The sequence below is a fragment of the Grammomys surdaster genome, unplaced genomic scaffold (assembly GCF_004785775.1).
Source record: "Grammomys surdaster isolate TR1022 unplaced genomic scaffold, NIH_TR_1.0 97, whole genome shotgun sequence".
Classification (NCBI taxonomy): domain Eukaryota; kingdom Metazoa; phylum Chordata; class Mammalia; order Rodentia; family Muridae; genus Grammomys; species Grammomys surdaster.
Window position 1 is genome coordinate 6,858,042 of NW_021604576.1, and position 58,880 is coordinate 6,916,921.

The window sequence follows — 58,880 nt, forward strand, 5'->3', positions numbered from 1 at the left end:
GAGAGAGAGAGAGAGAGAGAGAGAGAGAGAGAGAGAGAGAGAGAGAGGCCAGTGCAAGCTAACTCACAGCAGACAAGCCAGAATGAATAAACAAACTCAGGCACTTTTCCTTCTCAGCTTTTGGGCAACACTATACATTTCCATATTTCTCCTTTTCTGAGAAAAATAGAGTTTCTTCTCAGCTAACTGAAAGCATCTTAGTCTCAAAATGTCAAGGGTCAAGATTCAAGGGTTGGCCTATGAGGTTCTTACATATAGATCCATCATCCCTAATTTAATTGTCCTTTAAAAAGATTTTTTTTTTAAAGTGTAATTGTGCTTGAAATGCCTGAGGAGGTCAGAAGAGGGCATCAGATCCCATGGAGCTAGAAGTTACAAACTACCCAGTATGGGTCTTGGGGACTAACTCAGGTCCAAGAAGCCATCTCTCCATTCTCAACCCTCATTCCTAACACATGTGGGTTCTTATTTAATGATTGCTGAAAGTGTCAGTGAACATTTTCCTTTCTGTGAGTATCCCTGCAAGCTCTGTTGCTGGCAGAAAAATGATCCCAAGACAGGCAAAAATGAAACTTGGTTCAGCAAGACTTTAGTTAGCCAAGCTGGTTTAAACTTCAGGAGTTTGACCCTAATGACTTCCTCTTTTACATATTTAAACACAGTAAAACTTTGAGAATAAAAAGAGTTTCCTCTTTTCAGTTGTCACAACAAAGCTTCAGGCATGGCTACATTGAAACTTCTTTGTAAAGTACATCTCTTTTGCAAAGCACCCCTAACTTATGACCTCTTCCATAAAGATGTGTTCTGTTGACTGAGAAATGGTGCTAAGGACAAAGGTCTAGGGAGACAGGATTTGTAATAAGTATAATAGAAAAAAATAAGCATCTTTTGTAAAGTATGTGTGTCCTCTTTTGAGAAACAGGTTCAGGATTTGGGTGTGGGCTGGCTACACAGAATAGCAAGAAATCACCAGGGTACTAAACAATATCCAGTCCAGCCTTCCCTTTGTACAGGTATCAATTCTGTCCACTAAAGAAAAAAAAACCTAAGTGTTGAACAATTTTGGTTTCTCTAGTGCTATCTGTGAGCTCGTGGACTTTGTATCCTTCCTTCTACACCACTAACAATGGGGAAGATTGTTTTATTTACTTACTCTAGCAAGATCTACTTTTGATTTCTATGGCTTGCTTTATCCCTCCTTTACTGGCATTCTACAGACACTGTTTGAAATTTAAAATGTTTGAAATTGTAGGGCTCACACTGTCATAATTTCTTGATGGTGAAACCATTAACTATAACTATAGATAGTGCTGAAATCCAGGAGTTGAGCCCAGGTCTTTTCTCATCACATGAGGTCTGCTCTCCTCTGATCCTTCTTTGCCCATGGCATGAGCCAAGTCAGGCCAGATTAAAATATATAAAGGCTGGTTTATTGCTATGAGGAGGGAGAAAGAGGAGAAGGAGCAAAGAAAGAGAGAATGAGGATGCACGCAGAGAGGAGAGAAGAAAAGAGGGAAGAGAAAGGGGAGAGAAATTGTCTGCATTATATAGTAAAGAGCCTCTAGGGTAAGGGCAGCCCAGCCCCTGGGTTGGGAAGTTCCGGGTTGGGGGCAGGGTATACCAGGTAGGAAGGGAACCTGGAGGCCAGGTCTACTTTGGTATGTAAAATATGTACCACTGGCACCTTGTCCAAGGGTCTGAAACCAAACACATATAAATTACTTCTCATGAACCTAATTGTGAGTACAAGCTATATGCTTCTATTTACTATGAATTAATATCAGATAGTGCATTTCTCATGGTTTTATAAATATACAGTTACAAGAATGCAAATTTAAGGAAGCAATAAAATTATATGATTCACAGCAGCATAATCTAAAAATAAGTAACGTTCTTAGATTCTAGAGTAGAAAAATAAAGGGAGCAGTATTTATATTACATGACTACCCCTGTGAATCCTATTATGTGAGGTTAGTTTTTCACTGGAAATACTTCTAGCATAGTGAAGTCTAAAACATTGTGGCTATTTCAGATTCATCTGCACGGGAACAACTATAAATCAAGCATGCTTCAGCACTTCCCAGACATTCTTCCTCTGGAATATGGTGGTAATGGATTCTCCATGGAGGATATTTGTCAGGAGTGGACAAATTTTATAATGAAGTCTGAAGATTATCTCAGCAGCATTTCTGAGACCATCCAATAAGAAGTTATTTCCAGTGAATGACTTCTTCATTTAAAATTCAAGGATGGAAAAAAAAACATTCAAGGATTGGATCCTATCAGGTTACTAAACTCAGGAGCAAACCTTCTAAACTAATTGATGCTTATCTGATCTTTAATAATGCAATATGGATATTTAGGAAATGTTTTAACTTCTACAATGCTCTATTCCTTTTAAATTAATTAAATGTTAGGAAAGAAGATATTCCTGTTTGCACTTGAAGAGCAAACATAGCTACATCTAAAGTAGCTGTTCCAGTGTATCTTTGAATGGTTCAGGAAATTTTATCTTAAACAAAACTTTATGATCACATTGTTCAATACTAGATTGATGGCTATCTACTGGAAAGAAATACTATATGTATCAACTGATGGCGAAACAATATTGATGCTCAGATAAGGGTGTCAGCTCATAATTCAGACTGGAATCTGAATACAGCTTAATCAGGATAGTTCATCTCAGGTAAAGCCTACTTTAGCATATGCACAATAGAAGCTTTTGAATGTAAGTCTTCATTCAAATGTTGTAATCAATGAAATCACTGTGTTTGATAAAAACAATTTAAAACATGAGAAATTTTCCTGGGGACAGTTGATTATTTCTCATACTGTCTTGTATTTTCAAATAAGTAAAGAATATAATTATGGTTTCTGTTTATCGACAGGAAAGTAGAGGTATATGCATTTTACATAGACTTTTATACTTGAAAACTTAACAGAACTATATAAATGAAAGGTGTTTACATTTTAAACCATCAATAGTTATACCTAGTATTTTTCAGATTATTCATAAAATACTTTCATTTTATTCTGAGATAATTTACTACTATTTCAGAATATTCTGAGTCCCACGATTCATGTTTAATTTAAACAGTCAAAAGCTGGGATGTTCTGTCTCTACTACAGTGCCGTTCATTTCTAAGACTTTCATTCATTGAGAAAGATGTAAACTCATCCCATATTCAGCACAGCCTTCAATTTCTGACATAATGTTTATACTTAATGTTTCTAATTAATTTTATTTTAAACTGGAAAGAAAACAAGGTAGAGAACTTATTGAATTTGTGTTCAAGTAGTTAGATTTCTACATTAATTACATAAGAGTATCTTTGTACAAGGATATTTTTCATTGCACAAGGGTGTTTTTCTTTATAAGAAATGAAGTCTAATCAGATAATCTGATACTTATGGTTCTCTGTACATATACCTCTGACAAAACTGAAAGGAGGTGCAGATGTTCTTTAGAGAACGTGTTTAATTTTGATTTAGCAATTAGACACTAACTTTACTATTTAATTTTACTAAAAAATCTTGCATTTTTCTTACAAAATAGTCTTCTTTACTAAATTATGACATTGAAATTGTATAAATAAAAATAATAGAAAATTAGTTAAAAAAACAATAATAAAATACCTCTGGCTTATCAAACTTTTAATCATAGAAGGAAACTCAGATGTTACTTTATTTACATATAGCTATTAAGTCACGTGCCATGACTCTGTGAAGGAATGGAATATTACAATAAAGGCTAATGTTTTAAATGTGTACAATAGTGAAGTAATTAACAATAAACTGAATTTTAAAATGTCAATCAACGGAAGTCCATTCTATGATGGGGCTTTGGAAATGTTTCTACAATGAAGCAAGTCTACAAAGAACATTGGTGAACAATGTGAGTAAACTGTTTGGAAGGTGCTGGGCGAATAACTGGAATTCTCCATGTGGGTTCACCTCGCTTGTACCAGAAACATATTTTAAAAGGTGCTCACTGTGCTGCTAAACTTCACAATAATTTACTTTACTATTGTTAAAAATAAACATCCTTCTCATAAATGTTAATATTTTTCTAAAATTTAAAGGAGGCATTCTTTTAAACAAAAGAGAGATGCTTTGTCTTTCAGAAAAAAATGAAGGAAGAACATATTATCGATTGTCCGAATGTTGATTCCTTTGTTTCTAAGTTTTAGGTGCAGGTGGCTTCTCCTGTTGCTGTGCTTCCTTCAGTGTTGTTTGCTAGATCAAGTGCAGACATTGAATCACAATCTCTAGTTCCTCTAGTTCAAGATTTGAGAAATCTGTCTTTGGAATTCCTGTTCAGTTTTACTTGGAAAGTATAATGTCCCTAAAAAATAAAAATCTATTAAAGAAACACAAATTATTTGGCTAAGTAGCACACTGTGATTTTTTTACTTTTATTTTCATTTTGCCTAGAGTTGTAACTTAAGTATGCATGGCTTAGCTTTATACAAGTAGCTTTGTGGCCCCTTTTATGTGTATGCCCAAGTCAGGGGTTCTAGTCCCAGCATTTCATAAAACAAAGTAAAAAATAGATAATCCAATTTTAAAACAATTTTCTACCAACCCAGATCATGATTTTATTTGTTAAGCTAGATTTTACTTATGGAAATACCATTAAAGTACTTTTGAAACATTATCATTACCGCTAACTTATATTAAAATTATAGACTACAAACTAAATTGTAGAAAGAAATCAACCCAGCCAATGAATTACACTAGACTTCCTGGACACTCCACTCCACATAAGCTGCATATAACTTTTGTTAGATGGCAAAACTGGAAGAACTTGGTGTCACAAAGGTGGAACCAGAAATGAAGCCAATAAAATCAAGACTGATGGAGAACACTGATCAGCCAACATACACATCTTCCTACTTCCACCCTATCCTTAACACTTGACTAATTCCTCTTATCTATTCAAGTCAATCAAGATTGTCTACTTTTTAATTATTACTTTTATTTTATTTGTATACTGTTTTACTTCCATATACTTCTGTGTACCACATGTGTGTCTGGTGCCAGATCCCCTTGGACTGTAGTTACAGATGGTTGAAATTCACTATCTGTTGGGAATTAAATAGGTCTCTGGAAAGTGCTCTTAACCTTTGAGCCATCTCTCAAGCCTCAAGTTTCTCCTTTTGATGACACTGTGTATTAAATTCTGTGTTGTGGAAAACAGAAACATTATCTTAGTCACTGTTTCATTGCTGTGAAGAGACTCCATGACCAAGTCAAGTCTTATAAAGTAAAGGATTTAATTGGGAATGGCTTACAATTTCAGAAGAGAGCCATTATCATCATAATGGGATGGTACTAAAGAAGTAGCTAGGAGCTACATCGTGATCCACAGACATCAAGCAGAGAGAAAAAGATTGGGCTTGATATGGGCTTGAACCGTCAAATCCCACCCCTTGCAGCTCTCTTTGGGAAGCATTCTATGTCCCTGATATCTTCAACATCTTAGAGTCTACAACTCAATCCAGGCTATACTATCACAGCTTCACACAATGGCTTCTCCAAGCCTTCATACAGGAACACTGCCGACACACACATGGTCTCCATGGCTTTCCTTAGCTGCAGAGGGAGGGTCAACAGCCTATTTCTTATATCCCTAACTCTAAGGACAGAATCTCATGGCCATAGCTTCCATATTCTGCTGAGTGTTGGGGTTGGAACTTGGCTCTCTCCTTCAATTACATTTGTATCAGCTTTCTGTTGTTGATGGTTTCCTTTGCTGCTTAAATTTTTCCTTAATTACTTTTCACAAGTTGGACACTTAGCTGGATGGGGTCTTGCCCTGAGGGTACTACTTTCTTTAGTCTATTTAACATCATACTTTTCTTTAGACTTTAATTTCCTTGAGCACTGTACTTTATTTCAACAAAACATTTCCTGTTATCATTTTTCTCCTCAAACTGTACACTTTGTATTTCTTTTTACATTGCTTATTCTTTTCCATTTGTTACAAACTTTGGATACTACTGAGAAAAGACCACAGACTCAATCCAAATCTTTATGTGATTTTGTTATTACTGCAAGCCTGGCAACAGCTTTAAAGCCAAAATGAAGTTATGCCATCTAGAAAGGGATAAATGAAGGGTTTTTGAAGGTAATATTTGCTGGTTAAATGAGAAACTGCTTCCCTCCCCTTAGCTTTGAGGCGTTATTCCTCTCATTTCCTATTACACGGTAAAAAAAAAAAAAAAAAAAAGAGCTGTCTCAGGCCTGGTTACACAGAGATAGGCAGGTTTATACAAGCTTTTTATGTAGAGATAAGCCAGAGTACGTGGTTAATTAGTTCATAGCAGTAACAACATTCTGGGGAGTTGTTCAGGTTGCTAGGAGCTCATCTTTTAGGAATTCAGGGAAAAGGTCAACAGCTACCAACAGTACCTAGTATAGAATGGAGTTTTCTTTGCCATCACATGTTGTAGATCTGTATAAGAGTGATCACTAATAACTATATTACACAGTCAATGCTAGGCTGTCTTGAAATCTTCTCAGCTAATACCATTAATCCAAAGCTCGTCAATTTAGCCTCAGGCAGATTTTTAGGGCAAGGGCAGAAAGTAACCACAGTCTTTGCCCAAATATCACAAGAATGTTTTCGGTGTCAGCTGATTATATTCTTTTCCTCTGAAATCTCTTGAGCTGGGTCCCCACAGTTAACATTGCCCTCAGCACTACTTGTTTCCATGCCTGTACTAGTATGGCCTATGAAGCCCTGCTTAAAGTGTTAAACTGGTCTTTTAGTCCAATGTTACAAAATCTTTCATATTTCCTCAACAAATATGGTCAGGCCTTTCACAGCAATATGCCACTCCCTGGGACTGACTTCCTTTTATTGCTGTCAAGAGACATCATAACCAAACAACTCTTATAAAGCATTTTATTGGGGGCAAGTTTCAGAGACCAGTCTGTTATCATCATGGTGAGGAACATGGTGGGAGGTAGACAAGCATGATGCTGAAGAAGTAGCTGAAAGCTACATCTGAATCCACAAGTAGCAATCAGAGAGAAGTATGAGCCTGAGCTGGAGGTGGACGAAGAAGAAGAGGAAGAAGAGGAGGAGGGGGAAGAGGAGTGGTCTCAAAGCCCACCCATCTCCAGTGGCATATTTTTTCTAACAAAGCCACGCCTCCTAATCCTTCTAATCCTCTAAATAGTTTCACTTCCTGGTGACTAAGCATTCAAAGATACAAACCTATGGAAACCATTTTCATTCAAACTACTACAAACATTACACAGATACTGTTTAAGAGAAAAAACAGCACATCAAAAATTGTCAGGTAACAGTTCATTATATAATAAGGAAATTTGAGTAATTCCAATAAAGAACTTTGAGATTTCACTAAAGGAAAGAGAGTGTCTACCTGGGGCTAACTGAAGAGGCACTCTTGAGAGCTCACATCTTGAACAGTAAGCAGGAGGTAGAGAGTACATAGGGAACGGCATTAGTCTTTTGAAACCTAAAAGCCTACGCCTAGTGACATACCTCCTCCAGCAAGACTACACTTCCTAATTCTTCCTGAATTGTTCTCCCACCAACTAGAGATCAAGTATTATAACATATGAACCTGTGCAAGGCATTCTCATTCAAAGTAGGACAAATGCTATTTCCAAAAAAAAGAAAGTATCATTGCAAAGGCCTGGAGATGTGAACAAGAATATTTTTGAGAAATAGTGAATAACCATGCTTTTTTTGCCAGGAGGGATGTTACAAGAGAGTGATTCAGTCACCTCGGAAGTCCATGCAAGTACTAATATGGGAGGCCTTGAATACCAACAAGACAATTATTATACTTTATGTACATTAGATTTGTAGATACTGGGTCATTTGTGGAGGATCACAGTGCCAGTGATAGTATCAAACTGAACTCACCTCATTTAGCTGTAAGTCTGTTTGCTGCATTATATCATTTTTATTAGACTTGGCTCGCATGGTAAGCAGTATAGATTCTATCCATCCTGCTTTGTCATGTGTGACCCTGGCACACATTGCTAAACATCTAATCTACAGCAATAGCTTCCTCTTGAACAATAGGTTTCTCCTTGTTCCTTTTTTCATGCATTTTCCTACACTGCCAGAATTATCTCTGTAAGAGTGCTTGTTCTTACTTTCAAATATAACAGCACTTCACACAGGGTAATTTGTTGCTGATTAACATCCAAGACCTTCATACCCAGGCCCAGTATGCTTTTTATCCTCTCATTGCAGAACTCCTGAATCTACCTCCCCCTGCCTCCTCAGCACTGAAAACATCACCCTTTCTGAGCAAGAAATAGAAAACAAGGAGAGGACAAGGTGTGTTTGGTGTTTTGGATTTCTGAACTTACTGTTTCCTCCGCTCTGTGCCCTTTCTGTATTGGATCATCTTTAAACCTGGAGCCTTCTTTTCCTAGCTCTCTTGTAATCTATGTCTGGATTTGTAGCAGCCTGCTGCTTGTGTTCCTGCCAGAAGGTGACCTTACATACAGATGCTGTTTTCCTTATTCTGAGAGCCAGTATCCAGCCAGTGTCTAGTAAAGGGTCAGAATTCACAATCTGCCCCTGCCACTTGAAAGCTCAACAATACAACTATTTGTATTAGGACTACAAATGAACTTGAGTTTTAAAAAGTCCTGTTGTCTTGATTTTCTTAAGTAGGTGAATGCCTACATATTGTGTGTGTGTGTGTGTGTGTGTGCATGTGTGCGTGTGTGTATACAAGACGTAGTGCATAAATGGTCAAAGACAACTTTCAATAGTTGATTCTGTGTGTGTGTGTGTGTGTGCTGAGATGCATGCAAGAAACAGTACACATGTCAGAAGGCAACTTTGCTTCTCTTCTATATAGTTGAGAGGCAGGGACTCTTGTTTCCCTCTCTCTTTTTTTGTTCTGCCATGCTGTATACCCCAAACTAACTAGCCCATAATCCTCCTATGCAAGTCCCTACCTCCCGTCTAAGCACAGGAGTGCTGGGATTACAGATAGGTGCTGCTGCATCTAGCTTTTTTTTTTCCTTAAATGTGGGTTCCAGAGACTGAACTCCAGCCACAAGGCTTCTGCCATAAATACTATTACCCACTGAGTCATCTAGTCAATCCTGCTTTGATATTTATACTGTTCTTGAAGTTTGAGGTTATCAAAAAAGGGTACCTCATAATTAAGTGGAATTTGTCTGGTGGCTTAGTAGACAAGAGTTCTTCTTCCTGACTGTCTCATAACATGTGTAGGTGTTCAGAACTGGTCATTCTAGGTCAGTTTTTTTCCAGTGCTCTGTCATGTGCAGATGTTACAGGAGCATGGAGCTCTTCTGGCTTCATGCTTTGTCTTGTTCTTTCTGGATTGTAAGAATCCACATGTTATGACTTCTTGTCCTGTCATCCATATCCTATGCTTCCTCTCACACTTGTTTTTACACCTTTGTATTGTTTTTATCCCATTGGTTTCCTTTACAGTTTTCCATTGATATTTACTAAATTTTCATTTGAGTATTTTCTCTCTTGGACAGCGGTTCTGGGTTACAGGAAGACATCTTCATACAAGTACACAGTGCATGGTCAATGTATCCTCCTCTCAACCCCAATCCTTTCCTGTTCCCTCCCGATCTCTTAAGTTCTCTTTGTTCCAAAAGAAAATCGCACTTTTACTTCAGGCTATATATAGAGATATGATTTTGTATATTTTTATAAAGGTTAACAATCATATATGAAAGAAATTATACAATATTTGTTTTTCTGACTGGCTCAATTCACTTAATAAGATTATCTTTCATTGATCCAATTTCCTGAAAATGACATAATTTTGTTCTTTTTGGCAGAAAAAAATTCCACTGTGTATATATACTACATATGCTCTATCCATTCTTTTGTTGCTTTATCTCTAGGTTGGTTATGCTATGTACCTACTGTGAATAGTGCTGCAATAAACCATGTGCAAGAATCTCTGTTGTACATTGGACATGTGGACTGGGAGTCTCTTGGGTAAATACTCAGGAGGCTGCAGCTGGATTGTATAACAGATCTATTTTTAGACTAGTTTTAAATTAATTTCTTATTATACTGTATTTACTCTCTGTGTGAGGAATGACCATGCTCATGCTGTGGTACACTTATAGTCAGAAGATTAGTTGAGTTTGTTGATTCATTCCTTTCATCATGTGGGTACTGGGAGTTGAACTCGGGTCCTCACAGTTGCCGATAGGCACCTTTATCTACTGAGCTGTCTTACTAACCCTTATTTTGGTTTTCTGAAACACTTTCATACTCATCTGTGCATTGAATAGACTAGTTTACAGTCCAACCAACAATGTCTAGGAGTTCCTTTTTCCTATAGCTCACTAGTGCTTGTTATTTCTTAAAGATTGTCATTCACACTGGGACAAGATGGCATGTCAATGGAGTTTTAATTCATAGCTCTTTGATAGCTAGTTGGGCTGAATTTTTCCATGTATTAGCTATTTGTGTTTCTTATTTTGAGAACTATAAATTACTGAAGTTGTTGATTAGGTTGTTTTATTTTTGTTGTATATCTAGGATCTTGGTATATTTTAGATATTAGTCCTTTGACAGATATATAGCTAGTTAAGATTTTATCCCATTCTGTAGGCTATCTCTTCACTTGATTAACAATTTCTCTTTTCTCTCAGAAGCTTAGTTTCATGAAGTTTTGTAATGGTTTATGTTAATTGCCAACTTTATGGGAGTTAAAATCACCAGGTGTCAGGGGCCATGTGAGAGGAAAAGCAAATAAGTTTAGAACTCATGGAGGACAGTCTACCGGTTAGCATAACCATGATGGGTGTGCCTCGGGGGAGGCAGAGCCCTGAGACTAAGTGTACTGAGGACTTCATCCTGTTATGGAGTACCACTCTGCTTATTGACCTTGAGGTTACCATGTCTCTCCTAATCTATGAGTTGTATGAAAACTCTAAGGGGGTTTCTAGCCCCTCATTGGGAATTGTTACTAGAACTTAGGATAATAGTGGTTGATGTTTTCCAAGAATTGCTACTGGAGCAAGCTAATGATCCAACCACCACCCTTAGAGAGAATTTGGAGATATAGATTGTTAGTAAAGTTATGTTAAGATGTTTTTGTTAGTGGCTTTGGTGTAGAAAATCTTGGGAGAACAACTTAAAGTTCAGAAAGGCACATTCCTGATCGTTGAGCAAGGGACTCCTTGAAGTCAGGAAACAAGAACAATGGCAGCCCAATGATTACTAGGTTATTACAAGACGATGTGTCTTTCTTGCTTAAGATAGGTTGATGATCCAAGGTGATGAGTAATTTCTTGTACCAATTTTTGCCCTTGGCTTCTGGTATGATTTAATAAAGAATTGTTGGTGAGCAGGTGTGCACTCTGAGTGTAGTGTAGAAACAGTTGTTTTACATATATATGTGTGTGCGTGTATGTGTGTGTGTTTAGATTTGTGATTCTTTTTTAAAATTTTTTATTGGATATTTTATTTACATTTCAGATGTTATCCCCTTATCCCATCCCCCCCCAGGAATCCCCTATCCCATGCCCCCTCCTCCTGCTTCTATGAGGATGTGCCCCCACCTATCTCACCACTCCCACCACCCCACCCTCGAATTCCCCCACACTCGGCATCCAGCCTTCATGGGACCAAGGATCTCTTCTCACATCTATGCCCAACAAGGCCATCCTCCCCTACATATACAGCTGGAGCCATGGGTGCCCCCCTATGTGCTCCCAGGCTGGTGGTTTAGACCATGGGAGCTCTGGTTGGTTGGTATTATTGCTCTCCTCATGGAGCCACAAACCCTTTCAGCTTCTTCAGTCTTCTAATTCCTCCACTGGGAACTCCTTGATCAGTTCAATGGTTAGCTGTGAGCATCTGCCTCTGAATATGTCAGACTCTGGTAGACCTCTAAGGAGACAGCTATCTCAAGCTCCTGTCAGCATGCACTTCCTGACATCCATATCAGCATCTGCCTTTGGTGACTGCACATGGGATGGATACCCAGGTGGAATGGTCTCCAGATGGCCCCTCCTTCAGTTTCTGTCCCACACTTTGTCTCCATATTTGCTCCCTTGAGTATTTTGTTATTCCTTCTAAGAAAGACCGCAGCACCCCCACTTGGTCTTCCTTCTTCATGAGCTTCATGTGGTCTGTGAGTTGAATCCTGGGTCTTTCAAGCTTCTGGGATAATATCCAGTTATCAGTGAGTGAATATCATGTGTGTGGTTTTGTGATTGAGTTACCTCACTCAGGATGATATTTTTTAGTTCTACCCATTTACCTAAGAATTTCTCAAATTCATTGTTTTTAATAGCTGAGTGATACTCCAATGTGTAAATGTACCACATTTTCTGTATCCATTCCTCTGTTGAAGAACATCTGGGTTCTTTCCAGCTTCTGGCTGTTATAAATAATGTTGCTATGAACATAGTTGAGCATGTGTCCTTGTTATATGTTAGAGCATCTTCTGGGTACATGCCCAGAAGTGGTATAGCTGGGTCCTCAGGTAATGATATGTCCAATTTTCTGAGGAACCACCAGACTGATTTCCAGAGTGCTTGCACCATCTTGCAATCCCATCAACAATGAATGAGTGTTCTTCTTTTTCCACATCCTCACCAGCATCTACTATCACTTGAGTTTTTGATCTTAGCCATTCTGACTGGTGTGAGGTGGAATCTCAGGGTTTTGATTTGGATTTCCCTGATGACTAAGGATGCTGAACATTTCTTTAAGTGCTTCTTGGCCGTTGAAGTTTCCTCAGTTGAGAAATCTTTTTTTATCATTACACTCCATTTTTTAATAGGGTTCTTTGGTTGTCTGGAGTCTAATTTCTTGAGTTCTTTGTATATATTGGATATTAGTCCTCTATTGGATGTGGGATTGGTAAAGATATTTTCTCAATCTGTTGGTTGCCGTTTTGTCTTATTGACAGTGTCCTTTGCCTTACAAAAACTTTGCAATGTTATAAGGTCCCATTTGTCAAATGAACCCACACACCTATGGTTACTTGATCTTTGACAAAGGAGCTAAAACTCTCCAGTGGAAAAAGGACAGCATTTTCAATAAATGGTTGCTGGTTCAACTGGAGCACAACATGTAGAAGAATGCAAATCTATCCATTCTTATCTCCTTGTACAATTTCAAGTCCAAGTGGATCTACCACCTCCACATAAAACCAGATACACTGAAACTAATGGAAGAGAAGGTGCGGAAGAACCTTGAATACTTGGGCACAGGGGAAAAATTCCTGAACAGGACACCAATGGCTTATGCTCTAAGATCAAGAATTGACAAATGGGATTTGTGATTCTTTTAAGATTTGTTTATAAGACTACTTTTTGAGATGATAAAATGATTATTCCTTTCTTTGTAACTACAAAATGCAGCCTCCCAGTAAGAGAACTGCTGAGACAAATACCTTGTTTGCTTACACTTTGTTAGTCTGTAACAAATTGTTTAGGCATGAATCTATGTGTGTCCTCGAGAATAATTGGTTTTTCACCTGTACTGTGCAAAATGTTTAAGTTAATCATGTAACGAATTGGGGAGCATACTGTTTTCTTCCTTAAATCCATTGTAATCACTCACTTTAAGAAAAATAGAATGTAACCACATTGCAATTTTTATACTGCTTGAAAGATTTTGCTGGGGGGATATAAGCTGTGGGAGAAAAATAAAGTTGTTGGAGACTCGCTTCATCCACAAAGTGTATGTGAGCGAGTTCCTGTTTTACATTAGTTGTTGAGCCCAGAGATCCTCCTTGTGTTGCTGAACTGTCAGATCTGGCTTCCAGCAACCAGGGAGCCAGAAATGGTGGTATATACTTTTAATCTTGGCACTTGGGAGGCAGATAGATCTCTATAAGTTCCAGGCAAGGCACCAAATGACAGCATAACAGGGCCACAGAGTGAGAGGATTCCCTTTAATTCCTGGGCACGTGCTTCAGGAGTGATAGCTTAAAGTTAGTTGGGGGATGGGGAGGGGGCTAAGATATGATGACAGGGGAAGCCAGAGATGCTTTCAAAGAAATCCACTGAACAAAGAAAAATATGTGCCTTTTACACTTCACATACACACACACACACACACACACACACACACACACACACAGAGAGAGAGAGAGAGAGAGAGAGAGAGAGAGAGAGAGAGAGAGAGAGAGAGATTTCATTGTGTAACCTCTGCTAGCCTTGAATTTTTAGAGATCTACTTGCTCCTGCCTCTTCAGTACCAGAATAGAGGTGTACACCAAGATACCTGGTTGTTTTTTTTTTTTTCTGTTAAATACGTTTTGATGGCTTGTAAGAAGTTTTACATCACTTGATTTAGTTTGGAATATGTGACAAAGTTCATGGAAGAGCCAGGTAGTGGTCAGCAACACAGATTAGTGACTACTGTTAGTCCACAGCATAGAATAATTGCACGGTCTGATTTCTTTAGGCTGTGGGATCAGGCTTCTTAGATGTCTGTTCTAACAGGCAGTAGCATTTATTGGTCTCTCTTGATAGTCTCATGGCCAATGCCATCACGTATGGGAGTGGGAGAGTAGTAGAGTTCATATGGTACAAAAGGAAACAAGTGAACCAAAAGGAGTTTGTCTCGTTCCCCGTACAACAACCCCCTTTTAAGGGAACTATGCACTCCTGTCAGACCTGACCCATACCTGTGAGACAGCATCAATTTGTTTATGAGGGTGGAGTCCCCATGACCTAGTTTAGTACGACCACGTAGCAGGCACGTATTTACACCTCGATAAGTGGTAGATTACAGAAGATGTGGCTTTCCACCTCTAGCAGATATTACTTAATAGCTTCCTAAAACAGTTAATTGACAAACGATCAGAACCATTAAAATTTAACATGGCCAAATCTATTCATTTTTCATTAATACTTGATTTTTTTTAATGTTTTATGATGTTCATAAAACTTGATGTCTCATGAAAACATCTATCAAAGTTATGAATACGCATATAATTTATATTCTCATACCAAAGTCTAGTATTTCCCCTTTTCCATTTTCATCTTTTCTCCATCTGGAGTTTATTTTTGTGACTAATAGCAGATAATTTTCCTCCTTTGTAGGTAGCCAATTGCTCCAGGGGCACAGATGCATATTCACAATAGATCCATATCAATTCAGGTTCATTCTTGCTTGGCATTTTCTCAATATCTTTCACCACACCCGTCTACAGTCTTACTAAACAATGTATTGCATTTCTTGACAAATGCCAGAATCTTGTCATTGTTTTTACACAAGTCACGTTCTGTGTGTTTTTTTCTAAATTGTATACCTCTTACACAAATAACATCATTCAAAATACCTTTTCATCTTCAAAAGATTTCCTATTTTAACCAGGAGTTTAGTTGATCCTTGATAGGAAGAAACTTCCTTGTGCTGCTGTCTATGCATGTGTTCATTTGAACATTCAAAATACATTAGTCAACCCGAGTTTTTAACTGCTTAGCTATTCCTCTTGTCACCGTTTTATAAAATACTAGTGGTTTTCAGGGGTTGGTGCTAACAGCTAAGCTAATCAAGGACCTTTTTAGTGTGGTCTGGTCTTGCAGTTTTGGGTTAGGTGCAGGAATCAGCGCCTTCCCTTTACAGGGTTCTAAAGGAAAGGGACACAAGTACTTTAAGATGTCCTCTGTGCCTTTTACTCCCTCCAGATATCCGTGTGCCCAAATAAATACCGATCATTGTGCTATGTCTTTCGGATGTCACCCCCTGTCCTAACATCGAATCCTTTCAGGATATCAGAGACAGAAAACCTATGTTTTTATGCAGCATAGTTTTCTGGTAACTTCTAGAACCTCACGAGCCTTGTTGCTTGGTTACCACACAGGGCCTGGTGGGACCCAAGCTCGCCATCAGGTCCTGGGCTGGTCGTCTCGACTCGGTGTAGGTGACCTCGCCAGGCAACATAAAGAGTTCACGGGGAGAACAGAGTTCAGAGGGCAGTGGGGATCAACCCGCCGCGTCTCTACAGTCTCCACAGCGGCCTTCGGGAGCGTGCCATCTCGGGGCCCCGGGTGGCGGGTCGCGCGCTGGGCGATGGGGAAACGTGGAGCACATTCTCTGAGCCACCTGCCCCGTCTCCTGCCCCCGTCCCCGCCCCCGCCTCGCAGGCGCGCGCCCGGACTACATTTCCCATAGGCCTGAGTGGCGCGGCCTTGCGCGCCCTGGAGCCCCGAGCCCCGCCCAAACCGCGGGACCACGCCCCCAGCAGCCCCTGGCCCTAGCGCAGCGCCGCCGAACCTTTTTGAGTGGCGGCCGGAGGCCAGATCGCGATCGCGAGCGCGATGACGAGCCTGGGCCGCCTGCTGTGCGTGTTGGGTTTACTGCTGTTCGCGCTTGCAAGTCCCGGGCTGTTCATACCCTACAAGCGCGGCTCCAAGAGGCCCATCATCGGTAAGGAGGCTTGGGGCAGGTGTTGAGGACCAGTAGTCCGCGAGGTGCTCGTTTCTCGCAGGCGTGCAGACCCACGAAGCCCGAGGAGCGCTTCTCATCAAAGGGACCTTGTGCTGCTTTCCTTCTAGAGACCTGAGTCTGCGGGATCGGGATCCGGATTAAGGCTCAACTCCTCGCTACCGCTTGGCACCCGAAGCTACTAGAGACGGTCCCGTAATTTTTAGGAACCACAGTTGAGGCAAACCCAGGATTTGAGGTTTCCCTGCGGAAAAGAATTTTAAGGACAGTGTGAAGCCGAGCTGGGATTTATCAAAAGTAGGAAGAGAAGAGCTCAAGTTAAGAATGAAGCAGAGGAGAAAGCATGCTGTGGTCTTCTCAGAGAAGACTCCACCTCAGCTGACCTAGTGGTCAGTTTCATAGTTCAAGAAGCTTCCAGAGGATCTCACACTCTATTCCTGTTCTCTTATTCCATAATGATAATTAAGATTATAGGAAGGTTGCAGAGGTGCCTTGGATAAGATAAAAACCAGGAGCTACTAGTGTTGCACAAGGGGTTAGTTAGTACGTGTCTTTTACTGTAAATGAAGTTTCCAGTGAAACTCCTAGAAAATTGCAGAGAAGGAAGAAAGACCTTAAAATATGTCAATTTACTCTTGAGTGTTACCTGATGAGAGGATTTAGTCAGACTTCAGTGTGATTTGAGGGATACTTTTCCTGACCTGTGTTCCGATCGTTTTCCCTGCCTTTCCAATGCCAGAAATTCTGCACACGGGTTAAACTTTCGTTTCTTTGCCCAAGGACATACTTGAAGATACAACACACACACACACACACACACACACACACACACACGAAATAGGTAAGAAACTTAAGTGTGCCGTGGACTTTGCCATTTTTAGCATCAAGTGACAACACTGACTGAAGATTTAAATATCCATTTTACATCAACCAAAGCGTGAAATTGTATCTGTCTGGCATGTTTGAGTTTCAAACAGGGTAAAACTGGTTTGCAGTCATGTCGGACATTTGAAAGCTACCAAAGAGAAATCAGCCTGTAGTTAAAATTTTACCAGAGAAATTTATGGGTAGACATATGTTGGACTATGACATTTGTCTTATTTTTTCCTTCCATGAAGTTGAACATTATACAGAAACTAGAAACTTGTTTTATGTATTCAGGAGTGGTCCTGTTTTCAAAAGAATGACTTAGAAATATTTGGAACCCTTCTTCCAAAGCTATTTCCATTGATGGTTAGATTCTTCCAATTGAGTCATGTAACATATGTAGTGAATTGCATTTGTGGATCTAGAGAATAGAAAATTAAAAGATGACAGAAGATTTTGTTTCTTAGAATTTAGGCAACTCTAAGTTGCATATGACCAAAGAGAAAAAGTATGCTTTTGGTTAACCTGATCAGCTATGTTTTTCTTTTATATCTATTGTGTGTGTGTATGTGTGTGTGTGTGTGTACATGTGCACGTGCATGTGCATGCTTCTCATATATATCTACAGAGGTTGAAAGACAGCTTCGGGAGTCAGTTGTCTTTCTCCACATGAGCCCTGGGGATCTAACTCAGGTCCTCAGACTCAGCAGCAAGTGCCTTTACTTACTGCTTAGCCACGGTGAAGCCACCTCCCCACCAATTAAGACAATATAGTCGATTGAGCATGTAATATGGATATGCTATTACCGTAGGAAGCGCAGAGTGTTCAAAGACAAGGAAGCCACAGACGTCGTGAAATACCCTGAAGTGTAAAAGCCAACATTGGGACCACATGTTGAGACCGGGGCATACAACCTGAGCTCTTTGCCTAGGGGAAAAAAAAAAAAAGAATGGGCTGGGGTGTGATTGTGGAATTAATTTAGTGTTGTAGGCACTTATAGTCACATGATTCTCCATGCCTTCCTTGTGGCCCCTCCTCTCCTGTCTTCACTCTTTCCTATAATAGCTCTTGTATTCTTCTATTCTTGGCCAAATTTCATTTTCCACTGCGAAGACCATCTTATCGGATAGAGAGGAGAGAAACATTTCTTACTAGCTACATTTTGACATTTGATATTCAGTAGTGATTCATGTCAGCTATTGTAAGAAGCCCAGAATGCAGATGGGATTAATATAGATGATAGGAGTTGTGTCCCACTGAGACAGTTAAAGTGACAGCCTAACTCACAGAGGCACAGATAGTCAATGGACAGACATGAGAAATTTCTTGTTTGTTTAATTTTTGGAGGCTAGGGACGGACCTAAGGCTTTGCACATCCTAAGCATATGCTGACATGGTTTGATGAGTGTTGCATGTCAGTAGTGTGCTAGACTTGGGTTTCATTGGTAAGAGATGATCAAAGAAGAGTGGGACAACATGAAGTCACAGAGCCAATGTAGAACCACTGAGGTGTGTAAAGAAAATAGCAGCCCCTGAATGTCTGTAATTCTTTGTTCCATTAACTGTTGCTTTCTTGTTTTCTCTTACATGTTCCTAGTCTGGTAGACTTGTCAGGCTGGCTCATGACCCTTGCGTGCTACTGTTCCCTTTGCTCTGAATTACTCTGCTTTCAGTTATGGGTGTGTAGTTCACTGCCTCAGCTCACCGATATCTTTGATTAAGTGTCACATCACACCTTCGTAGGGAAAACTTGTTCCACCTCTCTGAAGTCTTGTTCTACTTTCCCATCCTGCAAGCCTAGAGTCACCACCCTGTATAAGAGACATTGGAAATGGAACATTTATTTCATTGGCTTTTTTACACAAGCACCAGCCATCACAATTGGCCCTAAAAATAAATCTCCGTTGTTTGTCTTTACCTCTTTCCTCTTTCACCCACTCATGTTAAAGTCTGTAAGGTAGAGAGATTTTCCTTATTGCTGTGTCGTCAGCACCTAGTTCAGTGTCTGGCATGCAATGCAGACAATATTGAATGATTGAGGGAATGATGGTGGAGTCAGCCTTATTTCTGTGGAAACACTGGAGTAGGAGGCTTCCTTTAGAAAGGAAAGGGACCTTTTAATAGCCTGCGATGGGTTTGGAGAATGTTGGTTACTTAGATGATGAGGTTATTAGAAAAAAGGGGATCAAAGTTGTTTATACTCTCTCTATGCTGATAAGCATACAACTGTGACTTTGTGGGGAAAGGGATTTGCCCCTTATACACTTAGTGAGTTGTGTGTGAATAGTCTTAAGGCTGAATGAAAAATGTTGGAGCCATTATAAACTTACTTTGGAAGCTTCATAGATATTCATTGTGTATAGTGGGTTGGTCTGATACTGCCTGTGTTGTAATGCTAAATACTTGCCCCTAAAGCTTGGTTGCCTCCAGAGACAGAGTCCGAATGTAGACCTAAGTGACTCTAAGTGACCTTGTACTCCAAATTATTCTTGATAAGAATACTTATAGTCTATAGCTGGGCAGAATTGGGATAGATGAGGCTTGAGATTCCTAAGCTTGAGATTGGAGGAAAAACTTGAGGGGAAGAGGAGAGGAAAGTTGAGAGAGAAGACTCCTTGTGGTAAGAATCATAAAATCGTGGCCATTAGAACCATGGAGTTAGGAGCATCCCAGACAAAGCATAGTAAGTAATAACTCAGAGTTATCAATAGGAAAGTAGATTCTAATAGCATGGAGGGTACATATTTCCCCAGCATTAGTGCTGATAAAGGCTTATTATAAATTAGAGGTGGATTGTGTCCTTTATCTTGGAACTGAATAGTTAAAGGTGGGGTAGAAGCCCCTGATTGAGATTGAATATATTCCAAAACAATGGTGTGGTAAGAAACTCAGATCATTCTCCCCCACTACTTTCCCAACAACTGTGGGTAGACTTGAAGGAGCTGTAGGCCTGTTTTGAGTAAGAAATAAAAGAATTTGCTTGAAACTAAAGCTTTTTTTTTAAATTTAGGAATATTAATGCAAAAATGTAATGGGAACTTGACGAAGCTTGGACATTACTACATTGCTGCATCCTATGTGAAGTATATAGAGTCTGCAGGTGCAAGAGTTGTGCCCATAAGGTATGCTTGACTGGCTTTCACCAGGGATGTAAAGATCGATCTTTTGTCTCTAAAATTAATACCTTCTTCTTTCCTATGATTATATCATTAAAAGGAATGTTGTTGCATCTGATTTCAGCCACAAACCTATTGCTTGCAGGCTCCCACTAAATTCTTTATGAAGCTCTCTGTGTGTCTGTAATGTCATTGATAGTGTGCTATATGTCTGTTAGCATTGCAAAAAATATGATAGCTTCCTTTACCCCAGAAAAGACACTTCTCACAGACACCATAAAATCATAACCGAATCTCCAGTTTAGCTTGTTTTCTACCTAGTATCAGCATAAGGGAACACTCAAGGAGTGAGGGAGATGTTTCAGAAGATTATTGTACTTTCACATCTAGGAAAAGCTTGTCAGTAGTGAGTGTTTAGTGTTGCTACAGTGTAAATGATAGGTTTTGCAGTTTAAAATGTGTTAAGTGTGGGGTTAGAGATACGGCTCAGTGGTTAAGTGCATTTTGTGTTCTCCAGCAGGACCAAAATTTGACTCCTTGAACCTATGCAGGGCAGCTAACAACCATTTGTAGCTTTAGTTCTTTGGGATACAACACACATGTAGTGGACATTCATACACACACACATATACACACATACACAGAAATAAAAACAAAACCTTTATAAAGGTGCTTCATTTATTTTATAATTATATGGCTAAAAATAATATGATTAATCTCATATTTTTAGTTTGGAGGGATTGATTTCACCACCTGTTTTCATTTGAAAAGAGTTAATAAACAAAAATCTTCTGAGCACTTACATTGTTAGCTAAAATTAGTGCTTATGAATCTCTTAGAACTCTCATATAATTGATTATGAAATTTTCAGAGCTAAACACAACTATTATAACCTATTCTGCAAATAATTACAAAGACTTTCTTATGCTTTATATGATATTACAAATAATCAAAATGTAAATACAACTTAGATATGAAAAGTCTTCATGTTGAGCTTCATAAGGATTGTCGTCTTTCATCTTTCATATTTGATTAATGATGCCTACCCTTATGATTAGTGTTTAATTTGTTGGTAGTAATGTAACCTCATATGAAACCATATACTCAAGTTTTAGGTCTGAGGAAGAGATCCCTGAGAGAGTGCAGTAGTATCTCACAGTTTTGATGATGGAAGTGCTTAAATGCAAGCTATTTAGGGAGTTAGTGTAAATGGGGGTGAGACATGACAGAGCCACCACAGTGGGCAGCCCAGTTCAGAGGCCACTGGAAGGTTCTGGCTGTGGAATAGGGAGAAAGTGGCCCTGAGATGCCGTAGTGAGTTGCTAGATGTGTGTTCTTAAAAAGTCAGTGAAGACAATCACTCATCACATCAGGGTTGCTGAGGACATACTAAGTGGGAATGATGGACAGTTGGAAACCTGGGGAGTTTTGAAACCTAATGACTTGCGAAATATTAACTAGCATCTCTGACAAGATGCTGAAACCCTGACTGACAGCCTGTAGGATTCAAAGTTCATTTTGATACTTATTGCTTGAAATTGGAATCATGTGACCCTGTAGAAATCTATGTGAGGGAAATCCTACGTGTAAAATGAGGAGACTCTCAGCATTAGTTAGGTTGGTTGCTGGGGCTACTTTCTGGCTCAGAGGGGAGAAGAAGATAGATGAGAGACCTGGGCAGAATTCTGCTATAGGTGATTCTTGGCTTTGGTATCATCCTGCTTTTTCTGATGATATTCTTTCTCAGAACTTGGTGCTTTTGGGTGGCCTATTAGTAGTGAGAGGTGGGATTAAAGCATACAGTCACAAATGGTGCAGAGCCTACCTGTTAAGCTGGTTCAGGGGTTTTTGGTGTGCAGCTCATCCTGGTCCATGGGGAAGGTTTTGCCATTGCTGGGACAACTTCAAGGGCTTGGATTGGCAGGATACTGAGAATACATGTACTTAAATTTCATCTTATTACTCTGAGGCCAAGCCACTTGTCATGGTAATAATTCTATAGCGGTTTCACTGACTACTTTGTGGCTCTGAGCTCAAAAGAAGATTACTACGAATTTCTGAAAAACCTATGTGGATTTCAGAGCTTACTGGGACTTAGAGGAGAGTCAGAGAAGCTCGCTGCCAGAACTAGGCAAGGGCTGGGAATTACAACTCACTTCACAACAGCAGGAGCCATGTTGTAAATCGATCTATGTCCACTTATATCTTTTTCCTGGGGCAGAAATGGAGTATATTCTACTAATGACTGTAAACTTTTATGGATGTGTTTATGGGGAGAGTGTGTGTGCCTTGCTGTTTTATAGAAATAAAAAGCTGCTCAGTGTAGGAGAGTTATTGCAAGATTTCACACACGCTTTTACAGACACCACAGTATGATTTAAAGGTTGTAGCCAGCTGTCGTGGATCAGTTTCTTTGGATTTTCTCTGAGGAAAAGAGATAAAATCTGCAGTACCATGGCAGCAACTAGGAATCTTGTAAAGGCACTTGATCAAGGATGTTTCAGGATACTTGAGCCAGTCTCAGTGGTCTGTGAATAGTTTGTCCTTAGATTTGGATCGTTCTAGACTTCATGTACAGTAGTCACACCTTTGCAGCTGGTTGGGAGGGGTGAGATGTTGGGATTTGGTGTCTATTCATGTTCCCATTTTCCCAAGCTGCCTGCAGGTAAGATGGGTGTTATAGTAAAAGATGGATGTGTGTGTGCCAGTACCCACGGAGGCCACAAGAGGGCTCCAATCTCCTGGAGCTGATGTGGGGACAACTGCACTGGAAACCTCTGGATGGGCAGCAAGAACTGTAAACTGCTGACATATTTCTCCAGCCCCACAGAGCTTTACAATGTTTTTGTCTTTATATAAAACAGGCGAATATTTGTAGGTTTCTTGGCTAACAGATAATACTAGAGTCCAGTGCTTAATATCTACTTTAAAATATTGAATTTCATTCAATTCCAGAAAAACAGATTTACCTTTCTGATTAGCCAAACATGGTGTAATTTTGTGATTTCCATAGCTTAACAAGAACACCTTTAAGGTAGAGATGTAATGTTGTCTGATATTTACACAGAAGTGTTGTAGTATTTTGCTCTGCATGTACAAAGTCTTGGGTTTGATATGCAGTACCGCAAACAACTTAGTTTTTCATTTAGTGTTTAAAAAAAAATGTGGCTTTTATTGAATGTTAACTTTTTCTTTGGGCTTCAGAACTAATTTTCTTGTAAAATTCTTTCCTTGTTTTTAGGCTTGATCATAAAGATTCAGAGTATGAGAAACTTTTTAGATCTATTAATGGGTAAGTAGGCTTGATCTTGCATCAAGTCTTAAAACAATGTATGTGTGTGTATACATATCAAAGGTTTGCAGAATTTACATATGAGCATTCTGTGTTTCTATGGAGCATTCTTAAAAGTTGTCTGATAATAATTTCCCAAGTGTGTTTGTTGAAATGTTTTGAAGGAAGATATAAAGCCCCAGTAAAGAGTGGGAGGCAGGGCAAGGTCTCGGGGTTCAAACCTGTACTGCAATCCCAGATCCTTATGAGGTGGAGGGAAAAGTGCAGACAGTTCACCAGCGTGAGAAAAAAAAAAGAAAACAGAGAGCTGAGAGTGTGCCTCAGTGGCAGAGCCTGGTTTGTGTAAGGCTCTTTCTAGGTTCAATCCTAGTATGCAGTAGGAAGCAAGACAGGAAATATGGAATTGCTATCTGATAGGCTCACTATTTTTAACCTAATCTTTGTTTAAATGCGTAAATATTTTGAAATTTCCAAGTCATAGATATGAAGTTACAGATTGCTTATCTTTCAGAGGTAATTTGAATCAAACTTAAAAAACAATTTCTTCTCTGCTTTCCCATAGAATATGTGAGTAGTTAGAGCACAGAACAAAATTGGCAAGCACATAAAAATACCCTTTATTGCTCTTGACTTAAAAGTACCATTATTTATAGAAATCAAGAATCAGGTTGGCAGAAGTGAGAAAACTTGCTAATACTCTGTTAGGAGGTGGGAAGACACAAGCCTTGTCACTATAGGTGCTAGAGTCAGTCAGTCTCTGGGGCTCTTCTTCAGTAAACATTGAAATTGGAAAGACACATACTCTATGACTGAGAACATGAAATTTTATCTGATAAATAAATATTTGTACAGAGTTATGTACAGACTTGGATATAAGCATAGGCATTGTCCAAAAAGTCCTACTGTTGAAGTTGCTCTGGAGGTGGAGGTGGAGGTGGAGGTTAGCTCAGTAGGATAATTATGTTTCTTTAATAGGATCTTATTCAGGCGTTTCCAACTGAAGATGTCTGTAGATGCTGTTTTGAAACACAGCTTTTGTGTTAACAAAAGCTGCTGTTTGCCGGTGTGTTTCTATTATCAGCACAGCAGATGTTGGTAGTCGCTACTTTTGATTGGAAGTGGTGTAAAAAGCAGTGATGATCAAAAAATTATTTGCTGTTGCTTCAGTTTGGATCAGTAACTATTTCTTGTAAAACTGGGTAAGATTGGTAAAATGTTTACCATACCTAGCATGTTCAAAGTATTTGTTAAAGATAAAGGTAAATAATGAATGACCACTTCAAATATATGTTTTGAAGTACTTCATCCCTCTGACTCTCTCCCAGTGGTACTACTGCTTTTGGGAAATCTGAAGTAGTACCACTGACAGGTGTGAATAGTTGGGGGCAGCTTGTTTTGATGCCCAGTGTGTCCTCATGGAGACAAACCAGCAATGGCTCTTCAAGTGACCAGAAAGTCCTTTATGAATCTTCTCCACTTATGTATGTCCCCACACTGACCTCTCAGACACAGCACTCCCCACAACACAGGCTCTGAAGGCTGGACTCTAAATTGGTGAAAATCAGGGGGTGGAATTTATTGTTTCTGAATGGAATTTATTCTTTCTGGAGGAGACAGGAAAAAGAAAGTACAATAAGTTCAAAAAATACCTTCCCCAAGGTACAGTGGAGCTGACCCCACACTGTTTTGTGGGAGTAGACTACCAGAAGTGTGGAGCCTGACCTAAGGGAGACTGTCTGGGAGTATGAGTCCACTTTAACTGTAGAAAAGAGCTGTGGGATTCCGTAGACCAGACTCGGTCCGAGGCAGGTTTTAAAATCCTGAGTTAATTGGGGTGAGACCTGCTAATTGGTCTTCTTCGGTCACACATGGTTTTCTGCTGTGGCTTGTGGTAAATGTTTTAGCAGATGAATGTTTAAACCTTTTCCATTAGACTGAATCTCCTAACAATGGAAACTAGCCTTGTCACAGGCTGTTACAAAACCTGATTCATAGAAGAATCATGGTGTATATCTTAAATGAGAAATAGCCTCTGACTGGTAAGATAGCTTGTCACATGAGCCTGGTGAGTTACGTTCCATTCCCATATGCATGTGAAAAGAAAGATCATGTGTGCTGCCTCCCTCCCCCTTTCATACACACACACACACACACACACACACACACACACACACACACCACATACACATGCAAATTGAAGCCAGACTACTTTGGAATATCCTTGCTTATTTCAAGATGTGTTAAAGAGCTTAATATTTAATATTAGTTCAAAAACCTAATATAAAAACATGGTAAAAAATTTTCTCCTAAGTTTCATCTTTTTTGGGTAGAATGAAAGAGAACCTAGTATTTGTGACTCTTTCAAGACTTTTCTAGAATGATAATTCTGTTGATTTTCAGGATTCCTAATATTGTGTTTATTACTTAAGAAATATCAGGACTGTGGAAATATCTTGTAGATATTTAATTCTAATAGAAATAATTATGATTATTATGTGCTTTTTATATATATTATTTTGGAGTTAAAATAGGTATGTATTTCCAGTTGACTTGGCTTTACTGATCACCTTAATTCAAAGCCAGCTATACTTGGAGTTTTGTCTTTTCATGCTCTTTGGTTTTTCTCCCCATCCTCCTTTTTGCCTTTGATTTGTCCATGTTATATTTCCTTCAATGAGCTTGTAAAAAAAACTTTTATTGAAGAAGTTTTAAGAGAATATGTGCAAAATTCTTAACCACAGTAGTTTCTGAATGTCTAGAATTAAGAATATTATATATATACATGAATATATATATATATCTTACCAATTCTATAATAAAGAAAAAGTTCTTTAAGTGAAGAATGTTTATTTACTTGGTGAATGGGGGAAGTATATCTTAACTGATTTTGTTTCAGAGTCCTCTTTCCTGGAGGAGGTGCTAACCTAATGCATTCACGTTATTCCCGTGTGGCGAAGATATTTTTCAGAAAGGCTATAGAGGTAAAGATCTCCTACTGCTCATCACTCCAGATGGGTTTGTCTGTCTCCATAAGGACAATTTTCTTTTTTCAAGTGTACAGTATTACTTTCTTCATAGTCACTCCAGCCTTATTAATAGCCAGGCACCTGCTCTTCCGAGTCAAATGTCTACTCACCTGCTATTTTTTTCTTTCATGTACTTTGGGGATTCTTGGTGTGGAGCACACCCTCATAGGTTAGTAAAGCTAGTGCCGCTCTCGGGCCCGTTATGCACTGGGCATCGTTCCTATGATACTAAGTCTCCTCTTTTCAGTTCTCCATCCAGCCTCATCCTCTCAGCCACCCCCTGACATCAGACACAGGTATTGCTAGTGAGCTTTTATTCCCAGCCAAATACAAGTGAAAGACATGAGTCAGAGAACGAAAGAAAGTCTCAAATATACTTTACCAAGTGGGTGAGAACATCACATGACACACTATGGAAGAATGGATATCACTTATGTGAGTTTCAGGTGCTAGTGTACAAAATATTTACTTTTAGGGTTGACAGAAGCCAGAAATTTGCTAACGTCAGCATTGCATTTGAAAAGTTGTACCTAGTAGTGATAACCATGTCAGGTCAGACACAGAGGTTGGTAATAAACGGCCATTAAAACAGACTGAAGATAGCTTGAGATAACTCAGGCTCTATCTATAGCATGATGTCACTTCATGGGCACAAAGTGCTAGTCAGTCAGGCCGTAGACTTTTCCAAACAGATGTGGCTTCTTCAGACCTCTTCAGCTCACATGCCTTAGGCCTTGTCTGTTTATCAGGCACGGTGCTACTATGCAATGCCTTCCCTTGGTCCACCATAGAGCTTTTGCTTCCTGTTTCTCCCCTGAAGTCTTGCTAGCAATTTTTGTTTATTGTTGCTGGCACTCAGATCTCGCCAGTCTCCCCTAAATGTTTTCCTCAATAATCACTTTTCTGAGATACTTGCACACACACAGAGAAACACACTTAAACTTTGAATCAACTTAATTTTTGCTTTCATTCTCCCAAAGAGTTATGATAATGGAGACCATTTTCCTGTATGGGGAACATGCCTTGGATTTGAGGAGCTTTCCGTCCTGGTTAGTGGAGAGAACTTACTAACGTGTACAAACACTGAAGCAAAGAAATTGCCCTTGAACTTCACTGCAGGTAAGAATAAGCACCAACTCTTCCAAAAATATTTCTTAACAGCATTTGTAAATACTGCATATCAAGACCAGCTATTTACTTTGAGAGAAAAGACTTGAGAGGATGGTTTTCAGCTGACATTCATTCTAAAGCCAAGAAAAAAGCCAGGTTCAGAACTAAGTCTTTTAGTTAGGAGAGATGACAGAGGTTCTGGTTAGTCAACAAAATGATGGACTGGGTAGTAGGTCTTTCCTGTACCTTACTGATACAAATTGATATAGTTATTCTCTAATTGCATTTTGAGAGAAAAGTTTTATCTTAACAGGAAGGGTGATATGTAGGAGGAGCAATGGTGGGAGGAGGAAGGAGAAGAAGAGGAGGAGTAAGGAGAGGAGGAGGAGGAGCTAGGAGACGAGAGAGGAGTGGGGGGGGAGGCATGGAGACGGATGTTCGTGTGTCTCCACCAGTCAAAGATAGTTGGTATATCTAGGTTGGATATTGGGTTACACTTCTGATTGTATGGTTGTCTTGTTATTGAGCGTTACCGAACTTATAAAGCCTTTGATTAACATTGAAAGACAAAAGACAGGAATAACCATTAGTCTTTGAGTTATTTGAAGACCAAAACTATGAGTGAGCCCTTTGTGATTCATTTGTGAGGATGATAGTATTTGTGTTTGATCTAGTTTTTGTTAATATTTGTGTTCGATTTGTGTTCTAGTGGTCTTAGGATCATGTGATAAGTCAGAAACCAGTTCTGGTTTTGAGTTCTAGCTTTCTCACTTTGGTCTTGGAGAATCATTCTGTCTCTCATAGTTTTTTCACTCTAAAAGTTTCTATCTCTGGGAATACTTTCTGAGAATTTAGATGATTTCCAGTTTGTATGTGTAGAACTTTAAATACAGGTCTTATAAATATCAAGTATTATTGCTATCATGCCAATATTTTCTCTTTGTAGACACATGTTGTTTCTGTCTTGAGTGTTTTATATAATAGTTTTATTCTGGCACCAAACACTTGGAACTAGTAAGACCTCACAAATTAAAAGGCTTGATGCCCAGTGAGACCACTCTATTTGTGTACAACTGAAGGCAAGTCACCCAGTCCTACCAACTTTCCTGCTAGCTGCTGCACCTATGCAGATACCTATGACCTGGCTGTCATGTTTTATAATTCACGACAACAGTTCAGAGAGTTCAAAAGCAAACAGAAACCCCTTGTATTTGCTTACCATCTTGGAGATTCCGTGACCATAGGTTTCTTGAGTTTCAGAATTCTTGTTGGTGTTTTCTTGCAAGGCATGGTTGAGTCAGTGATCATTCGGCTGAATTCAGTCTCTTGTGCCTCTTCCACTTCCTGAGCTTGGGCTGCTTCAAAGTCCTCTAATCACATGATTAGTCTTTCTGGTAATCAGCCCATTCTGAGGTAATGTAAGGGCTAACAATGAATCATCTCATTATCTTAATATACTTCGATCACTCAGGAAATTTCAGTGGCTTAAGAAGCTCTTAGTTAGAAATCTAAAACAAATTTCATATAAATTCTGGATCATCATAATTAAGTGCTACCAACTATTGATATTTTCATTAATGTTTCTGGGAGGGAAGAATAGTGATCATTCATAGAATTCCTAGGATATTCCATACCCTCAGAAGTCTTATTTTCTTGGGAAGTATTTATTTTAGGTCAGGCTTTTGGGTTTGCCATATTACTAAAGCCCAGTTTCTACAACAAGGCAGTTCTTCAAGGTACTCACTGAAGCCATTAGCTGAGAGGCCTGACTTAACATCAGAACCTTGAACATGTCAGGATTGTGTTTTCATTTCTCTGTTGGTATTTTAGTCTGTGTACCTGACTATGGTCTCCTGGGCCTCTTCCATTCCCAGAGATTGGGCTGTTTCAAGCCCTCTATTCACATGGGTAATCCTTCTGGTAATCAGAACCCATTCTGAAGTAATCTCTGGAGCAATACTGCCCCGTTCATCTGTTTGCAGCATAGTTCTGTTCTCTAGCTTAGTCACTGTTCTTTTCTCCATAGTTAGCATAGTTAACCTTTCCTCAGTTGATTAAACTGATTCTTTGTCAGTCTCGTACATGGATATAATGTATGTTCATTCTTACTCACACTCTCTCCTATCTCCTTTTTTGTCCTCCCCTTTCCCCATTAACTTCCCTCCTCCCTGCACGTGCCTTTCTTCATCTATGTCTTTTTTATTTTTGTTTTGTGAGTCACTGATTTTAACCAGGTCTCTCTGTGTGACCATAGGTTTTGAAGAGCCGTTCACATTTCTTCTGTTTCTTGGTTTTTACATCCTTTCCTTCTTCCACCATGTTCCTTGAGCTTTTGAGACAGTGATATAGATGTCCTGTTTAGGGCGGGACATTCAAAAGTCTTATCACTTGATGAGCCATGGGTCTTCATTCATTGTCATTCACTGCAAAGAGAAACTTGTCTAACTAGAAGGGGCTAGCATTTGGGTATAAACACATATCTAGAATGAGATTTGGCACCACGTCAATTTTGCTAAACCACAGTGGTGCGTTCCACTTTAGGGCCCATGATCTTGACTGTCTCAGAATCCATGTTGGCCCAACCATAAGCATTTCTGTGGAAACATGCTTGGCTTACCATTTACTCTTGACTAGGTTAATAATGTTTGCTGTTTGGCTGGAAGAAAGTGCCATAGTGAGTTTTATTTTTTTCATGTGTTTAAATTATTTCTCTGTTCTTAAGTTGTTTTAGGTACTAAACTATGTCTGCTAAATTATTTAGGTAATTTTTGGTGGGTTTCATCACCCACCGCATATATTCTCTCATCAAAAAGGCATTGCTTTCTTTCCATAACAATCATGCCACTATTGTATCATGGTGCACATCTGGCTTTCTAGGTTGGCAGTGAGGTTTGTAGGGTTCACACCCGGGTGAGACCATTGTTGCCTTTTCTCCCTCAGCATAGCACTTTGTGGCAATATGCAAGCTATCCAGCATGGAGGAAGCCTCGACCTCAGTTCCAGCTTGATTTCTTTTTAGATCTTGCACCCTGGGTGTGTGGTATCCTAGCAATGGAGTCTTGCCATCTAGTTCTGGTGGGAAACCAAGAGAAATGTCAAGAGCTTTTATCGTTTTAGGAGTCTTATTGGCCTGCCTGACTAGCAGTTATAAGGCTGTACTCCACAGCTAGCACAGGGATTTATAGGAGCAGTATTATCTGGTCATGTAGAGTACCTCTTTTTAAAATATAGATCCATATATACGTATGTATATGAATCTATATTTTAAAGAAAATTTATGTGTATGTGTGTGTATGTGTATGTATGTGTGCATGTGTGTGTATGTGTGTGTATGTGTGTGTGTGTGTGTATGTGTCTGTGTATGTGTGTATATGTGTGTGTGAGACAAAAGAGGGAGTAGGATTCCATGAAGCTGTACTTACAGTAATTGTGAGCCTGCTGGTCATGGTTGCTGGGAATTAAACTTGAATACTCTTGAAAGAAGGGAAAGTGCTCTTAACTGTGGGCCCATCTTTCCAGCCCTTAAACTGACAAATTTTAATTGCCTTACAAAATAGTAGGTTCTCACATAGTCTTTCATTTTGGTTAATCTGCCCTCAACACCCTCTTTAGATACCTCTGAGAATACACTGGAAATGTTAATAACCTTTTATTGGAACACAGACTTATATATCTGGGAATTCTTATTTTTCAGAGGTTTCTGAGGAAGTCAGAGTTAAGATTCTCTGCTCTTCTTCCATGGATAGCCTATGTGTAGTCATTCTATTAAAAAATCTAAAAGGAGATAATTACATCTGTAGCATATCTTATTTGCCTCCATGTTAGACATGTCTTCACCTGACTACGGGCACTTGTATGGAAATCTGGGGAAACATGCTCGGCTCCCCATTTACTCATATTGATATCTTAATAATAGCTACTGTTTGGCCAGAGGTAAGTGACTTACTGGGCTTAAGTTTTTATTTATTTGTTTTCATGTGTTGAAGTCATTTTCTGTGCTTAAATTATTTTAGGTGCAAAACAGGGCAGAATGTTCCAGAATTTTCCTGCTGAGTTATTGAGTTCATTAGCATCAGAAAATCTGACTGCAAATTTTCACAAATGGAGCCTGTCTGTGAAGGTATCACACGACTACTCAATCAGTATCTCCTAATGAGGTGACTACAATCGGGATAATTACAGAGTCGAACCCTCTGTTTTCTTTCTATATTGTAGAACTTTACAGAAAATGAAAAGTTAAAGAAGTTTTTCAATATATTAACAACCAATACAGATGGCAAGACTGAATTCATTTCATCCATGGAAGGTACGTTCAGCTGTACAGCAACTAAACTTAGTTTCCTCATTTTAATCGTGTAGACCGCTTTTCCTGTTAGTGACGTCATGTCATGTCACTTTGAAGCTCAAAGACAGAAGTAAGGTTATCTTTGATGACAGAAGACACATTCTGTTCACATTCCAAATCAGTGCAGGCTGGATAGTTTTAGTAACTTGGGTGATAGTGAGAAGAGACCTGAGAATCAAGGACAGGTGAGAGAACCACTTCTTTCTAGAGTTATCACAGAGTAACCACCTTAACTACTTTTTTCAGACATTCTGAAAGTGCTGTTGATGGAGGAAAACATCTTTCTAAATATGTTAGCTAGGTGACAAGAAAATAAGCACGTTAATGCCCGAAATTCTGAGGGTATGGAGAGCAGCATTGTTTTTGGCCCAGTGTGAGAGAGAAAGGACACCATGGAACAGGACTGCAGGCTGAACTTGCCATTCAAGGTTAAGCTCAAAGACACTTGGGATCCTGACCATGGAACTCCGAAAAGAATTGCTTGCTGAAGCATGCTGAGGACATGGGGTGAGGATGGTGGGGTGAGTGATCCTTAAACCCTCATGGTGACATGGTGGTCTAGTGTCGCCTACATTGTTCTAGCTGGGAATGTAGTCAGAGGGCAAGTTGAATGCCTATAACCTATGTTTGCTATATACATGGAAAGGTTTAATGTATATAGTAGCACACATGTGCAGGCCAGAAGCAAATCACAATACTTGTCTAGGAAAGGGCAAGCATCATTCTTTTCCTGCTTCAGGATATTTCTTTGGATGGCATTTGATGGAATATGAGTGGTTCAGGTCTCAGATAACACACAAGGAAGCAAGGTATCACAACTGTGAATCTGAAGAAACAGCAGCTGGCCCTGCACAAAACTTCAGCTATTAAGAATTATGACATTTAGTAGAATACCTTAAGTTATAAAGAAACAAGGAATATTTGAAAATATATGTCTATGGCTAGGAAGGGTGGCACATGCCTTTAATCTCAGCACTCTGGAGGTAGAACCAGGCAGATTGAACTCTTCTGAGTTCCAGGACAGCCATGGCTACACGAAGAAACCCTGTCTTGGGGGATTGGGGAGCATAAAAGAGACTTAAAAAGAATTAAATTTACTTACTAAAAATGAAAGAAGTTCAAATGAAGTCTCAAAAGAGAGGTTAATCCTAAGACACACAGAGAGAAGACACTAGCATAGAAGGGAGATCTAAAGGAAACATTCCAAATCCATCTTAGGTGGCTGTCAAATGTGGGAGCCCAGAGCTGGGAATCTGGAGGATAGGGGATAAGGCATTCCAACACCTGACTGGGCTCTGGGAACCAAGGAGGAAGAGGGGCAGGGGCTGTTTTTCTTCAATGGTAAAAGAGATACTTGAGAGGATAAAAGACCCAAGTGGAAAGGTAAAGAAAGGCCTTAGAGAAATAAAGGAGAATGTCTGTGATCTTGGGTAAGGAAAGTTTTCAAGATATAGAAAAATATAATTCATAACTGAAAATACCAAGAAATTCAGCTGAATTAGCAAGTTATATTAAGGAGGGGGGGAGAGAAAAAAAACAATATATATATATGTGTGATGTGTGTGTGTGTGTGTGTGTGTGTGTGTATAGCATATAGCTGCCAAACAGAAGAAGTAAAGCGATCAATAAAGATTTAAATAATAGGTTTTTATAATTAGCTAGGAGCTCTGACATGGCGGAATGAGGGAAGTTGTCAGTGTGCCACTCCCTGGTGGATGCAGTGGAAGCAGAAGAAGACTCCACCTTACATCAGGACTGACTGAGTTAAGGCCGAGGGCAACAAGTGCCACCCAGGCTATTGCACTCGGCACATTCATGCAGTTAAGTCACAGTGCCTAGAGCACTTTGCTTTTTCTTAGTGGTCTCCAGTCCTGTTAGCTAGCAGGCCCAATATTTAAAAATGCCATAGCAAAGCTGCATTTGGTGGTACACACCGTTAGTTGTAACTCTTGGGAGGCTGAAATTAGCTAGGCCAGGGCTATAGCATAAGACTGTCTCAAGCTACAAAACCAAAATAAAACAAAAGCAATAACAAAAGCAAAAGTAAGACCACTTTAATGAAACCTTCTCATGAACCTAGAAATGTACATATAATTGCTCTTATTAGCAAAAAGGGAGGCTGTTAAAAGCAAGCCATATGCCTCATAGTATAAGGAATGAATCATATAACTGAATACTACGCAGTTCTTCAAATCACTGCATGTACCTGTGTTCCTCATTCTGAATGGACTTTGAAAAACAATTTTGAGTTAAAAAACAACAAAAAAAAAAACATAAAATATACTCCGCATTTTGTTTGTGTTTTGAGAAAATTTCCCTCTATGGTGCAAGCCTAAAAACTCACTACCCAAGTCTGGGCTCCAGCCTGCCGCACTCTTCCTGTTTCAACTTGCCGGGCTCTGACACAGGCGTGTGTCAGTGTGTTTCCTCCTACATAGTTACACATAATTTTCATTTCTATGATCTTACAAAATGATGCTAATACAGTACTCTATCTCTTGATGGTGACTTGAAGGAAACATTTAAGGAGATGGACAATTTATTACAGTAGTTATTGCACAGAAGAGGGGATTTGCAAGTATCAGCCACACTTGATGTTTCCATATTTGTGATGGATAATAAGGAGCCATATTGTTTTTACATTTATTCAAATAAATGATTCGTCCAGGATCCCCAAGAGATGCCATTTTACAGACTTTGTGTTCTGTCTCTCAGAACATCCATGACTGGATGGCTGAAAACTTAGATGAGACCGTCTAGGAGCAAAGGCTGATGGAGAAGGAGGAGCTGGAAACAGGAAGGGACCCAGAGACAGAAGATACTTTCTCTGCTCCTTTGCCAGGTAGATTCTTAGATTTGGTGAAGCTGGAGAGAGCAACCTGAGAGGACAGAAACCTAGAGAGGAGTAAACCATATTAAGGTGGAAGTAGTGATTGGTATTTGGAGATTGTGACTTAGTCCATTTTATGTTTCTATAACTGAGTCTCTGAGACTGAATCATCCAAAAATAGAGATTAATCTAAGTGTTCTGGAGGTTGATGGGTCCTTGACCATAGTGTTAGCATCTGGTGAGGACCTTCGGGCTATATATAGCATCACCGAGTGTCATGACAAAGCAGAAAGGGATGCTCAGGCAGTTTTTCTTCTTACAAAGGCGCTGATACTGCCATAGCCTCACCCTTCCAAGCTCTTCTAACCCGAATTCCTAAAAGTTACACCTTCATGTACCATTAACAAGATTTAGAAATTAGCTTTCCAACATCTGAATCTGGGGGACACTCCTAAACCACAGCACATTGGTCAAATTAGTGAGGTGGGAAGAAATATTTATGCAGGAAGTTCTGAGAAATGCTGGTCAGCCCAGGATGAAGTGGGATTGTCTTTCTACCCAGTTGCTAGAGTCACCACCATCCAAACATTCTGCAGTAGAAACTTGCAATCCATGTTGGCTTCCCTGTCTCATTAACTACTTCTAAAAACCTTATGCCAATTCTTGCATCCCAGGTCTAGTTTGTGCATGCTTTCTTCTGTCTCCCCAACCCCCTCCTAACTGCCCATACAGTCATCTTCCAGCTACACATGGAATCTCACAGAGAAACCAATCTGATTGCACTGCCCAAACAAAACTCAGTAGCTCTTCGCTATTGGAGGGCAAGGCTAGATTTGCCTGATCATTGTAATCCGTGCTCTCTGCTGCTTTCCCTGCAGACGGTTCCTTTGAGATGTGTGCATCCCATTGCTGCCCTCCACAGAGTAGTACTTCTCACCTCTCTTTCTCTCTTCCCATGTCCCTCATGTCTTCTGATGAACTCTCAACTACACTGAAAGACTCAAGCTAGATGTCTCATCTCCGAGAAGCCTTCATCTTTGTGTGTTTGCTTCATGTTCCTTGTGGATGTTGCTTTTTGCTTGAATTTGTTCAAGCTCCAACTTTCTCAGCTGGAGCCTATTGAGAGCTGAAGTTTTGTCTTACTTTCCTTTTTATAGGGCTTTTCAGAAACTAGAGGTAATGAATAAATGCCTAGGCAATAGTATTGGGTTGGAAGCTGGAGATTTCAGTTCTTTGTTGATTTTTCTGACTCTGTTATCATGTAAAAATTTTAGAGTCTGAACATTTTATACACACACATACGCACGCACACATACACCTATACACATGCACATACACACACACACAGACACTCACTCATACATATACACACACATATACATATACATATACATACATACATACATACATACATACATACATACATACATATTAGGAGAACATATGTGAGTTAGGGACCCTTGATGCTCTGCTACTTGTGTATTTTTTTTCACTCTTGATCTTGTTCTAAACCAGTGATTGAGGGTTGAATTTCTACAGTTGTAAAGAAATGCCATCAGTCTTTTACGAACAGTTTTCTAAAGAGTAAGCCTTATTTGTTTCTGAACATCAGCATCTGTATGTCCCTGTGTATCTGATTATCAGATAAATCCTCATTTAGGCATTTTTATCCTCAGGCATGCTTTGTCTGTGGGCCATCCCAGGCTGCAGAAAGACAATGCTGCAGCATGAGATGGGGAGGGAGGAAGAGGGAGGTGAGTAGCTCTGTGTCTAGAGCTGCTGACTGGTAGATGTTGCTTCCTGTGAACTCCAGTAAAACTGGAACAAAGTGTTAGCTCCTGGCAAGCTGCTGTTCAAGTGGAAAAGCTAGTGATGGGGCATGAGAAGACAGTCCTCTCTCCCTGTGTTCTCCAAGCACTTTTTTCTGGGAGCATTCATAGTCTCCATTCTAAAACCTTGATAGGTGGGGGTGCTTTCTATTAAAATGAGGAGAGACACGTGAATTAAAAAAAGACTTAATTTTCAGAGACATATATACCCATTTTTCTAAAACATTGTTCAACTTTTATAGCATGTGAGAAAAATAAGGGACTAATATATTAAACTTCCTAAGTTCTAGCCAGTCAGCAAGCAAATGACCATTCTTTTATATATCTTTCTTTCTAAACTGAATTAGTTTTTCAATCTAATTCTAGAGATTAAATCATTTATCTAGCTAAAAGTATGTATAACTAAATTGTAATCACCAAGAATACAAATATTTTTAGACTATTAACATTTATTTTAGCAATTATTATTCTAAAGTCACAAATCAATCAATAGGCTGAGGCCTACATAATTAGTTTTCATTCTTCATAAGTCATTATGGGAGGAAAGCGTGTATGAAGAGAGGTAAAATACAGATATAGAAATATATGTTACCAACTAAGTGTGTACCTAGGCCTAAAGATAAAAATCAGTGGAAGAATGTTTACTTAGCATGGGTATGTTCCTACTTTGATCTACAGACAAAAGAACCTACTCACTTGACTATTGTTCTAGAATGTATTCCCAGACCAAACTTTACTCTGATTTCCTGGAAATGTTGCTCACATTCAGATTTTAAGAGATTCCCTATTGGGTATTTTAACTCTGACTATGAGCAGTTCTTTGTGTGAGAGAATATTTACAACTTTTATATTTTTCGATTTTGATGAGTTGTAACATATTTTATGTGGCACATGCATGGCATGAAACAATCGACAATATCATCATAAACCATTCTTTTTGCTTACTGGTGTATGTTCTCCACCCAGGATTTAAGTATCCAGTATATGCTGTCCAGTGGCATCCTGAGAAAGCACCATTTGAGTGGATACCACCCCGTGGTATTTCCCATGCATCAAATGCTGTGAAGACTTCATTCTACTTAGCAGAGTTTTTTATTTCTGAAGGTAATATGTGATTGTATAATTAATTCATAACTCCATTATGACTTTTAAGGGAAAGTGCATACCCTTGCCTTGTCCCCCGTGGGCTTTTTATTATATAACTGTTCTATAAGGTCTTTAGATTTAACTGAAAAGTACTAATTAATGTTAAATCCTTGAAATTGAGATAGTAGATATTCAAGAAAAATCAGAGCAGTTATTTAACAGAGTCATCCATGATCCAGTGGGCCAGTTCTTGAACAGTAATTTAAAGAATGTAGAGTTCCTAGCCAAACATTGTGGCACATGCCTCTAATTCCAGCACTCAGAAGGTAGAGGCAGGCAGATGTGCATGAGTTCAGAGCCCAGTCTCGTCTACAATGGGAGTCCAGGACAGCTAGGGCTATTTCACAGATAAACCTTGTTGTAGAAAAGAAAATGTGGATGTGGAATTCTTTCTTCTTTCTCCTTGAATACTTTTAATTTTGATTTTTAGGAACAATGATGTAATTATAACAACCTCTGGGCATTATATTTTTTTCCAAGACAATGATATAAATTGAATTATATTTTATTACAGCATGCTTACGCTTATGATTCGTCTGTAGCATTGGGATGCTGGGGAAAAGTTTTGTATGTTTGGCTCTGACAACACAGAGTTCTGTGCTATTTATTCTTGTAGTTGGATAGAGAATTTGGGTGTAGGTATTTATATCTTAGTTGAAAGAACTGGGTGAAAGTGGTAGAGGCAGTTTGCAAGGGACAGAGCATCATTTAGGTGAGGTGTGGCTAGTTGAAGACATGATGAACCCAATGTTTATCATAGCTCCAGCTTGCCCAATGTTTTTTGACTACCTTCTTGGCTGCATTAGGAAGCCACTATCCTCCTGTTTCATTTGTGTTTGATATTATATATAGTTGAGTGGAGGAATTCCTGAAAAAAATTGAAATAAGTTTTAAACAGCAAAGCCATCCCATATACAGTGTTGGTCCTGAGCAGCATTTCCCCTGTGGATGGAGTGAGAAGCTGCAGTGGGCAGGACAGCCTTTGCTGCAGCCTTCATCTTATGGTGGTAGTTGGGTCTGCATGTGCCAAGATTCTTTATCAAAACTTCAGAGGGCCTTACTTTGACTTGAGTCTCAAACGTTAGTTCTCACCCATGAACAGACTTCTCATTGGCCTCCTGGATTGAATAATCCTGCCTTGTTTGCTCCGCTGGCATCCACTTTAGTTTCTCTGCCCCTTTAACGCATCCACCATCTCAGTGCAGGTGTACTATGACGATAGTCCACCATTTAATTCTGCATGTCCACTAGTCTGTGCTCCTGGGATGGGTCCATGTCCTGTCTCTACTTTCATCCCAGGCCTGTAACAAGTTTTGTGCACATTTCGCCATATAATGAATTTTACTGAATTGTGAATTAGCTGCTGTAAAAGTAGCAGCTGTGCTCACATTGACACTGTTGTATTGGGGAGGAGATTCTTTGAGGCATTGTCCTTCTTGCCTATGCTTCTTCAGTGAGGAATGCTGATCTCAGGAAGAACTATTATAAAGTAGTCTCTTGAGCGGTTGTCCACCAGTCTTTACTAATGAGCATTTGTTTTCTCTTCCAGCTCGGAAAAACGATCACCACTTTGAGAACCTACATGAGGAGACTAATTCCTTGATTTACCAGTTCTCTCCAGTTTATACTGGAAATATTTCTTCATTTCAGCAATCTTATATGTTTTTCTGAAAGTCTTCAATATGATAGCAGAGCAACTTTGAGTAATTCTGTGATTGAATTGCTAATACTGATCAGGACAGTATGAGAAAGGCACAGAGCTGCCTTTGCTGTGTGCCTGGTTCTGATTCATGGCTAAATACATGATTATTTTTATCAGATTTGATAACCTGAAAGTGAAAAAGATTAAAAATCATAGTGGTTTTTCATGAAAATGCCTTCTTATGTCTGAAGATTCTGAAATACAAATTTTTGGAAATATACTTTATCTGTGATTATTGGCTCCAAGAGGAAAAGCTATCCCAAATCTTCCCAATTTATTTTTGCAAAAGTCATTTTGAGTTATATCTTCAGGTGCCTATGATGTCTCCTTCATTTGGGTGTCAGTAGTGTGTGAGTATGTGTGTGTGTGCACGATCTCGTGTGCATTTAGGAAGATATGTAGATGTTTTTCATTTGGCTTTGTTTTTGTTCATGGTTAATATACTGAAATCAAAGTCTGTTGATTTCACTTTTGTCTGCCACATATAACTAGACTTTCAAGAAATTCCAGTGGCTGTTTGTAAAATGAGCATTTCCTCTGTGTAAATTAATTGAAAAGCATTTATACTTATTTCTGGTATATTCTAGTATATTTCTTGGTTTGCTGTATGTCCTGTGGCTGCTTCCCATCCCATATACTTTCTCAAAAGTCTGGAACAAAGCTGTTTCTTGGAGACCTGTAAGCAGCTAGGTTTCTTTCTCAGTTTTGTTTTGTTTTTTTTTTTTAATTTAGTTATGTGTATATCTGTAGGTCTCTCTGGTGTGTGGGTTTGTGTATGTGAGTGCAGGTGCCTGTGTAGAGAGAAGTATTGGGTTCTCTGGAGCTAAAGTTACAGACTGTTGGAAGACACTGACACAGGTGCTTGAAATTGACCTTGGACCCTTTGTCTGAAAGAGCAGTACATGCTCTTGACAGCCACTCCATCGCTTCAGCCCCAGAACTGTTCTCTACTGTTGTTGAATATGGGGCTGATTAGCTCATGTTCAGGAGGGTGTAAGTTCTGTTGGGCTGAGTTGTGGTTCCTGTGTGTCTGCCATGGATCAGAGAGGCAAAAGAGAGAGGATATTTTGACTGAGTTCGCTTTGTTCTGAGCTAGGCAAACACTGCAGGGCTCATGCCCAGGCTCAGGGAGATCTTACTCAGTCTGAAGTTCTGAGGGGGTTGGGGGGGCAGGGCTCTTGAGTGGACCCGGAGGCCAGTGGTCTCTATTCTTTAAGTGGCCTCTGGTGGGAACATAGAGAAGTCCTCCAGGTGGGAGATTAAGCATCGGCTAGGTAATTGAAGGACCCCTTCATGAATCTCCATGGTAGGCCCCAAAGACATGAGGGGGTCCATGGTTCTCATAAGCTTTATTGTCATGGCAGATGATAGATGAATCTGGCAGTACCACCCCCTTAGGTCAGGGTGGACCTGACTTAAATAGGGAGGGAGGAGGGTCTGAGAAAGAATGCTTAATTGGCTATGTCCTCTGGCCTTTAGGTATCTCATTAATATAGAAATCTCTTGAGGCTGAGTGGCCTGTAGTCACACCCTCTACCTGTGGAGGGGCTGGTAGGTGCATTGCCCTTTATGGGGGAGGGGAGCCTTGTTTCAGGAGCCTGGAGTCTGGGGAGTGTGGCAAGATATGTGCCATCCTTCTCAGGCATGGACACCTGTTGGGTCTCCAGGTATCTCTAAGCCAGAGCTCTACCAGAAATCAAACCACCTTTTCACAATCCCACAGTTGAAGACAATAATAGGAGATGGAATGATTTTATGAGCAAAGAGTAAGAATATGTACTATGAGAAACCATACTCTCTGGGCAGCAAGGACAAACAGCACAGAAATCCAAAGGGATTACAGTCTGGGTCAGCCAAGACAGAGCTTTTGTAGCCCTGTAGCAGATTTGCTTTCTTCACTGAATATTTTTTAATATCCCATTCCCAGCCAACTTCATATCTCTTGCTACCAGAAGAGAGACATTTATGACTCAGCGATAGGGTACTCTTCAGCAAGGTGGATTAGAACTTCATAGATATGCTTATCTTTGCAAAGACCTAGTAGCCTCTGACTGTTGGCTTTTGTTTGCCCCAAAACTAGTTTATTGATGGTGACTAAACAATGTGTGAACATTTGAATGATCATTATGTTAAATTTATTAGCTTTCAACTATGTGTTTAAATCTTTACATTAGAATCTATTCATTCCAAGAATAGGATCGCTTTCAAAATAATCAGCCCTTGCATCCTTCCTACAACGCAAAAGGACTGGCAATGCCTTGGCAGTATGTGTGAAGAGCAAGCTGTCTTACGAGTTCAGGTGTTCTTCCATCAGGGGAACAAGAGGCAGGGCTTTGGTTCGAAGAACTTGATGGTACTGCAGGGCCCCGTGACTCTGGAAGATGGGGCTTGTGTGAAGCATGCCGTGGAGCATCGTGAGAGGCTGTGATGCACTGCAGTGAGTGGGAGAGCAAAGACTAAAACCAAAGTGAGGGAGTGTGTGTGCTGTGGAAAGCAACAGGAGAAAGTACAAAGGAAGACTAGGGGAACCTGTCTGCAGGCAATAAGCAGTGTTCTCTCAGCACCCAGCTGATTGCATCTCTGAAGGCTGTTTTGAGAATGTTGTCTGTATCTCTCCCTCTTGCATTTCCCCTCCTCTCACATATATAGAGTATATAAATGCACTGATGAGGTAGTTCTTTAGGGGCTATTTCTATATTCATTTCTTGTCATCTGGATAGTTCTTTGGGTCCACTGCACTGAATATGAGGTCTGGCCCAAGATGCTTTGTAGGAGCTGCTAAGTATCTTCCCATGCCATACCCCAGAGTAGGAAAATTTCCTAATTTTTGTCACTAGGCCAAAGTTCCATAGTTAGAATAGTTATGTGACTTCCAAAAGCACAGAGATTACATACTTGGAGCCTCGCATAGAGTAGGGCATTTGTAAATCCCTGCCCAAGTTAGCTTTAATTTTCAATTGAGTACTTCCTAGAATCATCTTAAAAGACAACTCCAATTGAGAATTTGTCACATCAGATTGTCCTGTGGGCATGTCTGTGGGGAATTGTCTTGATTATTAATCGATGTAAGTTAAAACTACCTACTAGTCTACTGCAGGTTAAAACTCACTTGTAATTAATAAAATACCAGCACCACAGGTAAAATCTGTGCATAGGAAAGTGTTTGCTCAGGGTTAGCACACAAAAGCTTAATCCAACAAATCCAAGGCTTCCTCTCAAGCTGGTAACTGAAGCCGGAAATAGTTAAGGGGTACCCAAATGGCACTGTTTCTGATGGTGTGATAGCCTCAGGCTTGAAAACGTTTCAGAGAGTGGGTGAAGCCTGGATTTTGGTCATCATATTTCTCACAGCAATGAGAATGCAAACTAGAGCTGTGTTCTACACACCTTTGGGGGTTTCTTGCATTTACCCTTCAGAATTGCATTAGAAAATATGCCACTGGAGAATTTTCTCATAGGAGAAGAATTAAGGCCATTTCCTACAAAATGGAAATGTTAAAACACACAAAAAAAAAGAAATTGAAGAAGACATCAAAAGATAGAGGGACATCCCATGGGTATGGATTGATGGGATTAATACTGGGACAATGCCACTGTTCCAAAAGCAATCTTAAGATTCAGTGCAATCCCCATCAAAATTCCAATTCCTCACAGAAATTGAAAAGAAAAAAAAAAACAACGAAAGACTCAATCTTGAACAATTAAACAGTGCTGGAGTTATTACCATTTGATTTCAAATTTTCCTACAGAGCACAGTAAAACCATCATGGTACTGGCACACACACACACACACACACACACACACACACACACACTCACAAAGCATGTTGGTGAGTAGAATTCAGGACCCAAATAAAAGTCCATAGACCTATGGCAACATGATTTTTGATAGAGGCCAAAAGTGCACAATGAAGAAGAGGCATCTTCAACAAATGGTACTGCAAAATGGGATATATTCTTGGAGAGTGAAACATGATCCGTATGTCCCACTTAGCACACATAAATTTTTTTTAATAGATCAAAGACCTTGGTGTTAAACCTGAAACTTGGGTTTGGACAGTCTAAATAGGATTATGCAGGAATTGGGAGAAATAATCAACCAGTGGGGTCCTATGAAATTAAAAAAAATTTATGTATTGCAAACAAAGCTATTAATTGATTGAAGAGTGGACCTATAAAAAAAGAAAAAAGTAAAGGAAAAAACACTTACATAGAGAAACAGTCTTTGACAGTTCTACAGCTGACAGGATGAGTGTCTAAAATGTGCAAAAATGTTAAGCATCTAGACATCAAGAAAACATGACCCACATAAAAATTGGGGCTTGAAACTAAATAGATTTCTCAAAAGAAGTATAAGTGGCTGAAAAAATAAATGTTGCATTTATTTTCACTACTATATTGAATTCTAAAAAAATTTAATATTCCGTATTTTTAAATGTTCCTTTATATAACGTATAATGCTAATTAGCCGATTTGGATATCAGTCTAAATTAGACACACTGTGGATAGAACATAGGTGAGACTTCTCATAACAATGCTCTGACATGGATTTGAAACCCTGCCTTGAAACAATCCTATAATGAATTGTTCCTAAGCCCCCTTGAAATTGCAATATTGCAGTAAACCCACAAACAACTGCCTGCCCACCTGTTAATTCAAATATAGACTGAAAGCCAACAGGCAAATTACCTCCCGTGTGCAACATTTAAAAAGAAATCAGAAATTGAAAGTTGAAATATAAAATCTACACAAGGCTATCCTTTCACCCAAGGCAAACTGCCCCAGCACATCAGAGGCCAGCTTCAGTACTGTAGGCCGTGAGACTGGGCCTCCTTCATTTGCTGAAGTGAACCAAAGACTTAGCATAGTGTTGACAGCTCAGGCAATTGCCGGGGCACTGTGAGCCAGGATCCAGTGATGAGCTGGTTTGAGCTACTTGCTCTCTAGTCTACTGGCCCTGCCCAGGTTGTGATGCTGCTTGTGCCTCCCACCACTGTCACTACTCAATGACTCTATGTCCCAGGAATCCTGAAAGACCAGGTTTCTATTACTGTTGGTCTGAGAGGGAGATGGTTATCTTCCATTTTGTCATTTCTTCTTCTTTTCCTGGGCAGAGCCATTCACAAATGGCAGATTGTGGGAACCGAGCTCAAGGACAGATAGCAGAGATCTGTGTTCTGATGACTGCCTCACTCACCCCTTTGGACCTTGGCTCTAGTTACTCATCTGTTAGAGGAACAGAACTGTCTATACTTCTGTCCACATCTATACCAGGGCTACTTCCAGCCTCTGTGTCCCTCCTCTATTTTGTAAGAGGGTAAGTAACATTTCTTAAGTGTTCAGATATCCTTAGCCATTAGGGAAATGAAGTTAAAACAGCATTGATATTTCAGCTTACCCCAGCCAAACACAAAGGACACAAATGCTGATGAGGATGTAGGGAAAGGGGGATCCGTGTTCACTGTTGGTGAGATGGCAAATCGGTGAGCTACCAAAGAAAACAGTGTAGAAGATCCTCAAAAGCTACAAATAGAACTGCTATTTATCCAGCTGTGGTTTCTTAGGCATGACCCCAGAAGGACTCTATCTGCTACTATAGATACATATGAAAATCCGTATTTGTAGCTGCTGTATTCACAGTAACTAGAAAATGGAAACAACTTAGAAGATGATGAATGGATAAATAAAAAACACTGCACATAAACACAGTGGAATTTTATTCAGCTAAGAAGAAAAATGAATTTTTCAGGTCAATGATCAGAACTGGAGAAGTCACTCTGAATAAGGCTACCGAGATTCAGGAAGACAAATGCTTTGTGTTCTCATATATGGATCCTAGTGTTTAGATTTATGTGTTTAACTTCTAGTGTCCATAGAAGCCGAGAGACTAGAAAGGCACTGTTTACGGAAAGTAAGGTGGGAGGATCCTAAATGGGGAGGGTAGTGGAATACATGCAGAATGAAGGAGGAAAGGGAATCATGGGGGAGGGGGTGGAAGTGGGTAGGGTTGAGGGTATGGGGGGAGGAATAGCTAGTATGTTTTTTAAAGTCTTATGTAAACCTACTATTTCAAAAGCTTCTTTGGTGGTGGTGGTGAGAGAGGAAGAGTGGGAGGGAGAGGGGAAAGGAGGGATGGAGGGAAGGAGAGAAGGAGAGAGGGAGAGAAAGGAGAGAGAGAGAGAGAGCGAAAGAGAGAGAGAGAGGGAGAGAGAGAGAGAGAGAGAGAGAGAGAGAGAGAGAGAGAGAGAGACCATATATGGGAGACAATACTCCTCCCATAGGTTTCCAAACAAGAAGCCCAGTGCAGGTGTGGGCTACCTCCCCTCAAGTCGTTTTCAGGCATCCCAGAGGCTCCTGAACAATACAATCTTTTGCTGTTGCTCTTGGTTTACCATGAGAACACGGTGGTAAGGCCGTTGCTAAAGGTACTGCACATTTTTCTCATAGCATAGGGACTCCTGAGAGCCATTGGTGGGCAGTGGTGGCACACGCCTTTAATCCCAGCACTTGGGGGGGCAGAGGCAGGCGGATTTCTGAGTTCGAGGCCAGCCTGGTCTACAGAGTGAGTTCCAGGACAGCCAGGGCTACACAGAGAAACCCTGTCTCGAAAAAACAACAAAAAAGAAAAACAAAAACAAAAAAGAAAAGAAAACAAAAAAAAAAGAAAAAAAGAAAATAGCCACATTGACTAAGCAATGCCCTTGAGTATACATAAAATTGACCACCACTCCCCTGTAAACCCTTCCTGGCTTAGCAAGCATTTCCACAGACCTTAAAGGAAGGACAAAAAGCTGGCATATTGTTGAGTCTTTGCCAAAATGCTTATGCAAGAACTTGCTACATTCTCCAAATGTTCCTCTCTCCCACCACATCTATACCATCTTTAGAATACCATTTCAATGTTTTAAAATTGTTGCATGTAATTTAAAAAACATAGTATCTCCTTTCTCTGGGCCCCTCTCCTCCCAGCCTCACTTCCAATTTGCTTGTTCCTCCAGCTATGCTCTGATTGCTAATCCATCTTGGTCTCACTCAGCTCCACCAAGCCACTACTGGCATCCCTCCCCCCACAACCCCCAGAATGCTGGGAGCTGATGTTCATGGGCTATCAGCTAAACACCCTGGTTGCCCACTTTCTCCTCCTGCCCACCTTAGCTGCAGATGGAAAACACCAGACAGCCTTAATATTTTAAAATGAGCCAGATAACGCAGTGGCTGGGTGAAGAATATCCTGTCCCATCCTTTTTGGCCTCTGCTACAAACTAGGTGCTCCAAGACCTACATGTCTGCAGCTTCATCCACTCTACCACCTGTTCTGCCTCTTCCTTCTCGTCCTCTTCTCGTCTTCCTGGGACCTGGAAGCCCCACCTTTCCCCGGCTTCCAGCAATTAGCTTCTGCTGTCTTTATTGACACAATCCAGAGACAATTAGGGAATCAAAACCTCCCTCTACATAAAATAACCAATAAAATTATGTTACTGTATATGAGGGACAGAGTAAAAGTCATATTAAAAGCCTTGTTTTACAGTATTGATTGCTTTGTTTCTTTACAAGCAAGAGTTTGTCTGAGCATATGCATGTACATTAAAGCAGTTTTCCAAAGAAGCCTAGACATCTTGTCTCTATGTTCAGAATTTCACAGTACTAAAATAGGACACAGAGAAATCAAAGTGATATTGATCTGGAAACTTCCTTCCTGCCTGGCTAGTTTTCAAAGAACTAGAAGGTGCTATACAGGCTGCTGGGGAAAAGCATCATGAACCATCTTAACCTAGTTCTGAATCCTGCAAGCTACAGTAATGACTGGCTTGACAAGTCATGCCTATGGGTACAATAGTGGCATGAATGTTAAAAGAGAAGGCCTGCTTCATAGGAGGACACTCATGTGTGGTACTATAACACCAGGCAAGACCTGTGCCTAGAAATATCTCTTGTAGGAGAACCTATTATTATTTTGCTAAATGAGCATAACTGCCTTCTCAAGATGTACCTTTGTCCATAGATTAGTGTGGTTCTCATTCTTCATCTGAGAAGCTGCTTTTTACTGTGGGTGGCATTATATAGACTCTAAACTGGCCAAAGTACAGAGAATAGATATCTCTATAGTACTCACATAAATGGGCTCTTTGTATCACACACCCTCAGGGCTGAGGGAACATGGAACAGACATAGAAATATTTTGGTCATCCTGATAAGCTCTTAGAAACAGTGATCACGAGAGTGCTCGTGGAATTTTGTTTATTGCCTTGCTTGTTCTTTGACTATTTGTGTTTATTGTCTTGCTTGTTCCTTGACTATCTGCATCTATTGTATTGCTAGTCCCTCAATCTAGAACTGACCTGAATACTTGCATGTAATTAAAATGGTATAAAAGCAAAAAGGAGGAGGGGGGACAAAATAGGGGGGTTCTAGGGAGGGGAAATGGGGAAAGGGGATGATATCTGAAATGTAAATGAATGAAATATCCAATAAACAAAAGAAAAAAAAGATTTTAGGGTCAGAAGTGGGGAGCACTAGGGTGAAACAATGTCTTCTAGGCATGATGGGATTGCTGCACTGATGAGCTAATGGCAGCTATGGCTGCCTATTGAAGAGCTGTACAAGACCAAGCCAGTCAACATTCCACCTGGATTGGGAAGGGATGCATGAGCCCTGTCCTCGTGCTTTTATTGTCAAAGTGATACAGCCTAGAGTAATATGAAAAGGGAGTCTCAACTGAGAGATTGTCCAAATCGAATTGGTCTGTGGGCATGTCTGCAGGGAACTTTCTGGTTTCGTAACCGACATAGCAGGCTCACTGTGGGCAGTGCCATTTCCTCGAGTGACTCTCAACTGTATAAGAAAGCTAAGTATGAGCCACTGAATAAGCAGATTCCCCGTGGTTTCTGCCAAGTTCCTGCTTGAGTCACTGCCCCCATTTCCCTCAACAATACACTGGTGGGTCTGGTAAAGTGCTCAGTGGTTAAGAACACTGGCTGTTCTTCCAGACGACCCAGATTCAAGTCTCGACATTCACACAGAAGCTCACAGCCATCTATAATCCCAACCCTAAGGGATCACATGTTCTCTTTTGACCTCTGGGAGCGCCAGGCACACAGGGGCTGCACGAACATACATGCAGGTTGTCCTGGCTAGATTTTAAGTCAATTTGACAAAAGCTAGAATCATCTGAAAGGAGGAAACTTCAGTTGAGAAAATGTCTCTATAAGATAGGACTGTAGGCAAGCCTATAAGGAATTTCCTTTGTGATTGATGTGGGATGCTCCAGTCTACTCTGGGTAGGGCCAACCCTAGGCTGGTGGTTCTGTATTTTATAGAAAAAGCAGGTTGAACAAATCATGAGGTGTAAGCTAGTAAACAACACCCCCTCCATGACCATTGCATCAGCTTCTGCCTCCAGGTTCTTAACCCTTTGAGTTCCTGTCTTTCCCTCAGTGATGGGCTGTTACCTGGAAGTGTAACTGAAATAAATCCTCTCTTCCCCAAGTTGCTTGTGATCAAGATGTTTCATCCCAGCACTAATAACACTAAGACACAAGAAAAACACTCATACTCATACAATACATAAATAAAATATTAAAATTTTTCTTCTAAAAAAAACTAGACTAACCTATAAGCCAGATAAGTCCTTTCCTTCCTTAAGTTGCTTTGGTCATAATATTTGTCTCAGTAACCACAAAGAAACTAGAACAAGCCCTCATCCATAGCAGAGGATATGTCTCTGTGGCATGTCTCTCTTATCACCAGGTAATGGCTACTTGGGGAGAGTCTGTTTCCTTTAGGCTCTTGGTAGCTTGATGTGAATGGCTTGATACTTACATGTATGAAATTAGACTTAACTGATTAAAAAGAAAAAAAAGGAGATAAGATATCTGAAGGGAGGGTATGATGGCTAATTTTATGTCAACATAAGCTAGAGTCCCTGGAGAAGAGGGAGACTTGACTGAGAAAATGCATCCTGAAGTTCAGGCTGTAGGTGAGCTTATAGGGCATTTCTTTATTAGTGGTTGATGAGGACCCATTGTGTGTGGGTACACTCTTGGGCAAGTGGCCTTGGGTTCTATAACAAAGCAGGCTGAGCAAGCCATGGGGACAAACCAGTAAGTAGCACTTCTCTATGGTCTTCCATCAGTTTCTGCCTCCAGGTTCCTACCCTGTTTGAGTTCCTGACCCAACTTCCTTCCTTGATCAACAAAATGTGGAAGGGTGAGCCAAATTACTTTGGTCATAGTGTTTTTAGCACAATAATAGTAACCTTAACTATGAGAGAGGGAAATGTGGGGTGGTTGTCTGGAAGGAGTTGAAGGGAGTGAGTGGGAGATAAATATGATCAAAATATGTTTTATACATATATGAAGTTCTTAAAAATAAGTTAAAAGTATTTTAAAATAGATTATTGAATTAAAAAGAAAGAAAGAAGAGAAAGAGAGAAAGAAAGAAGGAAGGAAAGAAAGAAAGAAAGAAAGGAAGGAAGGAAGGAAGGAAGGAAGAAAGAAAGAAAGAAAGAAAGAAAGAAAGAAAGAAAGAAAGAAAGAAAGAAAAAAGAGAAGAATGGTCTTTTGCTCCTAAAGCAGCAGCTTTGTGACTGTGTTACTTGGACGTGTATTTCTCTTATTGAAATTATTTTCTACTAAAGTGTTTATTTCACATATAATTTTCCCAGTGACAGTAGTTTAACATACCTTGTAGGAATACATGAGAAACACTAGATGTCAGGAGAGAACCAGCCCTTGTGGTGTTTAACCAGTTATAGATTTGAGGAAACTGCTAGAAGGCAAGGAACAGCTAATGCACAAATTTTTTTTTTTTAAATTGTGTATGAATATATAAACACAGGCTCATATCTAATACTGGAAGCTTTCCCATCTCATCTATGAGGAAGCTCTGACTGAGTAAAAGTCAGGAACAAAACAATTTGAAACATTCGTAAAGGGACCTGTCTTTGGCACACATAAATGTGTGTATAAAATTGAATTTACCTGGGAGGAGTGGTAGATGTCTGTAATCCTAGCATTCAGAAAGCAGAAGCAGAAAGATTGCCACAATCTCAATGTTAGCTTTGTCTATACAATGAGTTCTAGGCCAACCACAGCTCTATGAGAAAACCATTTTGAACTATTTCAAAACAATCAACCAAAGAAGCAAACAAAAACCAAAATATTTTTTCCCTTTCCTCTCTTAATTGGGCAAAATTTAGGCCCAGAGTTGTTTTCCTGGGTAGCACAAATTAGCTTGTTCTATTCAATATACTCCTGGGATGTGGAGGCCTACAGAGATGGTTTAAAATTTACCCCTTCATCTCCTATAAAAACATAGGAGTGATACTTTAAGCAAACATGGGCACTTATTTGTATAGTTTTTCATAGAGAGTAAACCTTGTGATCAAAACATTCTGAAAAGCATGTCTTAGTTTCCCTGAGATTATGTCACAGCTCTTACTGCTTCATGTTCCCTGTGAATAAAATTGGAAGGAATTTAGGCTCCCATTTATCTGACATTTGTAATAACTCTCATCAACTTCAATTAATTTAGAGCCAGACTGTTTCATAATTAATCTGAACTTTAGAAATTGCAGTGTTACTCTAAACACCTTCTGCTGGAGCTAACTCAAGCTGATTTTTTTTTCTGAAAGCTTTTAAGGAAGAAACCCAGGAAGATTAGAAAAGCTCAAAATGGAAGAGAAAATAGATTGTCTCAGGGAGCAGTGGGAACATGTAATCCCCACTAGTGACACCTGAACAGTATTTGCTTACTTAACCACATTAACTTGAGGTTACAAGGAACTGCTCACAGACTACAGGTGGCAGTTCTTTCTTATTCAGTTCACATCTTGTAGCTTCCCTGAGGATAGGAGAAGCCAAGATAGTATAGATCATGTCCTATTAAGACTTTCTTTCTAACCATAGCCTTGCCCTTAAAACTTTATACTCTCAGGACTTTTGCTAATGTAAAACTGACTCGCAAGTTTAAAAATCCTTGTTCTGATTGATTTTTTCCTAGTCAAGGAAACTAACCCACAACCAACCCCCTTCTAAGGTCCCAATGAAAGCAAAGTTCCATTCCTCCAAAGTTTACCTTGGAGAACCATTGAGTTTGTTGGCTAACTTACAAAGCATAGTCGAAAGATCATGGGCAGGAACTCAGATAAGTCCAAAGCAGCCACTCTGGAAAATCTGCTCCGAGCAGAGGTGATAGCCCCATGGCTGAGTAGCTGGAGTCCTCTTCCCCTAGTCTTCCATTCTCAAGATTCAAAGGTTGCATGCAGTTAGGGCAGAATTACTACAAGCACAAGTGAAATGGAAATTTCTGGTTTCTTTAACAACTCAGTTGTGTCACATGATGTTTTTCTGGGCGCCGTATTGTGAGAGGCATGTGATGTTTAGAAAGAATATAAAAGGAACTCAACAACAATGAAAGGTTGCTCTTGCATTACTATGACTTTGCTGGTCTTCCTTGGTCTTCACTGTATATAGAGAAATATGTCAAAGAAGTTCTGATGGTATTCCTGCTGCTTCTGGCTGCTTCTACTGACTTGTGCCAATTAGGCAGAGCCTTGCTGTTTCTACTAGATTATGTCATAGCTACTGATTCTTGTTTGGTGTTTGCTATTGAACTGGACTGCTGGGATCTGGACAACAAGGAGTTGAATCACCCCAAGAAAATACTTCTAAACAGGCCCACAACATTTCTTTCCTATTAACTACCCCCTCCCCCGCTTTGGTGGGTTAAAAGGGAGATTGAAGCATTTAATAACCCTAAATAAAGTAGGTTTTGAAAAATCTAAGCCTGCACAGAAGATTAGCAAGAATGGGTGGATACTCTGCTGAGGATCTTTTAAAAGACCCTGTACACCCTTCCTTCTAGTGGGGACCGTCAGTCAACAAGTTTAGCTGTGATGATGTGTTTCAAGCAGACCTAGCTGGTCTTGCAAAGATGGCAGTCCCATAGTGGCTTAGCGCATAGTGCTGTACAAACCAAATAGATTCTTTTACAGTATTTGATAATCTGAAAAAAAAATACACTTTCTATAAAGCTAGACAGGAGAATATAAGTTTTCATCTTGGTGACTTTTCCAACAGAAGAACCTGGTATTTCTCCTTCGATTTTGTAAAGTAAGTTGAAGTTAAGAGGATCATTTGCATTCTTTTTCTTCTGTACTCAAAGGAGTCTAAGTTGCTCATTACTAGTCTTTATGCAAAGTAAAGGAGATTATGCAAATCTTTAAGTATAATTAAAGATGACAGTTGACCCCAATTTTGAGTGAAAATAGTTGCATAAAACACATACCAATACAATAATGAATTTTTTTAATTGAATAGGATGCATCCTTCGATCACTTCCCCTTGGCACATTTACACACCCTTGTGCACACAACTTATGCCCTCTTTTTTTTTCAGTTTTAGTGGATCAAAAAATCATGTTTTGGTGTTGCTATACTGCCAGTCTAGCAATTCTTTGGAATGACAAGATGGTTGAGCTACTGAGCTAAGCAGGTTGGGATTGTTCAGTGTAGAAGGTAGAGAGGTTCAGCCAGGGCAGGGATTCCCTTTTATATGCTCCAACATTGAGAAGTGAGGTGGATCCAAGTTACAGCACACACAGGAAGTCAAAAGTTCAAGTTCAAAAGGATCAGTAAAATTAAGTGCACACCAGAACCAGAAGTGAAGACAGCTTAAAATGTAGGTGGGTTCTTGACCCGACCTGCGGGTCTCAGTTATTCGTGGGGGCGAGGAGAACCAAAACCTGGAAGAGAAACGGGCGAGAGAAAAGAAGGACCCAAGCAAACGGTTGCTTGTCAAGAGCCGTGTATTTTAAAAAAGGCAAGCTTTTTATAACAAGCTCGGGTCAGGGGAGGGGGAAGGCAGGTGGGGTCATGGAAAGGTACAGCTTCTTCTTGGCCTGTGCCCTAGAACATTTTGTGGTTAGGGGCTTTTCTCAGAAGTAGCTATCTCTTTGTGCATCAGCTCTCAGCAGGATGAGGCATAGTCAAGGTATTCAACTGAACAGGATGTAGGTGGGTGACAAGGCTTCGGTTTCCAGGCGAGGGGGAAGGCCGGCAGGGGTCCCTGTTAGGGGTCCTGGTCTCTGACATCTCCCCCTTCCCTGTAAACTAAAGAGGGCGTCTTTTAGAGGAAGAAACTCAAGGATGGGCGAATTTGGGAGGGCATCCCGGCCGTAGGCAGCTCGCGGTCCCAGAAGGGCAGCAAGGCCATTGAGAGGCACCGTTGGTAGACAGTCTTGGCTGTCTGTCAAGACCAAGTTCATGGTCATGAAGGAGAAGGGGAGACCACTCTCTCACGTGCAATGGCAGTTAAGGCCCGTGAGGTGCAAGAGCTGGTCCCCTTGCGATCCTCATACCCACTCCTGGTGCAATGGAAGCAAGTCCTCAGGGTGCAGGGGCTATGAGGTCCCCTCCTGTTTAGTGCCAGGCTTGCAGTTAGGCCAAGGCTGGGATGTAGCTAGGCCAAGGCCGGGATGCAGCTGTCGAGGCAGCTATTGGGAGGTTCTTTCAAGCAATAGCAGGGGCAAGCCAATTAAATGGGGTGGGGTAGAGACGCCTGTCTTCAATTATCTAGGGATACGGAAGGTCAGCCAAGAGAGCCAGGAGCTCCCCTGTAGGGCCCAAAAGTTAAGAGGCCGGCCAAGGAAGGAGCGCGCGGGCCCCACATCTTCATCTTCAGGTTGTGTCACCACCACATGGGCAACAGCCTCGGTGTCGTCCTCTGCTTTCAGCTGATGGTAGTAGACTTCAACTGGTCTTTTAACTATGGAATCTATCTGATTTTTAACAAAACTTGTGAGGCGATTAAAAGCCCAAGGGCCAAAGGAGAGAAGCAAATGAATACCAACAAGGGGCCCCAATATAGTGGGCAGTAGGGTAGTAAGCCAAGGGGAGGTAGAAAACCAATTTTTGTACCAAGATTCTTGTTGTTCTCTTGCTTTCTTTCTCTCTTCAAGGCTCTTTTTAACTTTCTCTAAACTGTTTTTCACCAAACCTGTCTTATCTGAGTAAAAGCAACACTCTTCTCTAAGGGCCACACACAATCCCCCCTCCTTCAAAAAGAGTAGGTCAAGTCCTCGTCGGTTTTGGAGGACCACCTCGGAAAGGGAGGCCACTGACTCAGTGAGGTCCTGGATGTCCTCTCTCAGGTGACCAAGGTCCTGATCAATTAAAGACTGAAGGTGGGCAAAATTTTGGTCATTCCTTACAAGGAACGCAATACCCGTTCCTGTCCCGACTGCACCCAGACCCAGGATGACTGAGAGGGTGAGCGCAGTCAGAGGCTCTCTCTTGTCTCTGTGTGGGACCCCGGATTCAAAGAAGCGTAGGAAGGACTCGGGCTCATAAACAAAAAATTGAGGGAGGACAGTAACAACAACACAATAATCATGGGAAAGGAATCTGGAGGTGGAGATGTAAGCGGTCAGTCCATTTGAGCAGGCAAAGAGGGTATTATTAGGCGCAACCACATACAGATAGGTTGTATTGATAGTGAGAGTCTGATTGCAAACAGGGAAAAGATCTCTAGGGGGAAGCATCTTGGGCCCAAGCAGGCAGGTGCCCACGCCAGAGATAGAGGCTAGGGTCAATCCACCCTCAGGGTTTGGGAGGGGAAAGAGGGTTAAGGAGTTGTTGGTAAACTGGGGGTCTGCGAAGGTCGCAATGCCTTCATAAAATGGTGGGGTAGGGTCAAAACACATCCAACACTCAGGAAAAGCAGAAGAATTAGCCACGCGCATGGCTTCAAGGGAAGCATTGGCCAGAGAGACAATAAGGTCTGCAGAGCGAGGGGGTCCCCCGGGAATGGTGGGCTGAAAAAGAGTGACCAGAGGGACAGCTGAGGCATGGGGAAGGAGGAGGGGACTAGTAGGGCGTCGAGCGGGAGGAGGAGCGGGCTGCCGCAGGGCAGGATTTGGGCCTAGAGCGGCCTGATGTTTGTTGGGGATTTCTTTAAGGAGCTTAATGGTAAAGAGGAGTCCTGGATTCCAGCTCTTAAAGTAGGCACGGAGACCCCAGGTGTACCCCGAGCCTGTCCAATCTTGGGACTGGCCCGATGAGGTGAAGAAAATGGATATGGGGTTGTACCAGCCACGGCAAAGCATGTAGGGGTTACCGGGCATGGCAGAGCGGTTGACAGTGATATAGTCCCAGGAGGATGAAGGCTTCCAGTATGTGTCTCCCGTGGTTTCACATCCCCACGAAGCGCAAAAAAAGTCTGTAACCCCTCCACACCGATAGCCCGTGCCATGAGGGCGGTGACGGGGACCAGGGCAAACATAAATTCCCCTTCTAAGAAAGTTGTGGAGGGTAGAGCGTCCTGGGGCCGAACGACAGGGTTCGAATTTTGTTGTGTCTCGCTCAGGAAGATTGGGGGCCCCCTCCAGGGACCAGACCTGGTCTTCCAGCCCCCAATATGGATCAGCCCCCCCAGCCAGAGCACAAAGGTCGATGTGGAGGACGGGCCAATGGGGAGAGGTACCAAGGGAGGAGCTGGAGTTGACCATGTCTCCAGCTTGATTGATGATCACCCAAGTGAAGTTGTACACCATATAAGGATTGTGAGGCAGGTTGATGGCTGTAGCAACCAAGGTCCAAGTCGCCAGGAGCGAGGTGGATAGCAGCATCCTTGGGGCTCCTGCAAGAGAGCACATTTAGGCGTTCTCAGGGGGGTTCCCTGGAAGGGGTTCACAATTTTTAGGAGAAGAGTCCATTATTTTTATCAGTCTGTCTGGTAGCCAGCGTGCACTCTGTTCTTTGGAGTCATAGATGCACGCATGTCCCTTCCCCCAGATCAGGACTGGGTCGGGGCCATTCCACCTATGTGTAAGTGGATCCTTCCACAAGGCCCTGGCATAGGACTCCGCTGTGGAAGGGTGCCAGAACCTGTCTGCAGCAGATCTGCCCCTCTCATCGAGGGTTAGGAAATTGAGGACAAACAAGGCATGGTTTAGTAACGCCTTACAATTTCCCTTTTGGGGGTAGAGAATGCTCCCTGAATGTTGCAACTTTAAGAGCATGTTTTTTAGAGACTGATGTGCCCTTTCAACAATTCCCTGCCCCTGAGGGTTATAGGGAATGCCTGTGATATGTTTAATGTTGAGCTGAGCACAAAACTGTTTAAAGGCAGTGCTCGTGTATCCAGGGCCGTTGTCAGTCTTAAGAACCTTGGGCAAGGTTACATAGGCAAGGCAGGAGATCAAATGATTAACAACATGTTTGGTGGCCTCTCCAGCCTGTAGTGAAGCACAGAGAAAGCCACTGAAGGTGTCAATGGAAACATGAATGTATTTAAGTTTACCAAAGGGGGCAAAATGGGTAACATCCATTTGCCACAAATCCCCTGGAGTAAGACCTCGGGGGTTCACCCCCAAATGGGGCTCAGGCAGGAGGGTAAGACAGCCTGGACACTGGCGGACAACCTGGCGTGCTTGCTCTCTGGTGATGGAGAACAGCCGCCGGAGGGTCTGGGCATTCAGGTGGTGGAGTCGATGAGCCTCTTGTGTCCTCTGGACGGCATCGGGGAGTGTGGCCAGCATCACCAGAGGTGTTTGAGAGTCCCTGGTGGCCCTATCGACAAGGTCATTACCCCCACTAAGGGGTCCAGGGAGGCCAGAGTGGGCACGTATGTGTCCCACAAAGAACGGGTGTGATCTGGCCAGGATTAGCCTCTGTAGCTCAGAAAAAAGTGGGGAGGCATTGGTGGATGGCCTAATAAGAGGAACAGTTTCTAATAGGGGCACTGACTGAGCCACATATGCACTATCAGTAAACAGGTTAAAGGCACGGTCTGGGAGAGCCTTAAAGACCTGAATAACTGCAACCAACTCCACCAACTGTGCCGAGGAAAATTCTGTTTGGGCTCTAGAAACCCGTCCATCGAGATGAAAGGCTGCAATCCCGGAGGAGGATCCATCTGTAAAGACTAGAGATGCCTGGGGAATGGGAGAGTTTTTGGTAATTCTAGGGAAGACCACTGCCTGGTGCTCAAGAAACTGTATAAGCTTATCAGAAGGATAGGGGTTGTCTATCTTTCCCTGAAACGAGACACAATTGACAGCCCAGTCATCTGAAGTCTGTAAGAGCCATTTGACCTGAGCAGCGTTGTAAGGGAGGCTGACAATGTCAGGGTCTCTACCAAAAAGTTTGAGGGAAGTCTCTCTCCCCAGCTTTATTATTTGTGCCACCAGGGACGGATAGGTGGGCAAAACCTTAGCGGGGGTGGCAGGCAGGTGGAGCCAATATAAAGGCTTGGATTGGCATAAGAGTCCTGTGGGGGCGAACACAGTGGGGAGGATCAACAGCCACAAAGGGGAAGCAGGAGAATAATAAGTAACAGTCTGTTGTTGAATAGCCTTCTCCACACGCGCAAGGGCGGAGGCGGCCTCAAGGGTCAGTGTGCGGGGGGAAGAAGGATCTGAATCTCCCTGAAGAATGTCAAAAAGAGGTTTAAGTTCTCCAGTGGTCAGCTTCAGGTAGGGGCGTAGCCAATTTATATCTCCCAGGAGGCGCTGAAAGTCATTAAGTGTGCGCAGGGAGTCCTTTCTGAGCTCAATCTTTTGGGAAAGAATCTTAGAAGGGTGAAGCTCAAAACCTAAGAATAAATGGGGAGGCTGAAGCTGGACCTTTTCGGGGGCTATCTGTAGCCCAAGGTCCTGGAGAGCAGTGATCAGCTGCTGGCCTGTCCCATGTAGGGCAGTCTCATCAGGACCGGCCAGAAGGATATCATCCATGTAATGAATGATGTACAACTTGGGATGTTGAAGGCGGAAGGGGTCAATGGCTTGCGCCACAAATTTTTGGCATAGGGTAGGACTATTAGCCATGCCCTGGGGTAGGACCCTCCACTGGAACCGGGGAGATGGTCCAATGCAGTTAACAATGGGAAGACTAAAAGCAAAGCGCTTGCTATCCTCTGGGTGTAGAGGGATGCAGAAGAAGCAATCTTTCAAATCAATGACCATTTTGTAATATCTTTTAGGTATGGCCACAGGGGAGGGGAGGCCAGGCTGGAGGGCTCCCATCGGAACCATGGTCTTATTAACTTCTCTGAGGTCTTGGAGCAGTCTCCACCTACCCCCCTTTTTCTGGATCACAAATATAGGGGTATTCCAAGGGGAGGTAGAAGGCTCAATGTGGCCAGCATCTAGCTGTTCCTGCACCAACTGCATGGCCGCAGTGAGCTTGTGTTGAGGAAGGG

The 58,880-nt window shown here is 40.9% G+C and overlaps 2 protein-coding genes across 3 annotated transcripts in view; both read left to right on the forward strand.

The window, feature by feature from the left end:
• Ttpa (alpha tocopherol transfer protein) overlaps nt 1-4,390 on the forward strand; it is a 23,431-nt gene extending 19,041 nt beyond the window's left edge. For both annotated transcript variants that reach the window (XM_028780294.1, XM_028780290.1), the window contains exon 5: nt 2,033-4,390. In XM_028780294.1, coding sequence (XP_028636127.1) covers nt 2,033-2,206 — 174 coding nt within the window. In that variant the 3' untranslated portion in view covers nt 2,207-4,390. The remainder of the gene's footprint in view (nt 1-2,032) is intronic.
• Nucleotides 4,391-16,157: 11,767 nt separating this feature from the next.
• Ggh (gamma-glutamyl hydrolase) lies at nt 16,158-39,901 on the forward strand. Its single transcript, XM_028780493.1, has 9 exons — nt 16,158-16,399; nt 20,296-20,407; nt 23,643-23,693; nt 26,590-26,674; nt 27,700-27,838; nt 31,843-31,949; nt 32,045-32,135; nt 37,800-37,937; nt 39,529-39,901. The coding sequence occupies exons 1-9, from the start codon at nt 16,291-16,293 to the stop codon at nt 39,648-39,650; spliced, it is 954 nt and encodes a 317-aa protein (XP_028636326.1). The 5' UTR covers nt 16,158-16,290; the 3' UTR covers nt 39,651-39,901.
• Nucleotides 39,902-58,880: the final 18,979 nt, after the last annotated feature.

Coding starts and splice junctions, on each gene's coding strand:
- Ggh (XM_028780493.1), top strand. CDS start 16,291: ATGACGAGCCTGGGCCGCCTGCTGTGCGTGTTGGGTTTACTGCTGTTC. Junction 31,950..32,044: donor AATGGAGCCTGTCTGTGAAG/GTATCACACGAC, acceptor TCTATATTGTAG/AACTTTACAGAAAATGAAAA. Junction 37,938..39,528: donor AGAGTTTTTTATTTCTGAAG/GTAATATGTGAT, acceptor TTTCTCTTCCAG/CTCGGAAAAACGATCACCAC.